This window comes from Saccoglossus kowalevskii, chromosome 21 (assembly GCF_978046115.1).
Source record: "Saccoglossus kowalevskii chromosome 21, keSacKowa6.1, whole genome shotgun sequence".
NCBI lineage: Eukaryota > Metazoa > Hemichordata > Enteropneusta > Harrimaniidae > Saccoglossus > Saccoglossus kowalevskii.
The window spans coordinates 25,417,407-25,480,714 of NC_140661.1; the positions used below are offsets into that span (position 1 = coordinate 25,417,407).

The window sequence follows — 63,308 nt, forward strand, 5'->3', positions numbered from 1 at the left end:
ATGTCATCGTCCAACAATTATTTGCTAAATAAGTTGCCACATATGTTGCAAATTATGAGCAATATGATAGTCGTCATCGCCCCCATTGTTATGAAAACTCACAGGAGAATGGAGTACTTTGCAGCTGTAACTTTCATAACCAACGCTAATCATCTGCCATGACAACGCTTGAAAGATGAAACAAGACATTCTCTTGAAAAAACGCCTTGACTTAGCAGCATAGAAGACAGGCTTGATCTATAACCTTTCTCAAAGTCATTGTACTCTAATGAAGACACCATATGTAGCAGAAAGGCGATACTACTATGCAAATGGGGAATGTGGATGGTATAACAGAGGTCATGTCGTTTGACGCGCAGTCTAGTAGAAAGGTGAAGGTTTCCTTGATTTCAAGTCCAGGATAATTATTGATGAAAACATTGTTGATGGAAAGTACACCGTCAATTTCCCTTAAGGTGAAATTTTATTTTAAGTGTTTAAAAAAACATGTGTGTGAAGAAATAAATTTGCCAGCAAAGGGAGGAACACAAACAATCTCCGTTGGGTTGCTGATACTTTGTTAAAAGAAATGGTCACAAACTCCGCAAATATGTTGTCAATCAACACTGAGCATCATCAACATTAGTCATTACTAACAGCCCAGGGCAGACAGTAAATCGTGATATTGCCCGAATGACCACGTGTTATTCATCTATCACATCGAACAGACATCCACCATGCAAAACTGTACCTAACATACATCTCTCATACCCGCTTTCCCACTAAAAAACAACACTTATATTTTAAATATGTAATATTTTAATTCCTGTATTATAATACACATTACTCAATTTGTGTGCATACATTGTTTTCTGACAATTTCGAAATACACAGTAAATGTTACTTTCAGCAATCAATTTACTGAATACAAAATTGGGAACATCTTGACAGTCATTTCACCACTCACCAGGTAAGAATGTCAGAGTGCCGTTAGAAGTGTTTGAAATGCCTTTCTCATAAACGTATAACATTATATCTCTGCATTCATACGTCACTCAGTTTCGAGTGTTCTCAGTGAAGACTCACAGCGTAGACGGCAGCGATTCCCAATGAGACGTTTCAGTGGCAGTTTTGCCGTACATATTTGCTTCATATAAAGAAAATCCTAAACATCAAAAACGGCGCAAGTTACTCACTATCCATGGCATTACAAAAAGAAACTGGTTACAGCAGCACATAAATATACGTTGCTGACAACGTTCAGCATTCATTCCAATTTATTACTATATCTTATGACCGTAATTAAGCGCACTCCCCTGTATCGCCATGTCATACAGTATATGTTATCTTAAGTTCACCACCGAGGGCGTGGTTTCAGGTTCGAAATCCCGGGACATAGAAGAAAGTATGAACAATTTATTGTTTAAATATAACAACGTAAAGATGTCCTAATCTTACCAAAATATTGTTTCCAAGGAAAGATTGAGTAGTTATTATTTTATTGAAATCGGTCATGCGATGGGAACCATTGAAAATTGCCATGCACGCCGCAAAATTGTGGGAAATGACATATACAATTGTTAGTGAAGGGCCGCCAGAGAGGCTTAGCCCCCGCCTCCCAAGATGGTGACGTATCTGAGATTTTGCTTAGGAACCCGATAAATTTGTCATCTAGTACCGACATTCATGAGATTAACTTGCAAAACTTAATTTCATTCGACGGCCTTTGGAGACGCGGACGAAACCCACAGCCGACTCTTTCAACTTGCAAGTGATTTAATTTACGGTAGTTGGATACCTGCTGAGATTCTGTATTTACCGCTTTGTGAGGGCGAACGGAAACTCGTTCAATTGACAACACGTTTCGTATTAAAAGTTATAGGAGCCAGAACAAGAAATTAGTTGACTAAAGTAGACATGGATTATTTGATACCTGTTGTTGAAATATTGTGCCTTAGTGGCGTGGAAGGAGATAATGTTGTTGTTAGGGAATTTATGAACAAAAATGTTATGTTATCCGTAACTCGAAGTTCGGTTAACTGTTAATTGAACATCGAGTTACAATTGGAAGTAGTTTTGTAAAATTGGGCGAGGTCATTTTTGTAACTCGATGTTCGTAACTAGAAGAGTTCAGCATCTCGTGGTTTACTCGACTTCGTAAGCATACACAATACAATTGTACTTATGCGTCATATTTACAGATTTTCCAGATAGCAGCACAATTTTCAAGTAGCCGACCGATTTTTGTGTGTGTTCAAGTAGCAGGTCAATTTTCATTTCACGCATGTGTTGTGAACCTGAAGCATGCGCACTTCATAAAAAATATGCTAATAACTTATGACGTAGACATATCTCATGAATATTATTTTAAGGTGCAATTATTATTAGAAACCATTTTTTATGAAATGCCGCAAGCACATATTTTCTGCCTTGACCTTCAGCTTTTTGTGGATATTACTATACAAAACTAGTCACAAGATTTAATAAGTGATGTGTTTCTTGTAATATAAATCTAACTTTGCGAGCCATTAAATATTTTTAAAACTATACAGCGCCACCAGTGGCTGTTCCCGGCTCTATGCGTCCGGTCGTGGTATGATCTTGGTCCGCCATCAAAAGTATTAACAAGCGTAAGTGTCTTTAGATGAGTATGAATACCACCTTCAAAGTCACACAGTCAATGTATTCACGTGACGTGATCGCAGTTGCCACATTAACATAATCATAACTGGAATATCTCAATTATAAGTCATGTAGCTTACAATTAACAGTAATAATGTACGTAAGGTCAAGAAAAAATAATGTTTCTACGTGCCTCGCCGAAAAACACCTACCGCAAAAAAAAAAGCAAAATGATTTGACATTTTGAACATAGAGGGCGCTAGTTCATGATATGACGGCTTCCAATATTCTTCAAGCTGGTATCTTTTTTTAGATTTTATTTTTCATTCTTTTTGCTGTTTTTTCGAATTTAAAAAAATGTGAGCTGGCTGGATCCTACATCCCTTGTCTGTTTCTTACAATAGATACCAGCCGGTACTCCCCCCCCCACACACACATAGAGACTGTATACAGTTGATCGTAGTTGCTGGGCTCCCTGTCATCACATCGAGGTGTGAAGTGCAGGGCATTGAAAGGGCTGAAAGCACTAACTTCATTCAGATTTCCAGTGGATGCGTTATTAGTCGTGCTTTTGGAGTAATCGACGTCGCTAATGACGACATTTCAAAGTGGAAACCTTATAAAGAATTGTCAAAAGCCGAATATCTTCAGCTGATTGATTTATATTGATTGAGAAGTGCTCAGACAGTGACGTCACAGCGTTCATATCAACAAGTCAACACACTACTAATTCAAGGACTGTGCCACTAAACTCTAATTTACGAGAGTGTTCAGATAATTTTTTCAAATTCAAATTAGTTGAAACGAAGAGGTATGCTCTAACTAAGAGTGAACAAAACACGGCATTTGATGTTCTGTATATTGGTGCCGATAAAATAAAAACATGGTCAGTATCGTGTTTTATATAAATTAAATATAAGATTTCAACTACATGACGATATTACTGACAATACAATCATGCAAGAGATAGATTTTTTTCTTGGCCTAAGCTTGTGTGTCCGCGAATAACTAGAAGGAAAAAAAGCCAGTATCTTCAAAGTTGGTACACGATCTAACAACAGGTCAATGGTCAAGTTCATAGTACGTGTTTCCTTCTATACATTTTAACTACAAGGGACAAATAGTTCATTTCCATGCATATAATTAAACAAACAGTCGCGCGTTAAATATAATTGGTATATGGTCAACATTTTGTGCTACAGATGTCCTATATAAAGTGCGCTATTATTATATTGAAAACAAAATGTTTTTTTCTGCAAATGTTTTGACTTCGTAGACCAAAACATAAATATGATATATATTTAACAAAGTATCTGTTACACAACATAAAATATATAATTAAATTACAAATGTGCTGAATTCATAAAGAAATCGATGCTCGGAAGATCAGGATTTCAATTACCACGTGCTATTCACTACAGCGTTGATAAAGCCGTCAGAATATCAAACAAGTTTTCAAAGAAATTCAGGCAATGTCTGTCAATACTTGAATTTCAATTAAAGCAATTCTACAATGAGCGGTTTATTTTTTTGTTAATGTGTACAATAACATAAGCTTCGAATAATCTTATCATGGTTGTAAAAGTTATAGTTGGTATTAACATATAACGCACATATAGGTCACGTGACATTTATTTGGCTAATGCATTCGTATAATACAAATACGACTGCGAAGAATTTATCGTTCAAATAAATATTACGCCCAAGAGATTGCAGCCTGATACATTTTCAAGATTCAAGAAATATACAACTATTATAATATCGCAGATATAAATTAACATATGTCACGAAACGTTTAATACATTGCGACGATTACGACATTTATACTACATGTAATATAATTGTATCGACTGTGATGACGATTAACTAAATGACACATCCTGCAGAACAAATTAGAAATTTCGTCAGTAGTCAGTAACTGCTATTGGTTTACAAATTACAGTCTTATAAGACTTTTTTGACATTTCCATATTAATGTTAACACAATGGAGGTTGCGAATAATGCTATAAGTACAACCTAGACGACAAAGAAAAATGTGAACTTTGGACATGCCGTCAAATTAAAATTGTCAAAACAAGTCAATATCTAGCGAACGACTCTTCCATTGCTACATTTGAAACGAACTACTAGTCCTATGTCTGAATGACGCGACGGACACTAGACCAATAAAAGACAATCAGTGCAAACAAAAGATTAACCATCAATCACTGAGTGAAGATACCATACATATAGTATGTAACTATTGCATTGGATTCAGTGTAGTTGCCCAGATCGCCATGTCACGACAGTGTAGTGTTGTTTCGTTTACAGCATTAATATAGATTACGTCATGATGATGTCAATTTATACAGTACCAATAATGTTCAATAAAAAAATATGTATATATAAAATTTACCTTTTTTAACACAGTTTACTCGGTGTTCATCATATTGGTTTTCAACTTTCCATGTTATGCACATGTTAATCCTTAATCGTGAATGAACTAGCAATAAGTGTATTACAAATATGATTTTATTTAAAACTCTAAGTTATTTAAGGTAGCGGGACTATTATTTGCATACTTGTTTTCATCTTCTGATTGTGACTAAATGACTACAAATAGACCCGGGAAAGTATATATTTTTAGAATCGCCAGATTTCAAGCTTTTCACAAGTGTATTTTGCATGCCGGTATCTGCATTCTACGACGCGTTACTCAATCAAAGGTGAAAAAAATACTTTTTCTGTAAAAAAAATAATTACGCATTTATGCTGGTGATAAGAAGTATTTTTTCACTTTTCCTAGTTGTTCAATAGTCTGGTAAATTGAATGTGTCTGGTCAGTTTTATTCAAGCAACGCGTTTTAAAAAATAGTGTGCTGAATTTCAATTACTGTTTTAGTCGCATTGCCCCCAACTCAAACCACAACTCGTTGTTAAATAATCGATGAAATAGTTTGTCTGGACACATTCAAGTTTCTCTCACTGTCACCTTAAAGCTGTGAAAATTTGGTGTTAATCCGACGACAATAAGTATACGTTATTTTTTTTAAAGACCTTGTAGTTTTGAAAAACATAAACTCCTAGAAAACGTCCATGAAGTAACAGCAAAGATTTTCAAACTTGTTTATCGGCACAATCAATTTGTTTTCCCATCAAGGTCTGTTTTAACATGTGTAGGGACATCCAAATGTGTAAGGCTATTGGAAACCAAAAACATAAAGGAATGGGATAGCTATAATTGGATAAATTCGTCATATGAAAACACCAAAATCAATGATTTTTTTTCAGTGACTGTATGACCTTGTGTCTGACACATTCATATGCAAATGACTAATCTGTGAAACAAACAGGGGCGGAGACAAACCACTCAAATGTTTGGAAACAATCATTGTGTGTCAGATTGCTACTGATAACACATCCTAACATTGCTTTGTCTTGAGTTTATCTTTGAAACTTATAGGCACACAGATTAAACCTGTGTTGTTGATTTTGGAAAACACTACTGAGGCTGCCTTGCTTCCCTTCAGAAAATCTACATTTTAACCAACTTACATGACATTCTATGTTTCGTTGACTTTATCACATGAAAGTTTATAGTGCATTTCATCAATTAATAAATAAATGTAAAAATCGTAATTTTCAACACAAATAATAGTCTCGCTACCTTAAGTTATTACAGATTCCTGTATCATCTATTACTAGCAAGCGATGTGTGGCTATGTCTTGTGCTTGCTTTCCGATCTCAACAAAAATTAATTACAAGCTTCGCTGATTGAATTGTCAGTTGACCTTTCTTAAAAGCTACGTAACATACATTCTAGAAATTCTTAATCGTTCCGAAGTAATTCACGAATTTCATGACATATTTCATGGCAGGGAAATTGCTTTTCACTCCAATTACCGTATTTACCTGCCGGATTAATCAATAGTTTAGTCTTTGGGAGTTTGACAGCAAATTTGAGCAATGCGATCATCGTGCAATTATTTGAATGGCGTACGGATGTGTGATCAGTTCAGCTAAACGGGGGCAATCATTGACTTATAATCAGCGGAGAGCAACATCCCTGTAAACAGTGGAGAGACCTAGTGAGGTAACATATATGGAAACGTAGATCAACCATCTCGCACCCATACAATTTATGCCGACACTGAATGAGAAACCAATTAACTTCACACGTGTGACACAATCATTATAGCGGAATTCAGAACCATCTTTTTGTCACCGTGATCGTTGTAGGCACTCTCTACTATGCATCACATATTGCAATTGTTTATAACGTTCGTTCAGTCGAATCCCTCAAACAGGTTAAGCATAGAACAGATTGATACTTGGGTACTAGATATATTATCAGATTATATGGTATAGTATAGTATAAACAACCCAGAAGGGTACAGGGTTCTAGGTTCTAGGAACATGACCTATTAACATGATCAGGTTCATGAACAAATGTGAGTGCTAAACCACACCTTCTACCCTAATGCCAACTGAGTGCAGATCTCGTGTCTAGTCAGATGGGATGTGTCCGGACGTTCAGAGTTGAGCAGTATGCGGCGGGATTTATCCATAAACCACGAGGATAAAATGAATTACAAACCCTAGTCAAATAATCAAATACGTTCGTAAAGTTGAGGACTTCAAATAAGACATCAAAAAAGTAATCAAATCTTGTTGGCACCAAAATTGATTAAATTGCAATTGTATCAAACAAAATAACATTGGTTTTGACACCTCTTTGCTGAAATACAGTCGCATTACATTATAACTAGGTCACCTTAGGTGCTACGAAATTTTTTCACTATTAACGAAGAGAGAGAGAAATAACAGTGGTGTTTGGTGTGGTGTTATGCACATGTTGTTTATAATCTCTTATAAAGTTTGTGATATTCAGTACTATATTGGGGGGGGGGATAGCAACCAATGATTTTTTTGTAGCCCTTTTTGTTAAGCAAGCTCAATATGCTTTTCATGGGTTTAATAATTAAGCAGATCAACTGAAAGGTGGTGTTTATATAATATGCGGGTGCTGAGCATTTTACAATGATGTTGCAGAAATAAAAAAAAAGGCCGTTACCGTGCTACTTTCTTCAAATCTTGCTAGTATATGTAATAATGACATGGCTAAAAATATTAGTATGGTGACTATTTACAAATTTCAATATGGCCACGAAATTTCACAACATTATTAGAATATCATATTCGATTACCGACAAACCCATGCACACATATGCACACGTTCAGTTAAATTCAGTTCAGTCCAAAGATCTGTTACAGGGGTTTACCTGTAAATACACACGACTATATACACAATAGGTACATATATCTAGTATAATTGGAATACACATGGTAATAACAGCCATTAAAAAATCTGCATCAGCTGATGATGTTTTTGCTCGCTAATTCTACATTGATCGTTTTACTGTCATGACAGAGAGGACATACTACCTCATAAAACTGATCACTGCTGTGAATACAATTATCCACTAATTACAACCATACATCACATATGTATATAAATGAAATATAGCATTTATATGATTATGTAAATGAGGTAATAATTCAATGATAATATAATATAATATAATATAATATAATATAATATAATATAATATAATATAATATAATATAATATAATATAATATAATATAATATAATATAATATAATATAATATAATATAATATAATATAATATAATATAAACCACTGTGAAAGTAGTAGTTTGTTAACCATGTTATCGTTCAATATTTAATAGCTTTAATAGCGTGTCATTTAGCGCATTGGCGGCCATCTTGGATTAATTAATCTCCCCACATTTTTTCTTAAATGTACCCTGACGTATTTTGCTTATCACACACACATATATTTAAAACAATTTAGATTCAATGAATTATGATCGAATAATACGTACCCCAATCATCACTATGGTAGATGATAGATGTCTATAAATAAAATATAACTGGGTGGCTTTGTTGAAATTCAAATTATCTAAGCAGAAGCTGTATACAAATATCTAGTGTCCCGAAATACTATAGTAGTAATTTAGAGCATGCTAGTAATAACTCATTTATTGGGAATTGACCAGTAGCGCATTTGTGGGCTTCTAGGATTCACCAATTTCCCCCCATGTTGTGAAATGCATCTCGAAATGCATCTATGTTGAGCGCATATAAACTAAAAACAACCTTCAAACCTGTGGTCGAAAAGATTCGATGAATTATTCTACAAATTAGAATACATTATTTCCTAAAATAGCAAATTTGAAATTTGCCATACATAGACTTTGAGGGTATAATCTACACAAAAAAGCTTCAAGTAAATCATCGGTAACATTTTCTCCAGAGATTTACCATTTTTTGAGCCCTGGCTTATGGACTAATATATATTCATATATACATGTACCAAAGTATACCCCCAGGAATTACCTTATCCAAAGGCGTCAACTCCAGTCTTGATCTGTTAGCGACCTCACACGAATGGATATAGTTGTATTGCATCAAGTTCTATGCAGGGGAATAGAGACAAAAATAACATCTTTCTTACATTATGAATAGAGTTGTAAACGTAATCTCAATCATATATCATGTTACACTCTCATATTCTAAATTCCTGAAAACAAACCAAAAACAAAACATAACTGTCTTTAAAGCACCATATTAAAAAAAATATCATCACCATCAGCACGAAACTCATCACTCTTCTGCTTGTAATTGTCCTGCCTGGGAATGTCAGTCATTTGATGTAATCGTCAGATTTAACTATGACATCACATATACATGATATACATGACATCATATTACATCCCGCGATTATCATGTATCATTATACTGACACGCAGCATTTGTTATTTACAAACCGGATGTGATAATATGTGATACTATATTTAATGACTTTTTTTAAATCTTCGTAATGCGAACATTAGGCAACATTTATGTGCTACTTAAAACCATTAATGCTTCGTTTCAATACAAGCACTCAAAATAACATCTCCAGGATAAAGAAAATATTCAAGAAGATTGCTCGATTGAGATCTCCAGATCCTAACACAAAATTTCCAAATATCGAAAAACAAACAAACATGATATCTATGAAAAACTATTAAGACGTCTGACTTAACCATCATACAAATGATAAATTGAATGTCTCCGATGGCGATACACATAAACAAAGTGAAAAGTAAAGGTCTTTGGAAGTCTTACTTGGTAAAAGAATTTTATGACAAGACCACACACATTCACACGTTTGGTTCAAAGCAAGCATAATATTCCTGAGACTGCACCAGTTTGTCGATTACAGTGGTTGATTGCGATGCGTCTTGCGTACACTCTGGTTGTATGTTCTAATACAAAATGCCGACGACAGTTAGAGTACCCTCAAAATCGAAAGTCAAGTTGGTGATACAGTTGCCACGCAAATGAGGGTTATAAAACACGTTCAATGGGATTAAATTCTGATTAATAAAGTTGATGTGAATATGTACTCAAGTCTAATATTCAAATCAAAGTTGAAAAATATGCAAAACGTGGCTACACTTGTAATGAGTTGAATAATTACCAGCAGCCACGGCACTACATAGCCTGCTATATGATCTAATTTGAAAACAAACATCAAAATATGTAAATTACAATAGAATGAAGTCTGTATCTACTTATATACTTTTCGTTGTGAATTTTATTCGTATTTAAATTTTCACACGTCGTCCTTCAATAGAAAACTATATTACGTGTGAAATTTAATATAAAACGCGTAAATGAATTACAAATTTTGCAGGTTTCTTCAGTCTCGACACCGATTGAACACATTATGTTCAACCACGCAATAAAAACACGGCGAGTGTCGGCTATTTTGTGTCCACTTCATTTCCAATTTTGCCCTCTTATGTAACCGCATTAATTAAGTTTGATAGCGTTCACGCATTTGAGTTGTGACCGTATTTATCCCGGCCCCTGTATACTGTACAGTGACAGTAGTTTTTATTCATTAAGGTGGGTTTTTAGGCATGTGGGCGTATTATTAACCCCTATTCACTTTCTAATCGTCATCCCTTAAGGAACATTAATTCAGTTGTGACTGGTAGATTCCCCCTTTAATATAATATATTATTATGCGCCATTTGTGTCAATCACCAGTTAAACGATTATGTAATAGTGTTCAGTACTCTTTGTCTCGTCTTAGTTTGTTTTATTGCTCTCAATGCTACGCCCGTTTATTGATATAATTTTTCCATAAAGAATCACTGTCCTCCGGGACACCTGTTGTTTAGCCTGGCGTAACTGTAAGTGCATCTTGGAGGCGTCCAGTAATCACAGTATACTGGGCTGTGGATTCCACACAATCTTCAATCATTTGACGCTTTTGATATGACGTTAACATACATACTGCATCGATTAAGCAGGTTCATATTTTCAGTGTTTGAGGCTTACACAGTGGATGTATGCACAGCACTGTTTTAAATTGCTTTCTATCAAGATTAGCTTTATTCTTTATATTAGTTCAGCTTGCTATAGTATTTGCATACCATTGTAGCCGCTACGCCATTTAAATAAAAAGCCCCCACGCAACAAATCATGTGACATACTAATTACTGATTGGTATTTTTTTTTTCATTTTATTTTGTTATTCAAATATTGGTTATTACAAATAACTACTACTGGTACTCAAGACCTGACAACATAATTAAGGATCGTATAACAAACCTGCAAATTCAGAAACAAGATACATTATTTGAATAAATACCATGTAGCATACGAATAAATCTGCTCAAATAAACATCATTACTTGTAAAGTATGTGACGAGTTGGTGAGTGACAATTCTACACTACCCCCCCAAATATATGTCCTTAATTTTATTGTCCGTATATTTTATCCAACAACGAATTACCAATGTATTACAATTTATTGTTATGAACAATGATATGATATTTAGATTAATTCTTTTATTTCACCATTACATATTGCCAATAAATTTAATGACATTTTCAATCAATGGACAGGTCTTAAAATATATTTTTTTTACAAGTATCAATATAAAGGATTGCAATGGTGTTCCTAATATGATTCAAATAAATAATTATGTATTATCAAACTTTACAATACATTTTGACCGTAAGATAAGATACTTCAAAGTGACGTCAAAATACCGTTTTCCGTTTACTGCGAGAACTCAAAAAAATCAAACGTGGATCATGGGGATTCGACAAAGATTATTTTGGTATTTTCACGAACAATAATGTATTATACATATTAAATGATTGCTAATGTTGATGAAGTTAAAGCATGTCAACGCAATACCCCCTTCAATGATCGGCATTTCAACATTGAACTATAAAAAAATAAAAATTCAAAATCAAATCGTTCGATTTTTTTTGCGGCAAACGTTCGTTTCGTGCCTTTCACACAATACGCGAGATCTCGCAGTAAACGGAAAATCATCTATTACATGATAGCTATTAATTTTCGTTCTAAATGTTCTACATGTTATACAAGTCACTGTGATAGTTAGTCAATGAATGAAACATGTCTCACAATAGAATATTTACACGACTCACGCATCTTGCTAAAATTATCACCAAAACAAAGCAGCATATAATCCAATTATATATGTAACTGACGGAAGTTACTAAAATGATGCAGTCTAACATCAGTTTTGAAAATATCATGAATGTAATAAACGAAATTAACTATGTCATACGTAAAAAACATTGTAATTGTACTCTATAAATAGCTAATATCCTCAACAACTTTCGTGAATAAATATTTTTTATACAAAAAATATGGCATATGATCATGATTTTCAATGTGATTGGTTTATGCAAATCACGTGTTGATTCACGTCTTTTATGCTTTTTACATAAAGATATTTAAATATTTAAATTGTGAATATATTACATAGGAGATTACAAATAGTCATACATGAAATTTTAGAAAACTAATTTCAATGGCTGAATCTACTTTCGTCGTATTTGATTTCTGGTTACACGAATAGCACAAAAATATTATGTTAACACGTCACTTCATATTCATTTCATTAGATGTCTGTGCTACAGTCCTTGTCTGCACGGTAGTCGGCCCATTGGAGGTCTTGTACGCGCTCGGTGTTACTTTGTTACCCCGGCAGCCATTTTGCAGACACGGGAACATCCTGTAGAATTCCTTGCGAAAGCTCTCATTGAAATATGCATATAGACACGGATTTGTCCAGCTGTTGCTGAGGTAGGAGAACGTTGCAATGTGCACTTGTACTTCCAGACCCTTCATAAGCGAAACTGGGACATCGTCTGTGAAGTTGTAATATAGGATATACATGTAGTAAGGTAACCACGTGAGTGCGAACGCGATAACAACAAGAATTAACATTTTAATTGCCTTTCGTTTGTTCCGATTGGATATATTAGTCGGTCCCTTCTTTTTTAAGGCCACCACCATCAACACATAAAGTGGAATGATGATGATCAAAGGTACGAGGTACATGACTAGGAAATCTACAATATGCAATAACCGAGTAATATGGTGAAATTGCAAAGGTACCATGCAGTGCTTTTCTGTTACATTATTTATAGTGAAATAGCTCATATCCAGTAGTATCGGTTTTCGGAGCGAATACCCCAACGATGCTAACCATATTATAGATATGATGGCTCCAGCGTGCGATCTTGTCAGCTTTGGTTGTACAGGTGTCACAATAGCCCTGTACCTGTCAATCGCAATACCGATAAGTGAAAACACTGTCGCACAACGCGATGTCCATTGAAACCAAGCAAATGTCCGACAGACGAAGATATTATTATTTAATGAGGCGAAGAATCCGGGTATTAAATGATAAAACAGATTGTATGGAATCTGAAACATGGCCACGAGGAGATCAGCAACCGATAGTGAAATTATAAACATATTTGTGGATGAGTGGCGTAACTTGGGTTGTCTGATAACAGCAATTATAACCCAGATATTTCCAGAAACTATCATTACAAAGAAGGCGCAGTACGCAAATATCTCGTAGTTGTCGGGAACTTCGATAAGCCGTGGGTAATACATTTCTGTCCAAAATTGATGACTAAAATTACTGTTGTAATCCATGACGTGTTCTAGAATATAAAGGAAAATTGCTAGTTATGTAAAAAAAAGCATTACATCAAGCAGCATGAGAACCTTTAAATTATTTTTGCTTGTATAATGTCAGCACTCTATATACTTGCTTTCTACAGTATTATATCATTTTAAAATAATTATTTGAAAATACAATAGACACTCACCGTTTGACAGAGTCAATGGCTCAGTGCACCACGGTAGGAATTCTATAAAATTGAACACAATTAAGAACATGATTGTTGAGAATAATAATATGTAATGCGGCGTGGGTTATTCTTTGTATAAAGAGAACAGATTTCATTTGGACCCATGCGAATATATAAATGTCAGTTTCGTGCTTGTCAAACAGCTGTGTAATTATTGTGGTTAGCCAATAATCCCCAAATATGTCACTGACGTCCCCCTTAACGACCTATGTTATTAGTTATAAAGACGTCCTGATTTCAGCTTGATATACGTTTTAGAAATCTACGTTACTAGACAATTTACATGGTAATAATGTACGTGATATGACGTGACGTAATGGTTAGACGTATACAAGTCTACTTCACGAGTCGGCAGGGATTGCCTTTTAATACTATGTGTCACATTTGGTTTACCTATCTCGTTGGGAGGTAAGTGCGGGTAATGTACACTGAATGCGGATTACGGGTTAGATGCCTTTGTGCATATAATAGAATACCTGGGTATTAAAATTACGTTCCACGATTTGATGAGGCAAATTGCACTGTACAAATTCCTACTTTCGCAAACTGCCACGGTTATCTTTTGGATTACTATAGTTATAAAGATCGATACACAACGGGTGGAATACGCATAACATATATTATGTAGCGTAGTGTGTGTTCACTAGCCTTAAATCGATAACTGTAATTGCATGTTGTGTTTCTCGGTCGTTAAATTAAAATAACAATGCGCGCCGATTGATGTGTTTGGTGTTATTTTACATCTTCGATATTGTTGCTAACTCCGCAAAGAAATAAAAAACATTTTCATTTAAAACATGATTACGTCTTTTATACAACATATTGTAATTTGCGCTGCTAGAGGGCGTCACAATTTGCAAAATGCTAGTTTCAATCATGTTACAATACACGAGCGTTAAATTGTGTTTCCCTTATTGATGCGAGTCTGTTATACTTTAATTTATAAAAGTTGCATGCAACTATAACAGAAACAAACCATCACGTAATGGATTAATTTATTCGACGATGACCGATGAACAAACACTAACCAACTTCCCGTGGACACTGAACTAAAATTATATCGCAACATACAAGTTAGTTAATTGCAGATAAATGTTCACGGGGTCAACTGTGACGATTCCTTCATGCAAACAAATATGATACTATAAATACATTCACATTAAGCACGACTCTAGAGAGTAGAGCAGAAAAGATGCAGTTCCAAACATTTCATATATTTCCATGAAGTGCGTATCCCTTTATTGTTGTTATCATGAAGCGCAACGCTGGGTATCGTAATATAATTGGAGCATACCAATCAAATGTAAATTGCATTCAGACGTCAACTATGAAGAAGTTTGGGGGTCACTGCATGTCGTTTACAAGGTAACCAGGAACATGTACGTTTCAATCTCGCATTTCATATTATCGTAAGTATTTTGTAATAAATAAACTGCTTCTGATCTAGCCAAGGAATGGTAACAAGAGGATTCATTATTGCCTGAAATACAATTTTTTTTTCAGAATTTTTGCCACAAAGACCAGAAAAGGAAATGCTTCTTCGACTCGCAGCGTCACAAATAACTGAACAACCCAAGAAGAAACGCACAGAAACATAGAAACACGACATAAACACAGCTGTTTTGTGTGGTTTATTTAACATACGGGGTTTTATAGCGTGATTAAATACGGCACACCCGTGTATTTGGTATTGGTCATCAATATCGGTTCACATAATCCAATTTATCTTAACAGATTTACTTACAAAATAGATTTATCTGATGTTGATGAACATTTTCTGTGTTCATGCTATCATACAAATGAAACATTTTTCTAAGATTTACACGATCATAATGCATCTTATGTAATTAATCTAATGTAAGAAAGTTTATGTACTTCCATTATGTATGTCGCGCGGAGATCGAAAATTCCCATTTATTGTGCAATTATTGATCGATGTTTATACAAATGTTTTTATGTTCTAGTTCGTGTTTATAGTTACTTATACATGTTTCTCTGATTACGATCCGGCCTTTAGTCGCTGAGTTATAAGCATTAGAAACAAACACAATCTTACCAGATTGACCATTTTAAAAGTCGGACCCATTGCGAACGTAGGAGAAGTAATCTCAACGATCACGCGCTATACACGCAAAAACACGCATCCGACCGAAAGCACGTTTCACCTGTTAGTCTTGTTAGTTTTGTCTTGTACACAACGTTCATCCAGTTTCTCAATAAACGGAGTAGTCCTTCATTTTGACTGACTTCGCATACTCAGATTGTCTTGCTGTGTGTTAATAAGGGAAAGGACCTGTGCTGGACTTTATCCGTCCACAACAATGTACATCCGATTAAAAAAAAATATGTTTACGCGACTATATTAGTCTGATCAGATTTGGCATTTATACCACTCTCGAGAAGGCGGTGTCGTGTACTTCAACTCACAACACAACACAACATATATTTATTTATGCTAAAATGATGAAGTTTAATCGTAATAATCTAAAATTAGACTAATTTGTTTAGATGAAAAGAAGTTTCGATCGTTTTTTTATAATCTTAATGAGTACATACATGTTTTTGATATGTATTCGCCTATAAATATTAGTCAGTCGGTTAGCCAACTGATTCGAAATCTGAAATGCCTGAACTATTAAAGTAGATAGTAAGCTATTCATAGACGTCCCTGAGGGACGCCGCCTTTGGCAGGGTAGAAGGCCATCCGATGCATAGCGGCCATGAGAGAAACTAGTACACTGAGGAAATGTCTACTCAGTGCTCTGATACCAGTTCACTAACACCTTGGGGATTGACTAATGTGTGGTGGCTGAGCCTAGCCGACATTCTGGAACGACTTGGAGACTGGACTGATGTTTGTGTATTGGAGCCTGTAGCTACATACAAAACCAAGGAAAAGAGCGTATATCAGTTGAAACACAAGGCAACAAGACAACCCTATCTGATTGAATAAATCTGTTGAAATCTATACAATGGTGTGATGGGGAGTCATTTCACCTCCCGTGCCTAATGTGACTATATTTTTTGTTTCAGTCATTCGAATATACTGTTTCTAAACTTATACCTTGACAAGTAATTAGGAATGTTTATCGCAATTAGGAAGGGGGAGGGGCAATCGTGGTTTAGCGAGTCGTAAATAATAGAGAATAATTACACATGAGATAGCGTGGTGTATTGCGAAACACAGTATTCATATTTTATTTAAGCGCGTACCAAGACAAATATTGACTAAAATATTTCTAAAAGTAAAAAATATTAAATAAAAAATATTGCGAAAATTTGAAATTGTAATGTTAACATTTCAGAACAATTTTGAATGTGATTTAAAATCAATTAACATGTTTGTATAATTTTCTATCCTCCTTTCTCATCCTATTATAACTTCGTCACACTTATTTACAACTGACGTACTATTTTTTGTAGAAATTGACTACTGGAATCTCTTATTTGATGTTTTTCACTTAAATACAAAGACGCCCCTTAATAACCTAATTGTATTTTCTGTTTACACCGTCTTGCTATGATTGTGAGATGTAAGTAAATCTTGCTGCTCCACGTAATATCAAAGACGTACTTATATATCTCTGGGTAATGCTAAAGAAACTTGTGCATACTATGAATCAGTTTAATCTGTTAAATCAGGATGACTCTAATTTTCTAAAGAAATGTCACAAACGTCTTATATATGCACAACGTGATTTAATAAAATAGGAAAACATGTTCATTTCTTTGATATTCAGTACATTGGCAGTATGTAATTAACTGTTGAGTTTAGTTTTGATAAGTCATTCATCACAGGGATATTGCTATGACAATGCTACTGAATACATATGTCGATCAGAAAATAAACAGACTGAATTGACATTTAATAGATGCAATAATAGAATAGCTCCTAACGAAATTTCAAGGGATCTGTATGCATTGGCTTACACGATTTTGAAAATAGAGATCAATTTATTTATTCCTTAATTAAGTTGACACAGAAACACTCATGATTTACAATTCGAAAGTATTGTGTCAGCACAAGCAATGCATGGTGATTTAATCAATGGAATACTATAAATGAGAACATGAGCATATATGCACAACACACGAACCCCGGCATGCCCAATAGTTTGCACTTCAAAATAGTTATTAATATCTTCTTGTTTTTGCCGGTGACACATAACTAGGATATTAGTTTTAATTAATACAAATACTGATATCCATAACTAATCACGCGGTTGCGCAAGGAGAATATAAAATCGATACAGATTATTACTATTACATTGATTACATTTCCTTTGAACTGATTAAGTACTTGATTGTTGGTTGTTATTTTATTATCACGTTAATATATATATATATATATATATATATATATATACTGATACAAATATATCCGTCCAAAGTTTTTTTTTATTTGCTGAATATTTTGTTTGAAGCTATATTACACCCATCAACATCATAGATGCGTGGATCGGATTTACTACCAGTCAGTATTCAATATGTTATACGTGGATATGACATCAACTACGAAACAAGCGGCATGCACATATACTTCCATAAATACAATAAAAACGTCCAGTGCATATTTTTGAAATCAATCACTTTGTAATTAGCATGTTCCCCGTGATGTAATAGTGTTACGATAACCATATGTCACTTTGTATAGCCGTCTTAATATTAAATTATTTTATTTATAAACCAAACGCCATTTTATTCAAACGGGACTATATAATGATAAATGTGAGCATGTTGATAACGTGGTTTGACGTTATAGATAGAAAATGTTAGTAAAATCCTGATAAAATACTGATATGTGTTCACGAAGGACATTGGTTTGTTTTTGCAATTACCGATGTCGTAAATCTATGTCTAAGTAGAACACTTATTCGTAATATTCCGTGTGCGTGTCGATACATTACATAATTTATATGAAAAACGTCAACACAGATCAAAACATCACATAAAAACATAAATGACAACATCATGCGTGACTGAATTTCTAGATTGGTCTGCACGCAATTCGCAAAAGCAACGCATGTTTACCTCGTTATTAAATAAAAACATATTTAAAATTGTACATTTAAATCAACGTCAAAATTTACCTAAAACATAAAATAAGAAAATTTCAACAATCAATTTTCATTTAGGTGATAAATTGGTACCAATCAAACATAACTAGCGTTTTTCGATATAAAGTGGTCACTACAGTGCTTACCGATTGCCTTGGGTATTACCACACTCGACGCTCAGCACACTGTGGCACGTTTTTGAGCGCAGTTTTTTTCGAGCAACCTCAGTACAGCTTGCTTCCGTCTAAACGATTGCCTCAATTGCAATTGTACATATACCCAGGTAGTTTGAACGCATGCGCAGTATCAACGTGAAATCAACATCTGACGTTGTGATTCTTCTGGCAATTAATTAAGATATTGTACCCAACGCTACGTGACATGATCGCATATAATCAAACTGGATATAAATATTTTGGTAATTGCACTCACATTCCTGATTTGTATATTCTTACGCAATCATATATTCACAATACCCAAATTCAACGATCTCTTCAAATATATTGAAGTAATCTTTGTTGACATTTTATATTTGCGTGTGGTTTGCATAATCAATTAGGAAGACGAGACCTGTCTATGTTGGATTTATATTCACGAATTTCAAGATACCAATTCATTTTTATGATACAGAAGATTAAATATCGCATGTTAAGAAGTTCATAAATGTAGGATATCTTTAATGTCCCTCGTCCAAGTCGTTTTCACTTGGTGTCCACTGACTTGATATATTAGAATAGCAAATCAGATATTTCCACTTGTAATACGTAATTTTAGCTTTGTAAAGCAATATAAACTATTTCCAGAAGTTCAATTCAAGTAGATCTAAGAACCACTCAAGTGACGAGAAAAACGCATTACATTCATTTCATGATTTTATTTGCACAGCGTTTAGCGTGGCCTTGAGGATTTGCAATATTCTGTCAGAAACTGGAAAGTCTTCAACCAGACAATGCTTCATGTCGCCACCAGATCTTATACAACACCCACTCCATTGAGGCATTTTTCAGTCAGTCAGTCAGTGAAGAATATTAACATGCCGAGTTTACCTTATAATAGAAAGCCTCATTACAACATTGAAAATTAACTAGAATTTGAAATCTTTGAGTTTAAACAATTATGATTCTGATCACGTATATAGATGCATGTTGATTTTGTCTGTCCGTATTGGTAATAATACGTTATATAACAAGCTGCTCAAAGCGAAACATTATGTAACATATGCTCCCGGTTAATTTGCAAGAGGAGCACTTGTCTGTGTGTCATTATAGTGACTATTCTAAGACAGGTCCTTATTCCACTAATTACCTAGTGGTCACATGTTATAAAACTAAACACATTATGAGCTATTCCCAAAATGATGTCACAATAGTGTTCGTCCTATGGAAAACGATCATAAGACAATGACATTTATTCAGCTTTGACAAGAAAAGAATTTTCAGTATCCGAAAGGTGTTCACACCAGATTAAGAGCACTATAAAGTCTTATAAATACTTGACATTAACTGCATTGCGAAAATAATCCATCGAAGATACAAATCTCGTAACTCGAGGCATCGAGCGTGAGTCGAACCAAAGTGTTGTTGGTTTATACGCAGCTTCTACGCTGGAATACGTATCTAGGGACACCTGATATTATTGTTATCACGAATTCGCTGTCAAGGTGAACGTTCACTGTTCACAAAGAAATGTCGAAATTACATGAATGTAATTTAAATTACGTCCAATAATTGTGTTCATGTCGAGTTATCAGAATGTGAACTTGAATGTGACTTGTTGATAAGAACTAATATTGACGGATCTCAATAGTTAAGCGGAATTCTATATAACCCTATGTGACAACGTATTGACCAATTATGACAGAGAACACAAACATGATGACTTCAATAAAACTATTGATCAGTGATACTGCGCATAATAAGTTTTCGCTCACTTTTTAGTTGCTTTAAATAAGTGTAGAATTTTTACCGAGCACATTAAGAAATCATCTAGACTAATCTGACTGTTACATAAAATATGTAATTTTTCTGATTTTCTAAATATAAAGCAAGTTTATGTGCGACAAAGATGCAAACTTTGTATCGGAGATTGCATCACAGTGTGACAGCATGTTCTACATTGTTCCACTCGAACTCACTGAGAAACGCTCTATTAAAGCTGGTCGATGTACGAATGCTCAATCATGGAGTACGTTCATAGAATGAGATCTTTAGAAAATCGATACATTCACTTTACTACATGAACAACAGCGTATTGAGTGTTGTCCCATTTGATTGGTAAAGTAAATTACATTTTAAGCGTACTCAATTTATTCCAATGCGTTTGTCATTTTATATTTTACATTTCTGGAAATCAAATTGTAAGTGTTTATTTCCCATATTTATTCCAGCAACAATGCACGTACACAAACAGATCTTTTATTATTCATGAAATAAAACATACACAATTCACGTAATCACGTATGGTTGTTGATGTGCATGATAATTCCGTTATGTAGGGCTTTGGGTTATCTATTCGATATGATAAAATAAATAACACTTGGTCGTTAGTTAAATAAACATTGCTGGTGAACATGAGCATAATATTGATGGTGCTCTGGCATGATTTGGACAGGTTCTGACATCCTTTGGACAGGCAACGAATCTTGAAAATATCCACGAAAACATGTGCTATCATTTAAATTATATATTTGCTAGGCCATACTCCCCGCGCGGGTTAAAATCTCGTGTTGTACGTTAATATGTAATTAATTGTTTTTCGGTAATTATTAACATCTCATCGACTGAGTGGTTCGTATTGAATCATATAATATTATACGTTGTTTGTGCTGTCTGAGATTCGGTTAGGGTATTTCCATCTATTCGCTGCTTGGGGCGTGTTCACTACAAGCTTTTCGGGTCAGTTAATATGGTTGGGTGGTTAGCGCGTCTGCATGCAGTGGCGAGATACTTTAGTAACAATGAGAACCTTATTATTGCTTACTATAGTATTAATACGACTCAAATAAGTTTACCGTGTATTGTTGGCGGTCACATCAATATGTGCAATACATGTATATGTAATCTATGTGTGTGTATGGGTTAACCACACGCTGAGTATGCATATTATTCGCAGTCGTGACGTTTAACGTGGAAAATCACGGCCGATATGGTACGATAAACTTGACGCCACGGCAGTCACTTTGGGACATCATCATGTTAGCTGTTCGAACTGTACGCGGAGACCAAAATAGCTTACAACGGTACCGTATATATCACAGCTTTTATGGTTTGAGCGATTGAATCTATCTACCTACATCACAACAGCGTCCTGGATGTTGTTCATGGCCAACCCTTAGTCAATTTTAAAATGTTGTGAAATGTCACAATTACACCAACGATCAAGATTACATGAGACCAGAAGTAAATTGTGTGCTAAACGTTTTGAAAATCATTGCAAATCGTTTCGGAATGACAGTAAAATGTCTTTACTGACATATGAATTGCCGTAAAAACAACCTGTACGGACAGAACACCCGAACATTTCTTTATATAACGCCTTCATACAGTAAATATATTGTTCCTGATACAGTTCATATTTGTGTTTGCTCACTGACATGCTGAGTGAGTCTAAGATAAACTGAACATTTTCTATAAATGTGGCTGGAAAAAGATTGTGTACACTTCGATATTCTTACAATACAGGTGATATTTCGCACAGATGTTCAAGGGCATTTGCTAATCAAGCCTTAATGTATTTGGCGGCTTTGACAATAACTAGCTTCGACAGGTGGTCGTGCCTTCCAGCGCAAAGAAGGCAATATAGCGTAATTATATATAAAGATACCGTTATGGTTTGGCCCATTGGCTGTATCGCAAATCGACGTTCCCGAATAAATAAATTACGTCTGAGAGTGATAGAATAAAGCTTCTCAGTTCATGGAAACCCAACACAAAGGTATTTTTTATCTAGTCTGAAATTTGCATATCGCTTATAAACATATACACCGTTTCATCGCATGACATGTTTGTCTCTGTTTGTTTGAATACACATACCACGATGTTGTTCAGCATTACTGACGTGTCGGTGACGTTTATCGTGCCATAACGGCGGTAGTATTTCGCTAAACGTCGAGATTACAAACGCTACTCCATCATAGTCAACTGATAAACTACTATACACAGACCGACCACACAGGTATTGACATATCGACCGCCAGAAATATGGAGTAAGCGTATTCGTAACAGCTGATACTAAGCAATAACGAAGGTGTACAGTGCCAGTAAAGCCAATGATGTTTCAGCAACCACAATCTGAATTATGTGTAGAACGAAAATAATAATCCCAACCGTATATCTTTAGACAAAAGTCACGTAGGGAAATTTACAATATAAGAGGCACAAAACAAATTGCTGACAACAATTGACATAACAATACACAAGGACATTACACTACATAGTCAAATTGGTGAAGAAATATATTTGGACATGTGATATCCGTCATGTATGTTTGTCGTAGCAAATAGAACATAGCATCACGAATTCTAGCAGTCCAAAGATGGAGCTTGACCATAATATCGATGATGCCAGAGTTATTTAACCAACGACCACGTGTTATTTGCATAAAACTTACATCTTTCATGCACACTAACAAACATATTGATTATGTGAATTATGTATGTTTTATTTCATGAATAATAAAAGAACTGTTAATCATGTGCGTTTGTGTGCGTGAATTGTTGCTGAAATAATTGTGGGAAATAAACACTTACAATATAATTTCCTGAAATGTAAAATATAAAACGACAAATGCATTGGAATAAATTGAGTACGCTTAAAATGTAATTTATTTGACCACTCACAAAATATAACACGCAACACGCTGTATATTCCGTAAATAGAATGTAATAATCACGAACATTTATAACGTACTTTCAAGTTTCGCATTCGTACATCAATCAACTTTAAAGAGCATTGTTCAGTGAACTTCGGAACAGAAAGCAATCACGTCTATTTCATCTTTAAGACGACAAGGTTTATAACTCAATATGCAAATTGAGTATGGTTATGGTCCCATATTTGTTGCATACACCAAAAATAATGAACACTTGCATTTAACTTACCGTAACACATACTTGAGGTTTGCATGCATCATACACAGTCTCATAGTATAATGTCAAAAATATAGTTTGAAACTATGAATTTGTGCCGGGAAAAAAGCATTGCGCTACGAATGGGTCTTATCTTTTAAATTGCAAGTGAACCAGGTTGGATGGAAACTCGCTAAGTGTAGACTTTTGATTCACTGAAAAGTGAGAAGGTGGTCTTCATTGGTATTTCTCAATGGCTAGGATCATTGTAGTGGACGAACTAGGGTTAGATAAGCTAGCAGATGGTAGTGGTAAAAGGTTAACTGAAGGTGAGGTGCTTATCGTCACTACATCGCAGTATCTAGCACTAAAACATACAAAGGATTTTAATCTGTATGTGGCAATTCTCAGAAGTTAGGCCTTACTGACTTTAGCGTGTTTGATTGACTACATGAGACACTTTGCAAGTGAGTCAACGATGTATTAGCAGTGGACACTAATGACAACCCGGGAAAATATAAATTATTGCACTTCCGAAAGGACCGCTGGCTCTATCGAACACATGTAACTTTTCCGACTGTCGCTAGTATATGGTATAATCGAGATGCAGTAACTTTACATGTATATCAAATCACCATCATGTTTAGGCGCTATATACAAGCCAAGATATGCTACTAATATTGGAATTCTGTTATGACAATTATATCTTGTTGAATAACTGTAGAACAATTTTTTTACAATAGTTATCACAGGCAGGTGACCGTAGCTTAGACTGATATAACTCGAAAATATGTTTTTCATTCTCAATATTCACTTCCACTTTACATTTTAAAATGTATTCATTATTGAAGGTACATTTGCTCTCCAGATTTGTAATTGCAGTTTGCCCTACAAAACGAGTTTGCATTTCCAATTTGCTTTTTCATTTGCAATTCCAGTTTACAATTGCGTTTCCACTTTATTGTTTGATTTGCAATTCCTGTTTACAATTGCGTTTTTACTTCACTTGACCTATATTCGGCAACATTTGATGTGGAATCGGAAACATTCATGATTGGCCTCATTTAATCTAGCATTTGTATTTTTATGTATTGGTCAGATATCAAAGGTATTATTTTGTCTAGAATTAAAACATTAAATATTACTTCCACATTAATATTACTTCTATTTGATGCATCATTTGTTATTTTGTGAGTATATTAAATATATATATATATATATATATAGCTGTATTGTGTTATTCTGTTACGTGATTATACAAATTAGGATTGTGAAAACATAATGACATTATCATATTTTTTTAATTCAAAATGTATTTCAGACGTAAAAATACCGGAGTAATGAGCAATTCAATTTCTTGACCCTCATGTAACGTATATGTTTAACTTTAGTGTAATTTCTCTTTTTGAGTATTTCAATTACAAATATGTTATAGAATTCTGCATTGTAATACCGTTCGTTTGATATACCACTTGTATTTTGTATAGGTTGTAATTTGCTTGTTCACATATCAAGCGATTAGGAAGATTATTGGTACGTAATGTTTAAAATATGCAAATCAGGTATGGCTACCACACTCTTTCCTGGAATCCACCAAAATAGTCGATAAGTTGCTAGAATTAGATAAAGAACTCAAATACTAAAATTTACCGACTGGCTCTTGACCATGTGCCAAAATAATTATATATATATATCAAGACATGGAATAAGAATACAATTACGATTCTATAAAATAAATCGTTAGGTAACTAGGACGAAACGCAAAAACATATAACTATTTGCAATAATAACGTAAAAAATATACAGTTATTTACACTTGTTCTAAAACAATTTTCGCACATTATTTGTGTCGGTACATATATTGTAAACAAGTGTCGAACAGGCAGAAATAGACTATAGGAACAAGTATGATATTTAGTGTGAGTAACAATAATTACAAAAACAAATTTAGTGATACTACAAACCTTATTTAGCTAATGTTACATCTGTGCGATATATACTGTACGTCGTGAGGAAAACAACCATCAAGAACTTGCTTTTTGTCAGTGAATTTGACCCATGCAAACGAAGAGAGAATTACTTCTGCTGGTTCGATCTAACCAAACCAACACGTCAACGCAACGCGTTATAGGAATAAATATTAGTCGATGGAAAGCCGACCTGATCTTAATTTTGTTAATAGCAGTTTTCCTAACGGTTTCGATATAGAAACCCGAATAAAAATATGTTTAAATATTATATGGTATAAAATAATGAATTAAATACAAACATGCATGAGCGTAACATGTGATTGGAAATAGACTTATGTCCAGCAACCAATATATTTAATGGATCTGCTCTTATACATGCCAGTGGCTATTTGCCTGGCAATGACGTGTTAAGTGTAGTCGACATTTATGAATAAAATACAATGAATATATGTAAAATGTTAGAAGTGGCCAAGACTCTGTATAATGTGCATTTTTGTTATGTCTTTCAAAATATATCTGGCGGATTTTGTTATTTTGTGTGTCCTTAAAACGTGGTTACACAAACATAACCTTCAACTATTAAATTACCAGGATGTAAAACCTATATTCCGTCTGATAAAAAGTGAAAAGATTCAATGGGTCAATAGATTGACTGCTGACTTTCGCATGATAGACTATCCATTTTTTATTCCATGCTGTTTGAGGGCCGTTATTAAAGTATATGATTTATTGGACTGTGTGGCTGACGAATATAAAAAGAGCGTTAAGAAAAAGTGCAGACGCATAACTTGACACACACACGCGAAATAATAGTCCCAATATACAAAGATGTAGCTTAGTGCTTTAGTCTTTTGATTCTTGGAAATTGTCAGGTAAAATAAGTCAATCAGAAATCATTCAGGCAAGGTGGATATTGAAAATTATTTTTTAAAGGAATGCAAATTAATAACAGTCAGTTATTACATATATATATCGGTCTTATCATATGAAGTAGAAACATGCGAGGCAATGCTATTAGCACACACGCAGATCACGCTAGTACAATATAACACGATGTCGGTCAATTCACGCATTTAATAAAAAGGTTGTTGGTTTTTATAGCCTACGTCATTTGAAATTAGAAAGATAATTTCCCTTTCCCATTACGAATTTCTTGCATAATTGTTGTTAAGACTCTCGAAATTTACCAAAATTATGTATCTATAAATGGTTTTGGAAGGCAGGGTTTATGTTAGATGGAGCCCTTGTACTCTCACTCTTTTTGATAAGAAGCCCCCCCCCCTCCACCAGGATATATATATGACCAGAAATGTTATGACCTGTAGCGTCGACTTTTAATTTCGGATCGGAATTTATATTTTAGTAGGAGTGCAGTCTAAAATATTTTTTATGATTGGCTGGTGAAATCGGGAGAACAGGTTACTTCTATTTTACCAATTTTCAAAAAGATCCTCAAAGTAAGGTTTACAACTATGAAAAATCTCAAAATGGCACGGGTTTTTCAATTGTTTTGATGGAAATTTTCACTCAGAAAAATTGCGTAATTTCAAGGTTTTATAAATTGTTCAGATATAACTACAGAGGCGTAAATTTTTGATTAAAAGACGAAATACTTCAAGCAGCAATGTCGTAAGAACAAAGTGCATATGGGTTTTAAGTGATGAGTTTTTCTGTTCAATTAATGAAGACTTCAAAAATCGGCATTGACTTACCCTTTATTGTGAGTTATTATTTATTACTTCCTCTGGTATCTTCTGGAATATTCTAATTATCTGGGATATAGCAATTTACTATGTATGTACATTGAACTGTCACATATCGAGATATTGACTTATTTACTTTATGTACACTGCGTTTTGAGCACCGTAAGATATGTGTGACAGTTTAATATCACGAGTATATTCATCGCCGTGAAGTTGTTCAGGCGAGACGAATGGAAACCATATGACAGAATTCATGGATAGTGACTGCTCATGTACTCACATATAATAAATAATACATAGTGAAAGTAATTAAATGAAGCCTGTTTATTAAAAATCGTAGATTAGTATGGGTGTGTAATAGTAAGCCTTCTGCGTTTAGTTTTTTCTTGAATAAAAGCTAAACAACTGTAAACAGATGCTATTTGCATGCTATTACGTATGTACCTCTTACGACCAAGTTGTGCGACATACAATCAATTATGTATTTAATGTTCTCATGTGATGCCACACATATTATATTAAACATTTGTTCAAAGACCAAACACTGTAAAATAAGTGATTAGATAGAAAACATAAGTTGTTCAGATTGAACACTGTGATACTCGTGGTGATATTCTGCGAATCAGTAAAGTCATATACGATGGACAATTAGACATATACTCAGGTACCCTTCATTCATATAACATAAGCAACATCATATCATTTTTCAAAAAAAATTCCAAAGTGGTAATTACTCGGTATATTGAGGACTAACATTTATAACATAACTAATCCATGAATAACTTTATAAATCTCTTGTTATAAAAAAACAAAAATGTATGTGAACAATGTGGACTTGTCTGAACGGATTGGTACATCAATCTATTAATTAATATAAACGGGGATACAGCCCTCATATCTTGTCTCTTTTTTACTAAATGTATACATGTTATATGAGATTTCATCCGTTGCCACTGCATCCAAGCAAACATGGAATATTTCATACTCCCTAGCCTAGTTGTGTTAAACGTGTTCTGAAGTAGGATTCGAGACAGTATTGCATGTCAGGATTTTAAGTATTCCAGATAAAATTGGATCAGATTTTAACACGCATAGCTCGCAAACGCCGTAACTGTTGATTCCAACTCAAGGCTAATGTTACTACATAACTTCATGACATCAAATTTAACAGATAATACAAACTTGTTAGCAATGTCTTTTATGAGTATATTTGTAATGGTATTGTACCTTAATTCCTTGCCAAAATGTGAAGATTTGTTTGTCGGAATTATATACTTATAGATTACAAATAACTTGTATATTTGGTCGAAAGATTATATAATTGTTCTGTGAATTAGCGGTTTTCAATCTAAAATCATTCAAACATATGCTGTGCTAAAGTGTTCTCTTAATTTACATTAGTGTAAACAGCTCGTCGACCAAATGACCCAGTTACATAATTTAATTTGCCATAACAGAAATAATGCTTTTGATCCCTCCGCCATCAATGCTTTCAACAACACATTCAATGCCCGCATATTCCAGCGAAGAATAGTTATCCTAAATATGTATCACACATCATTATTCATTCATATTAAACCATGACTTAGATAAATGTCTCTATGTTAGTCTCGTAGTTATGTCATTCACGACAACTTTTCAGACGTTACTTGGTTTGTATATAATACAAAATTACACACTGATTAACTGCAACATACAAAATAATTTACACAATGACGGTAGATGGCGCTCTATTCAAGTGTTCTAAACATAAGCATGTCTGTTATGATAAGATATTAATAAATAGTTAAAAATAAAATATATTTTGGTGGAAAGTTGGTCAAATTCTGTGTATGAAAACAAGTCCGATTCTGTTTCAATATTCAATAAAATAATATTTCATATTAATAATTCCATTTTTAGTGTAGAAACGTTTTTATATTCCTAGCCATAATTTAGCATCGGTTTTTAGGTTGGTTATTAAAGTAACAATGAAAAGTGGTCTTTATTCCAATTTTATAAAAGCTTTTAACATTTTTCAATATTCATATTGAATGTATTAGTTGTTTATTTAGTTGAACATTTATATATCTCAACGATAAACCTGATTGTATTTGAAATTATAAACACGTAACATTATTAGAACTCTGAATTTGGCAAATGTGTCTCACCACAAGCAGGCATGCCTCCCATTACGTCCTATCTCAGTGACCCAAAATAAAGTAGTTGAAATTTCATTTCATATCATAATGGTTCTTGAATATATGGATAACTACGTGACAAAATTGTATATGAAGATAACAAACAATAATGTACATGTTCTTGTGTAGTTATGTCAACGAGGTCGTAAATACACACAACTGATTATGACACACCCGCGATATTTCACTAACAATGAGATTTGAATAGACATACTTAGTGAGTCTCAGTATCGTATTTTTGCAATTAGCTATACATCAAACATTCTTATGACACCTAATCACCGGTAAATATAATTATAGCACATTTCAGTTATTCCGATGCGCCGTCTAGCAGAGACTAAGTCCGTTGGATTGAGACTCTGCTATTGTAGGTTTAAAATAGCCGAGACGGAGTAAAATGAAACCATGATGGGAAATTACATTGCTTTCTCGAAACGTACGTAAAGAAATAATGCATTACACAAATTACTCTAAGCATCTATTTCCGCGTCGAGTGCATGTTGTTTCAGGATGTTCAGAAAGGGTCTTCTAGTGGTACTTGATTAGATAGATAGCTGATACTTTCCGTGTCTGGAATTAAAAAGTTGCACTTTCTCATAAACACTCAATACATAGCAAGTATATGGTTTACGTACTTGGTCACAGCGCATAGGTGTGCTATTCGAAAAAAATAGAAGTGTTGATTGTGGGAGTTTGTCATTATAGCATCCACAATACTCACATATAAATTTATACAGCGAAAGAGAATATTGAAGACTTTCTCCCCATATCGCTTGCGTTACATGTCCGCGTTTGAGTTGTTTTCAAGTGGAGTGCTGTAAGTTACCATGGTTTTCTCTGTTTAACCATTTTATATACGCTATCGCAAAGAACTGATCAAAACTCTCAGCAATAATGCGAATGTGAGAGAATAGTAAAACAGTACATATACATACCATCTTATGATATATGTTTTCGATTTACGGAATTGTGTAATCTTATACACCTGTAACGCACTTTATGAAACATGTAATGTGAATTTCGTTGCACTTCGCGTACACCCCCTACACTGCTACAAGGTCGAAGTACTGATTGTATTTACAAATATTGTGTAAAGCATATTAAATTTTTTTGTTGGGTGTGGCTTATCAAGTAATCATCTGCGTTATTTCATGTATTAATCATATTTAATTATCCATTCGAATATCATATCAGATAAACGAGACTCAGATGTGAATAAAAAAGTACGATCCAATCGAGGTCACAACGCCCACATGCTCGCAACGCATGCGTTTTCACTCAAGGTCTAAGTGTACTCAAAATAATATTATCCTGAAATTTGTATTACCGTTTCCTGGCAATAAAGAATTATTTGGCGGCACCGTTCTTAATCACATCAAGTTGTCGCAAAAGTCAATCTTATTTTTTAATAAAGCAATGATATAATGAGAGATTCATCTAAAATGTGTTATTGTAAGGTTTGTAGATTTCAAATTTTAAAGTGTTTCTGTAGTTATTACAATTTGGAATAGTAAGCTTGTATTGTGACTTTGGAAGTTTATATTTTGTTTTAATTTAATTTAAACAAAAATGTGACCTCATAAATGTTCATAAATTGAACTTTCCGATCTTACCCTTCAACCAATTCGTAATATATATGTTAGAATTCATCAGTAAAAATTGTATCACATGTAAGAATCAAATTATTTAGTGAGTGGCGTATTTTATTACATGGCACTATGTCGTCATCAGGTTACTGAATTTTCTTTTGAATAATTATATGATTGTAAGTTGAATTAATTTAAGATGAATATAGGAATACTAATGCATTAATATATAATATGTCAATAAACACATACATAAGTAAAACTATATGTATCAAGCACAATAATATACTTGTTTACAATATACAAGCCATTGCAACATTTTAGCAAATGTATTCAGCAACACATTCATACTGCCACTGGGAACTGGAAATTTGTTAAGGTCCAAATATAATAGGCAAAACGATATGACAAGTGTGTCTAAAGTGCAATTGTGTATGGATTGTTGTTATATAATGAAGCATACCAACTGGCATAAATGCAAGTAAAATGTTCAGATAATTTGTGATTTACATTGATCAAGAGCGGAAAAAATAAATAATTGAAGTCACGGGTCACTCGGGAATGTGGCCTCCGGTGGCGGTTTTCTGGAAGTTTCGCTAATAGCCTCTCATTACCTTATGCATCAGTGCATTGTAGAAATATTATCATTGATTATCTTCGACGTCCTTCATTTTATTCGTCTGATTGGAGTTTCCCATTGTTGGTATTTGAAAATACGTTTTATATGGAAGCAATTTCACATGGCACACAATCCAGCGAATTGAAAATACTATACAGAAAAGTCATTAGACTGTGACAACAACCCCGGGCAATGTATCAATACCGAATTCAAAACGTTCCTTAAAACTTTTTAAAACAGTGTTTATTTACACATGTTAATAAACCTGGAAGTGATAGAACACACATATCATATAATTGTAGTTTTTGTAAGATGAACAATCATCAGCCAGGTGTACGTATATATATGTTACGTTCTACCTGACAAACGCGTTTATTTAATTATCTAATTTTAATATATATTCCAACCCTTAAGTACATTTAAATTTGCCATGTTTTTTTAAAGCTAATAAACACTTTTACAACTGTATTTGTGCTTGCAAAGCGCAAACTATCTCTGTTTTAAAAAAAAGTCCTCGCTACACCGAACGTTTTAAAAAGGAATTTCGTTGACATTGGGATAACTAAATAAACAATTATTTCATTGCTTCCACTGCTTATATTTTTCATATTAATGATTCAGTCAATGATCAATGGAGGTTTTTGAGTGGGGCATTTCAAATTTTCAACCAGATTATTTGTTTCAGCTAGGTATTTTAACGTAGGCGATAATAAAACAAAGAAATGACAGTTTCTGACAACTGTTACGTATCTTGAATTGTAAAATGTATCAATACAGATTTCTGAACTTGAGGCGGGAGGGTCGCCACCTGCGCACGCGCGGGAATTGAGTCCCAAGCGACGATAACAACACGCGCTAACAGCTCATGAGTAGACGCTTGTTCGTAAACAAATGGCTATGGCCTTCTGACGCATGCGCAGGTGACGACTCCCCCGCTCTGCATACATACGTGATGACATTGTATCACATTAACGTACACATTCCCACATACCATATATGTTCATGAAATAAGTACTAAATAACAGTATCTTCACTCGCAAACCCATACATGTAACAGTAAAGTACACAGTGGTGCCGTGATGCGAATAATCGATAAGGAGTGAATTTTTAATTTCCGTAATGTATTACTCAACAATTATATGAACCCAATCATGTAACGTATTATGTCAATACTCAGAAATTTATGACAGAGTAAATTGAATAAATAGTTCAGTACGCAATAGATCGTGCCAAGTTTTACTACCAATGACAATCAGCAAGCCAATGTCTAAATCTTTATAATTACATGTTCGAATTATGTTATTATTTTAGCATTTACATAACAGTCAAGGATTATATTATATATTCGACTGGTTAGTGTAGGCGTATTCATATTTCAATTTATTATATATCTTTAAGTTGCAATTTTCAAAAAATGTGTTTTGCTCTTGTATTACATTACATCACATAATATGAATGTAGTGAAATTAAGTTATTAGGTGCAATAGACGTTAATTTGGTGTTGATAAGAAAGATGAGAAAGATATAACGAAACTCAACAAGAATAACATGCATTACATACATTCAATTTCAATGCATAGTGGTAAATGCAAACAAATGCGTATTAATATAATTAATTAATATTGTTACTGACGAATGGCAAGGGAAACATTTTCGCGGTGGAAAATTTTGTACAAAGCAGGGCGCGAATAATTTCAAACCACAAATACGTATCGTGTTAAATTCCAGCTGTTATATGCATAAATTATGAGTACAGTTATATTTGTTCGTTGCTTACCATTATAATTTTTTTTCAAATTTTATTATGCTCTTGGCTGTACTAAAAAAATCTCTGTACAAAAAAGTACAAACAAGTAAGCGTAGTTTGACGTGTGCTATTTCAATATGTCACTTTTCAATAACAACACGTCCTAGATGAATTACATGTTAGTCGTAATCTTTCCGATGTAAAGAACGATAAATGCTTAGAAAACCTTTTGAAAACATCCTTTAGCACTTGTAAATGTCACACTGGATTCATCCAACATTTCATTTCCAGCTATACATGTATATCCATATTACATGGGCTAATCTATGTGCCTGGATCCAGCAAATAATCCTTGTACATTACATCATATGCATTATTCAATACAGCATACGTGTGTGGACTATCATTATTACATGTAAATACACATTGTAATTGGAAAACTGCACGGATCAATAAACCCAAAAAAATATAAACATTGACGTATGGAATTATTATCTGAAAAGGGGGAAATTGTGACATCTTTTATGTGCATGGTCTTTTAACAGTACTGAAATAAAAAAAAATTGCCAAGTATAAATTAAAAATTAGAGTGAATGGTGTAATAGCAAAGTGAAGTCGCCGCCCTCTTGCGACGAAGCTAGTGACGCAAATGTTGGAAGGAACATTACGCTCAGTTGGTCAATTTGTGGTTTTGCGATTAAAGGTCTTCCCTCTAAAATAACAAAAAAATTATTTGCTATATTCTAAATAACGAAAAGCAACCAAACAGTGTTGACATCTATAAGTTAAGGTCCCATGACCGTGTTGTTATCTGAGAAATATCACGAACACAACTAATAAAAAGTTTTTATTTGCAGCATCGCCGAACAATTTATAACTCGATCAATCGTTTACTTGAATGCAGAAACCGCTGAAAAACAGTTCGATGTACTTCTCATGTCTAATAATAGTATTCGTTGAATCTCCGCTGATCGAGACAACTTTGCCGTAATTGTACTCGACTATATAGTGTCATACAGTCAGTAGTTCACAGGAAATGAATCGTTTTGCTTAAATTATTATTTACATAATGATTTCAAAGTAGGTTTCGTAAGTACATTCATTTCACGCGATGCAGCAATGAATCGCTTTCTTTGCTTGATTAAGTGCATTTTTTGTCGGATATAATTCCTTTAACCGTCTCAATACTAGAACGGAAATTCAGAATAAACGATCTATCCGTGTAGTAATTGAGTAAGGTAAGGAGGATTTTACACATGCACTGATAACATTATATCTCATGTATATGATAAAGTTGATAATATTCATAATTACATGTGCAGGTACGGTGACACAGTAAGAATATGAATACAATTCATTGCCTGGATAATTCTATGTACATTCAGCCTAGACAGAGGTGGCAAGGATAGCTGCAATGTAAAAATGCTGATATAATAATGTCATAACAAAGTTGAAAAAACGAGGGAGGCTGAGCAGAGGCACTCACTGAATTTGAGAACCTTCCATTACAAATACAGTCCATGGTCGGTTTAACATACATAGGTCATTATATACATCTATGAAGTTAATAAATCAGCCATTTGATGTTGAGAAATATTATTTCCGAGAAGAGGAAGTCATTACCACTTATAGTGTCATTCAAGCCATTGCGGTATCAATACAAAACGTAATGACATTCTATTTCATAATATGTCAAAATCACGAATTTAAGGAGTGATCAGTAGAAACCAAACTACGTTGCTTAGATACACTATCGATGTTGTGATAATTAGTGAAAACTAGAAAAGTGCAACGCTACTTTTATAAGTGCAATGTGATCTGACTGCTTGAAACGCATATCGGGTTTAAATAAACGATAACCCATACAAGTGGCATATTAGAGAACAAAATATATCGATATATGCAGGGAAAACCATTAGTTACTATTGTGATCGCAAACAAATACGTTCAAAGTAGTCTTCAAGGACACGTAGTCCATTTAGGCCTGTGACCAATTCAAGATTAAAAAGTCTTATTCAAGGAATTACCATACTCTTTTTTTCGTAATATTATCGTATACGAATATATAAAAATGATGATTGACAAAAATGGTTGTAGGAGTCATTTCTATGCGTTTCCATGACAACTGCTGACAAATTATGTAAACCGGGTAAAATTTTAAAGCTGGAGATTTTTTTTTAAGTTATCATGTATATGTTTTTCATTATGATATGCTAATTACCAATTTGCATATTCAGTATTCATTTCCCTTGTGTAAAAAAGTATAGTTTTATAATTAAAAATTACTAACACTGCATTAATCTATATATGTTATATAGAATTATGTTAAGTGCGATGAGGACATGAGCTACGCATACATGTGTACACTGTACAATATCTAGCAAAATAATGTATGGGAAAAGTTGTGTGGCACGCAGTGTTTTACTTACGATACGATACTCACCGTGCATGGTGTAACATATTTGTACGCAGTGAACATGCAAAAGTAGAGTATGTTAGATTCGTTAGATTGAAATGTATACAGCAAATATGTGACATCGGTCTTACTAGTATACGAAAGCTTATGTTACCCATTCACCCATGATTAACCAACTCATAAAATTGTGGGAACAAAGCAAAGCAGATTCTGTAGTTTCCTAAATATGCAGTTCATTTTGGATATATGATTGAACTAGAAATTAATGCGAGTGCGCAAATATACATTCACTCAAGGATTAAGAGGATGGTTCTATTTGGCAATGTTGCAAACAACTATTTCCATTGCAGCAAGATCCGAATCTTAACCTACCTCTTATATTTGGTTCCCTGTCATGAGAAGCTATAAAATTTTGAGTAGTAAACGACATAGTGATGAACCGGGTACAATGATATTCACAAATCAACAAAGATTGTATATAAATGATGACTAATTAAGTAATTTAAAATAGGTCTTGAAATTTCATTTGCAAAAATGTTGAAATCAAATGTGACAATTGTAGTGTAGTATAACGATAAATTACCGTATAAATAAACTTAGGTTGTTTGAATATTACCCATAATATGATATTGAGCACTTGAACTTGAATCTTTTGAATCAGATGATAAATGCACTGTGCATGTTTTATTATTTGGGATTGCCCCTCAAAACGCAATTTGGTCTTCCATCATCAGAATTCATTACCTGATGATTACCTCGTCAGGTTTTCCCTGCTATTCTGTATATGATATTGATATTAGTGCAGATTGCTGCTAAGATAAGCCAACGATTGTTTTGATACTCATACTGATATGAAGATCAATAGTAATACATACTACCAGGTCAAAATGAAGCATTAATATGGGAAAACACTTTTCTCTGTACTACATGAATTTGCGTATGATTGTGTATATGAAGGGTGACATTTTTTACAATGGAAATTAGTTAATTACCACAAATTATAATAAGCATTATCAAACTCACTAATTCTGAATTCAATGCTTACATACTGTAATTGAAATACGAATATTATTGTAATTGTGATGTTTATATTGTGAATTAGCCATTTCACACACTATTTGCAATGGTTGTCATGGATACACAGCTTAAAAAGTCTTTCACCACTATTTTTGAAAACCACAATTTCAATTTTATATTTTAAATGCATGTTAGCGTTAGATAATACGGATTCGTTTTGTTCTAGAAAAGAGATAGGTATCCATTCTTGGTCATGATAGTATGTCACTGACAAGGTACACTGCTTTGAGTGAAAGTATATTTCAACATTGTTGTATATTACCTATATTATGCGTGGTGTTACTATGAGATCCACGTAGTAACTGATAAGCAACCTTTCTAACCAAGTGATCAAATGAGCAATATGGTGAATCACATAGCTTTTATGTTTATTTAAACACACTAAATTGGCTGGGTGAGCATTATCATTTATTAAAAGTAAGAAATGAGTTATGTGTTTGAGAATGTGAAATGAATATTTAGTACACACAATACACGTTTTTTTTTATTAAAAATAACTATTAGATCCCAATATTGGTTTACACATGTGCGTCAATACACGTCGATTATATTTATTCATTCTTGGTAGTGTTAATCAGAAGATTTTGACAAAATTATTTAAGTTGATAATACATTGCTGTTTTTGTGAGTAACGATTTATTTTTTGCATAACGTTCCAAATAACAGTCGCATTCCAACCGGAGTTATTTTTCAGAAATGTATCTGCAAACACATTCATGCGGAACAGCCATGGAGCAAATCAGTCGCACCATCATGTGTATTGTTACATAAACGAAATGCGACACTGAAACCTCGTAGATCAATGAACACTTTCCGACACTAGAACTGTCTTTTGATGTTATACCGCATCTTGTTTGACTCACTCGCTATCATTAAGTGTACTTGTAAAAGTTACTCAGACTATCATGTTTCCGTTGCTCGCTAAATCTGTAAAATATTGGCTGAACGATGTAGCGGCAATATGCAAAGATGTAAAGCAACCAACTAAATTGGATAATGGAACTTTCCGTCCGATTCCCATTAAATGCCCCAGGAAATATGCATTCAAGTGATGGTTTCTAATTGGCAATGATCCACGAAAGCCCTTATAAGACCGCCATAAATGTTGCATAACTAATCAACGTCAACAATTGACATTTCCAATCTAACACTCGTACCAAGGTACCCGAAAATTGTGACTGAAAAAGCCCCCCAAAAAAGCACGACACAACGAACTTTTAAATGTCACTTTAGTATTAAAATCTCAGCGTGACATTCACCTGCTACCCCGGATAAGCCGCACCAATATTATAATAACGATATGATCGCAGCATACCATGTCCGTAATTAAATTTAATCTCATTCAAGCTCGTAGTCACCTATACATACATAGCATGTAATATAATAAATACTATAGCTATAGCTAATTCGTGTTCTTATAGTTTTTATGTGGAATTGTGTCAATTTTAATAATGAGTCTGTATGTTTCGACCACATATCTAATATTTCAGATCTTGCACCAACTTATTGTAACACGATTGGGTTAAACGGACCAGTCAATTACTGCATATCATATCACCAATGTAGCCCACTCCAGGAATGTTCAACCCATCTTCCGTAATAACCGTCATGTTCAGTTATTCAAATATCGAATAAATGTGTTCGTGCTTCGAATCAATTTCGATTTACTTTGCAGTAAGCATGATTGTGAAAGCAGTTCAGTATGTAGACATATGCTATTTGTAACACTTGTGCGTCTGTTCATTGTCTAGATTTCACTTAGTCTTTCAGTGGCTGGAAAATGTTATTGATGGAAAAAAATATTTACCCATTTATTTTGAATATTCAACAACATTAAGAATGCATAAAGCTCAAATACATGTGTTCCATATGTTAAATTCAAAACGTGATGTGAGATTCAGACAATAATACACAAATATTGATAGTGGTCGATATACAGATTTGTCGATCTAGAGATCGGACTGTTGAACAAGAAGGCCAACAATACTATTTGAGAGTCAAGGGATATGTATATCCACCACAGATAAGGTCGATATTTGTATTATTAAAGCGAATAAAACGGAACATTTTGTAAAAGCTGCACTTCAAAAAGACAACGACTAGAATGTTCTTCATTTAAAACGACTGACACATGACGGGCACGCACGCACACACACACAATGAAGCAGAACATTGCAATAAAAAAAGCATTTCAACTGAGCAATGGAATCTAACTCATATGAATGTGAAATACACAAGGTGTCATGACATGATCTTGATTAAATGCATAGATGCACTAAACGTCGATACATGAGCACTGCGATAAAGACAATGTGAACCAAGTAAAATCATATTTATTAAAGTTATAGTTCATACATTAGTTTGTAATTTCATTCAGCTCCTTTCAGTCATAATTCAATACAAATAATAGACTAACTTTTTTTTGTAATATTCTTGCGTAATCGTTAATCATGAATTTTATGTATGGAATACATTTCGTTGTGAATTATCCTTAATATAATATTTTCAAATATCTTGTTAAAGTAAGTTTTTCAGTTTTTTTCTCCCAAAAAACTAAGGGACAACATCAAAAATTCAATGTAGGATAAAAAACTTAAATCCTTTAGTTTTTTACAACACCCCACCCCCACTGAAACATAATTGATAAATATTGATCACGGCGTCAGACTACATTTACCATTAAATACAAATTGATAATCGGACAGTAGTATGGCATTGCAGTTGGGTCTATGTCCATGCCCTGAAAGTGACCTAATTTAACGTACATATTTACACTCGGACCAAACCATTTTCTCGTCTTGAATATTCTGTTATATTTGTCCATGATTGGATAAAAAAAAACTACAAATACTCCAAGATTTTGTTTACTTCATTAAAAAATAAAATCGTTTTTGTAGGATAGAAACATTTTGAGGTCACCCCACCCCCAAACTAAAGCAAATCAGTTTTTTTTATCCGACATCGATCTTTTGACTTCGTCCTTAAATAATTTCACAATGTCGAAAATGGAAAGTCTTAATCGCAGTGTTATGAAGTCAACACATCCTAAAATACCATGCCAAATTAAGTTTCCGTGACATTTATCCAATTGACGACTACAAGCAAGCGCAATAATGTTGTCATATCAGGTTCCAAAATAAATCATGGGAAATATTGATCGCCACATGCGTGGAATACAGTGAATTCAAAAATCAGTTGTATACACTAGCTACATGTATATTATCCGTTCACGAATAAGATACTATGTTTATCTCAGGTATACCTTTCACAGCTCGTTAAGCACAAAAACTAACGTTAACATGCACTTGACTCGTCGTTTATGAACGTGTTTTCGGGTGATGTAATTGACAGTTATATAGTAAATTCAATTACACGCAAGACGTTTGAAATGACTCCTGGTTTTAGGTGAAAGAGTGCGGTCAAGTTGAGCTTGGAATAATTAGTAATAGTGTCTCGAGTATAAACAGTATAAGGCTTTATAACACAAACATATTTGTACTCGATATCTGCTGCTTCTTTCCCATTATTACACGCACATACCCATCCGTCCCATGTATTCACTTAAACCCGGGCAATGCACTGTTCTTTAAGTATGGGAATATTGAGTTTTTTTATTCTGCGTTATTACCATGTATATCATCTTGATACAGTGATACAGTGATTAGGGTGTTCCCCTAGCTCCATCTGTTTCTGTCTTCAGTACACACAAATAATTACAGTATTCTTGTCATATTAATAACAATAAGTTCATTCGTCTTCTAAATAAATAAATAAATAAATAAATAAATAAATACCTGGACTGCAATGGTATATGGTATAAAGACTAGAGTCAGTCAATCAAGGGACGTTTATGTAAACTCATGGGTGGACAAAGTCGGCTTCCAGTGAAGCTCAAACTGTATCACGGCACTCTATTGTTGAATACATAGTACGAGAATATAAAGCAACATGAAGATAGGTGTGTTCCACAAGCTGTTTATTATTTTATCTTTGTCGGCGTTCTGTGACTGTACGTTCTATTGTGACTGATACGATAGCTAGCATACTGTGCTTGAATTGCCGGAAGCACTGCTATCGAAGAAATACTCCTCCGTATGTTACACAGTGTAATGAAAAATCGTTCTACTTTTAAGGGCATATATGTGAGAGAGGAATTTAAAATAATTGTCTTTTCTAGTATAAACCGAAATGAATTTAAATAAGCAGTTATCAAAATGGTTCGGTTTGATTCTGATTAGGGTTAAATACCAGGCGATTGCACCACTGTGCATGGTGGCTTGTAATTAATACAATAAATGTTAACTCATAGTAGCTGCTGACATTTACATGCATGTATGTTGCCCGTGTTGTGTTTTTGCACGAATTCAGAGTTTATATACATAGCTTATATTATTTTGATTGAAAAAAATGGTATTGTGACTTGTGTCTACTGTTATTGTTATTTTTTTTAAAAAGTATCGCGATTTTTTCTAGTTTATATTATTTAAGACGGAGAATGTACTATATTATAATATATATATATATCTCAGTCAGTCACAATCGAGAAATCAGCGGGAATTTTCACTCCTGGTATGTTGCAATAAACGATGCATGTTCTGACAATTCGCGAAAACAAATCGTTCGACGGTGCCGTTTTTATCACAGTTATATGGACATTTTTGCGACCGAAAGTATAATAACTGTAATGAAACTGAATGATAATTAGTAGTTTCCATGCCAATATTCTTAACTACAATTGCGCGTTTGAAACATTACACGGTATACATGTCGCATTTTATAAATTCTTCATAATAATCACGTTTGATAAGACAATATATGTGCTTAATATACAAACTATGCACCGACATTGAATTAGTATTCTTCATAATTTGAGATTTATATGAAAATTATGTATTTTCGTACTAATAATCTTAGTTATACCACACCCATCTGCAAAGAACATTCTAGGACATAATTATTATTAAGAGTGTCTTTCTCGCATTTATAAATCACTGTTTCTACTCGACTTTGTGATGGTAAGATGCATCAACACATCTCAAAGTCTGAAAACAACCACTGGCAGGTACAAGATGATGACTAATGTAACATGGATGAATCCTAAATTGGTTGCATGTGTATCATTATTTACCACCTACATGTCAAGCTCTGTCACACACGCCCTATTGACATTTTACTTTACTTTAGTTGACGGTGCATGTTTTGCATGAGTGTGATAAGCCACCATCATGTTTTTAAGATAAAAATCTGAACCGTAAGATGTCAGCTTGCCAATCATTACATCGATAAATCTAAATGCATCATACGCATGGATCATCCTATAGTTATGTTCTATGTGACTAAATTCACAGCTCCCTATAGTCTATATTTTTGTCTATTTGACGCAATGCGGGGAATGAATTGTGTACACACACAGAACACACGTTGTCGATCTTAACTTAAATAATGGCGTAACATTTGTACAGATCTGTATCTGTGTCGGCATGCTACATTACCTATTACGTGCGAAACTATTATATCAACTGCACTGGCGGTAACTAGCACCGCCTTGGATTTTATCTTCACTAAGCCGATGTAGTCCTCTAATACCGGATGATTGGCTAGAGGCGTCAGGTAGTCTTAGGGCTGAACCAGCGACGTATTTTGTATGTACCTACCATAATGAAAGCAGGTGTTATAAGGTTCGTAGTCTCCTATGCTTGAGTGAGCACAATTCATGCCTGAATAAGTTAGCGATGATGAAAATTACTACATTGCCTTGGACATACTACAACTCATCGCAGCATTCGTGTTATAGAATGCGTTTAAACGATCTATCAATACAATTTCTATTTACGAATTCGTTTATTGGACGTTCACACTAGTGAGCTTAGACCTATTTTAACTGACCAGATAGTAGTGTGACATTGTGAAAAATGTTTCCATTAAGACTGCGGTGTATCAGATAAGGTCCTTTTTAGTAATAATCAATGAACTACACATAGTCATATACAAGACAAACGACTTGCCCATTTTTTTCTTTGAATAACGCCAATTATATTACATTGAAATCAACAGCATTACCTAAAGTAAACACTTCTACATCGCGTTCACATTATAATTTGATTGAAAGACAACACAAGATGTCTTGACAGCGGCATGTTGTTCAGTTAACCTTGAATCGGTGAGTGTGTGTGTGTGTTTACGTAACATGTGACTTTCTTAGTTCATTGAATGTGCATGATCATAGGCGCCGACTCTTTCATTTTACAAACAAAAAAAACTGATGAACGTCGCTTTCGGATTTTGACAAAACAACATGTTTACGCTACATTTAAAATACAAATCAGAAACGTTTATAAAAAATGTGCGCGAGGGGGAGATATTTCGAACCAACATCAACATGGAATTGGTGAATTATAATTTCTCGATTTCGACATAACGGTATGTTAATCGTAACAATTCCATGCAACGCATACTTACGTTTGTATCGTATCTTTTGTAAGTGGGAATCCACAAAATAAAATGCTATTTATATTTTAGAATGTGTACTATACCAACATTTTTGTTATTTGTGGATATACCATCACACAAGTACACAAGAGACATGAGTAGTACGTCATGTTAGAACACATTGCTCCTTAATGAATATTTTGAACCAAAGACAATGCATAACATATAGTAATACTAAATAAGGTTTTACATCAGACAAATCAACTTGGTATACATGAAATCAAGTACACATACCGTAACTAAGTAAGTGCGACAACATAATTCGCCTCGTTTATATATATACGCATTAATGCTTTTAATTATTTCATTTAATAGTATTTATGTATATGTCTAATTGCATTTCATTTCAACTTAATTTGGTATTTGGTAACTTATTTTTAGAAAAGTTCGTCTTTCTTTCGATAAGTAAAGCGTCATAAACGCTTTTGCGCATAGTTATTAGAGTAGTCAGTGAGAGTTTTCAATATTTTGCAATGCCGTTTGTTTGTGACAAATGAGATTCAAAAAATTGACATGCGAATATATGCGACAGTCAATTATCTAATTATCCAATTAATATCTCCCAATACATTGAATTTGAGCCAATAGTCTTGTATCAGACACATTAAGCTTCGTGATAAACCAAATTCAAACTGACACAACATTCGGTAACTCGTATGAGTGTGTGTGTGTGTTGCATTCGACATTCTTCTTAGCGTTGACGTCAGCGCTGTCTACTTGAATAGTTCACAATCTCCGGGCACACATTTCTCATATCAATGCTTTTACTGTCACCCAGTCAGATGGTGTAATTTGTGTTTGTGAATTCAGAAAGAGCAGGAAGGAACGTAGACACGTGTATATACAGATTAGATTAACCAGACAGTTTTTACTTAGGATTGTGGAGTCAACTAAATTGTGGGTTAATACACTCAAAGGCTATAACTACATTTCTAAAAACGTGATTATTTCAAATCACATATAGAGTTATTGAACGATATACCCGTCTAATCACTGTTATTATAGTATCACTTTTCCCTAATTTGATTCTATATTTTGTCAAGTGTCAACAGTTGGGTTCATCAGTCAATTTATATCAATCGACGTGTGTATCGTTCTTATCTGATGTTAGTGACGAAGCGAACATTTACGTTAGGTGTACCGTTCTAAATTAAAGTTGTTGCATATTTTAATTTCAAAGTTCTTGTTGCATATTGTAGTTAGCTTATGTCACGTTTCAATGGAATCTAATTATAAATTGCATTAGCAGGATCGTGCAGGCAACCCAATTTGATAATTCATAAAACCAGCGGGATATTATACAAATAGAATGAAAAATACATGAAATGAATTTCGCCGTGATCATATAAAGCTAACTAGTTAATTGCTGTTTGTGCGTTCGTGCTCTGCGGTACATTAGTACTTTAACTAATTTTAAAAATCATGTTACCGTGGCTAACGTAATCTTACAAAACAACTGTTGAATCATTAGATAATTTGAAAACAAGCTAAAAACATCAAGTACTGTTACATATGCCCAGAGAAATAAACAAAAAAGGTCGGGATTTGCTGAATTTAACGTCCTTTTAACATAACCGACTGAGGTGAAATTCAGATTCAGCTTATAAAACATCACTATTCTTAACACACAGTACTCGATAACACCCATGGCGCCGATTAGATGGTGATATACTAGTATACTCGTAAACACGTGTTATCAAAGTGACCATCCACCTCAAACAACAATAAATTGCTTATATGACATGTGATATTGGACATATATTGACTGACCATGAACGCAATAGTGTATGTCTAATTCTTCGGGGTACTTTGAGTCGCCCACACATTCAGTAAATTCCCGTGGCCGAGGGAAATGCACAGATTCAACAGATCCGACAGAGAGATGGACGTATGTTAATGCCCTAATACCCAGTCAGTAGGTAACACATCACAGCGTAGTGAGTATTTATGTTGACCAAAATTCTATTTTTTTTGCTGGTTGCACAGTTTTGTGTTAATACCTATAACTGAACAGTTTTGCTTGTAATAACGTGTATGCATCTTAATAAGGTTATCTGACCACTTTATCATTCTTACATACGTATAAGCTCTTGCTCACATATCCTAAATATGTTGTAGTATTTGTAGCAGTCAAACGTGAGAGGCGCATGGTTATCATAAAGGTAGCCATGGCTGGTTCACAAAGATTGCTTGTTTGAAATTACAACACTACTAAAATTTAAACTGCATATTATTATGCATCACAATTCGTAAAAGAAGGGAATGTATGGGAAATTCAAACATTCTTTACATACATTTAGATAGAAATTTCCTTGAATAAAATTACCAATTTGCATATTTAGTGAAGAATACGATCAACAAAAATTACACCCTGTTTTACAGATAAGGAGTTCCAAGTACTTATTTATAATGTCAAACAACTCAAAACTACTAAAGTTCTATCAGTAGGTCAAACAAAACCGGAACCAATTTATAGGTGAAATAATAACGCTTTCTGCATCACTTTTAAATCTAATTCTCAATAACTTTTTAAATATTAGAAACATTCTAGACAATTAAATATTGAAAAGACACGTAAACGATTAAAAAATTAGTTTTGTGAAATGTGACTATTTCATTCAACGTTCGTATTTTTTTAAAGTATATGGATGCAAACAAATGTTGACAGTCTGTTTAGGGCCTCGAACGTTTACTAGACAATTTTTGCCATACTTTAACAAAGAAAATATTGTGGATTTAGCGAGTTTTCGGTGGTTTTTGCAGTCCCATCGCGAATTGTGTGTTGTCACATTGTACGTATGTTACGTAACCTGATTTGTATAGAAGAACATTAAATTAGGTAAATGATATGTAGAAAGTACATTTCATGCAAATAGTATAGTGAAGTACGCGTTGCTTTCACCCACCCACAAACCAATCAATAGTATTTTTTCTCGATTATTAAATAGCGAAGGGACGTTGTGCACTTTACTTGAGTCATGTGCAAACATGTTGAAAACAAAGAAGCTAGTAAACGGGTACTGTTTGGAACTCAAAAAGAGTAGTTTCCTAGTAAATGCTCAAAAACCGGTCGCTAGCAAAGGTTAGCGTCTGTTAAAATAATCGCAACGAGCCAAAACTGAGTATTATAGATTAAAAAAATAGAATGTAGCATAAATGTATCGCATACATCGACATAAAATTAAAATTACTTAGGTATTTAAAAAAACAATAACAGATTTTAGATTTTTATCTGATTTCATATACTATTCCATATGACATAGTGTATTCCAGCTTTGTTCTTACAAATGATAAATGCTTAATTTGTAAAATACAACATCGTACCAAGTACAAAACACAAGTCACTAAAAATGCTAATTGTTTCCAATATATGTTAATTTTGTTATAAACAAATCGTACAAAACAATTCGCATAGTTGATATTTCCTGTTTTTTTGGATCAAGTAGCTAAGGCGTCAATGTATTTTTGTACAATAAACAATAAACTATATTATCATATAATGTGACCCCATATGTTATTATGAATGCGACTAGGGAGGTTTATGATACATGTGACGTCATCGGTCGAACATATGATCGGCGGTGCCGCGAGTAAATTGGATATGAATATTTCTTTCATCATAACGTAAATCTCACTTTTGTTTACATGTTTCATTCATCATGGACGGAACATTTTTGAAAAACTTTTGTGACGCCAAACACATTTACTAACGAGCGTTCAAATTAATCATATACAACTCTGCACCATCAATAATATCACTAGCGTATCTATGCAATCTACTTAAGCATTTGAAAATTGAATAAATCATATTGTGTTTTTCCACAATACTGTGTCCATCCGCGATTCATACAGTATATTTCTCTATTATTTAAAATGTGAGAATATATACACACACAAAAACGTAATTGTGTGTTCTACATCAAATATTGCTTCTTGTGCTGAAAACATTAAGGGGGGTACGTGCTGCAATTATTGTAAATGTGGAAAACGAAATATCCCCGACAGCATATTTGCTTTAACAAACCTTCAATCTAGTATAATATCAGTAAAGAACAGTTTCGACTTATGCATTGTGTAAGTCTAAAGAAAACTAAGTTGCATGGTAAGCAACGTAAACGACAATGACATTTCAATACATTAGGTTAACTGTACGTGTATTGACTGATTACCCGAACGTCTATTGTTGATGGTATAATGCACTGGCTCACTGGTAATTGATGACAAATTAATGAAACTTTCGGTAACGTTAATATGTGCCTGGTTTTTTTGAAATATCCCTCTAACACCGTGGCAACAAATTGGTATAATGCAGTGTAAACGATTACAGTTATAAATAATTAAACGTATATTACAGCACACACTATTGTGATGACGTGCGAAGTGTAATAAGCACATCGCTCGCAATTAAACGGCAGGGGGATGTATTACGCTCATATTGAGTCACTCTAATTCAAAGCAGTTTGTTTCGTATCCCCAGTATTCATTTCACATCGTTCTGTTCATGCAACGTTTACTCACTAATATGTTACAATTTATTTTCAGTATAGATAAAATAAAGACCCTGCGATGCCCCTCTTTGTTTTGCGACTCGTTGGGTCATTCTATATCAAAGACAATTCTATAAATGAATCGTTTCATAAATGGGTTCAATAAAATCTAGTGTCTCAATTCAAATGCAACTGACATGGAAGTAATATGGCATATGTTAGCTGTACATCATCAGACAATATTGAGAATAGACACGCATGCGCAATTACAGAACATATGGGGAAATGTAACATTGTGGAGACTACTATTACGTGAAATTTGCGCATGCGTTGATTGGATCGTGCTATAAGTAGTTGCACAAGTGGAAAAAAGCTCAGACGAAAATAGGCTGCGCTGATGGAAGGACTGCTCTAGCATTTGTTATATCAAGTGATATCTACACCGTAGACGTAAACGTAAGTAAGCATTCTACGATTTTGACTGAAAAAAAACTATCAATCTTAAACACGATCCCGTTTTTTGGCAATGTAAAACTTCAATATTTTCTCCACATCTCTATTAAATATCGACTGTATCATCCTTTTTCAAAAGAAAAAAAAAGATTTTTTTTTCAGCATATGCTGACAATGACGCAGTTATTAGAGTGGTCGCTATTTCGAAATGCCCAATATCTTGAAGAATTTAAAATACCTTGAACACAGGTATCTCATTGAATTTGCAAAATTAAGCTCGCCTTCTTCGTATGATCCGTATGGTAGTCCCTTAAACGTCGTTTATTATTTATCTAATAACCTCATTAAAGTCTTATGCTTGAAAAACAATTCGTCAGTTTTCTGCTAGGTATATGGTATGGTGATGCCTGAAAGGTTGCAGGCAATTATTGCAACAATATACGAACCGCGATAAACATCAGCAGCTTGTTTCCAGTCCAGCATAGTGGAATATTTATTACAAAAATATTGCTTAAGGGCATTTTTAAAATTATTCTATCACATGCATATTGACGTGGGTTATGTAGTCTACATCAATTGATGAAATCATGCATGATCGTCGTTAATCATAATCCTAAAAGATTATATGTGTATGATTATGATATTCATAAACACTGTGAATAACCTTGACAGACCTTTTAAACTAACCTGCTACAATATCGCCAGTAGGTTATGTTTTATTGTAATATAAAAATGACCACATTTGGACATTATTCACATTTCTGGTCAAGCTCTTTAACTTTAAATTCGGTAATGCAAATCATGCAGAATATCAGTCGTTGAAGAGATTGTGGAGGGAAAATAAAACAATGCAATAATAAAAAAACTAAAATAGAATTCTACTAACTAAAAGTAATTTCTACTATGTTTGAGGATAGACTCGATGTGCCCATCTGCTTGTCTCGTTTACGACAATAACATTTTCGCATACATGTCGCATATGGTCGACTCAATTTAGAACGTTCAGAACTTGACATGTGTAGCACCGAAATCCAATTGGTGTGGTGAGAAAGACGCAAGGCAATGCTGAAACATGTACGCACGTGTCATTCTACGCTGACAATCCCAGAAAATACCAATTTATCTTCAATTAAAATTACATCGTAATCACGTAAATTGTTTGAAACTTAACGCAAGAAAAATGTGAGAATCGTTGCAGTCGAAAAGCGCATTCGAATTTTGCGTTGTGTTTTTGAACCCTTGTCGAACACGGCTGTGGTACTTTGATTATTGTTTGATTTTGAATCATTGGATGCTGAAAATGTCATCCTCGTTTACGATAATAAACTTAGTGTTGGTGTTCTCGCCGTAGCTGCCGTAATTTTAATTTAGGATCGCTTACGGATCCTTTGCGACAATCACGATTTTTGTATTCCTGTTATCAATTTGATTCAGCATGTATATTTAGGCCTTGGTGCTCAATACATTGCTATGGTACGGTAGGTATTGTGAGCGACTCTAGTTGCATATTTTCCCGGAATGAAGATGCATCGAATGTATTACTAGTATTGTAATTACCAACACAACAGTCAACGCATCTCAGTAAATCGAATACCGTCCGTGCTTTATGTATCCTACCATACGTTATTCTATACGCAATATGAATGGTTTGAAAAGAAAACAATAAAATATCGATATATGTATATATGTTGGCTAGAAATTTGCCACAGTTGTTGAATGTAAATGAAGATGCATTTCATTATGGAACTGGTATTCAATTCACAGTAAACCATTATATATTAAAGCATGCGTATGAGAAGACGATCGAATTTCTTCAGAGGATGTGATCGAATGAATATATGTGATTGCAATGAATACGCTTATGACAGATACAATGAGCTTTATTTGTTTGTGTTGGTTTAATCACGATAGACGAAACATTAAAAAGAAAGCTTTCTACAATGTCAGCTGTATTTACGTTTTTGATAATATTTGTACGGGTATATTGTTTCAAGAGTGCAGAAACTACTGTCTGTAATGTGATTTTTATGTTTAAAATGTCAGTTTTAACAGGTATTGAATACTCGCAGTTAAATAGTTTTAGGTATAAAATTCACGAATACATTTGTTGAATCTTATTAATACGTATAACTGAATGTGTTCTAGAAAATGAAATACTAAATTATATAGGGGAGATGTGGAAGTTTTTGTTGTCGAGACACCGCATACGCACTCTGAATAACGCTTAGTTTATCGAGTCAAGTACTGAACAACCGTTGCGGTGGAAACCTAAATGTTCCATTGTCGAAGAATTAACACCGAGACAGATTAGTCTTGGTCACAGCATGCAATTCATAACTGTCGAGTTAGCTCACTGCAAAGTGATATCAGCGTGATTGATAGAAAACCGTCGATCCTGAATTGTACAATTCTGGTCAAGGCTACACATTTAAAGATAAATCTACAGACAGACAGACAGACAGACTGAACGTATTTATAACTGCGGAAATAGTGGCAACGCACAAGTACTCTTCCTTAATGACCAGGCCGTTGTTATTGACAACCCTGTGACAGTTCTAGCTACCTGTGCTGCAGTATATAAACACTGCGGATACACTTTTAATGTAACCCAAAAGTCACCAAAAATTCTGTTGCTAGGGTTATCAAAAAACAAAACAAATAATAGTCGACGACTGGCTATTCCTTATTAGATATAATAGAACAGAACATGGCGCCAATCAGACTATGTTAGAACAGACAAATGTCATTCCGCGTATCCCATTATTTGGTAGAATGCCTGTTCCAGGGAAATTTACCAGGGACGTGTTCCGGACGTTTCTTTGCACTGGACTCGTTATTTTACTAAATGAGGTTTAAGAACGAAGCTAATTAAGCAATGCCACAATGCGTTTCGAGGGTCCTTAACATGATTCGTTGTTATTATATCTAGGCCTGAAGAGATGAGTGTTACTGGTGAAATGTATATGACAGTCTATCAAAAAACAAATACTTTTTTAATTTCGACTGTTCTTCATTTTTATTGCATTTACATAATTGAGAATAATTGGTATCAAAATATTGTATTGAACTATACTTATCGAAACCGGCTGCCCGGCGATTACCCACCCCGAAATAATACTTTTTTTATTCCCTGTTTAATATCTTCTACTACTGCCATAGATGGCCGATGTACGATTGTACAGCCTCCATGTAAATGTCAAGCGAAAATCTGATTAGGATATGACATATGCTGCTGTTAGATTTAAATGTTTGATACTCCCTAAAGTTCAATATTTTGACCGCGTAACACGTAACAATTATCAATGTCGCTCATATTAGGGATAATATGTTATCTCATCTCCGAGTGTTTTAACCTTAAACCAAAAAAACGAAAACTAATATTTGTAATGTATTAAAAAGATTGCAGTCTCACATAATACAATACTATAATACTTAATACAATAAGTCTGATAGATATATACGTCACCAGATTGTGAATCTGGTTTGAATAATTGAAATGCATAAAGAGAAAGATAACGGATAATGAATAAATAATGGTCTCGGCCATAGTGCATACACGCTAATGAAAATTATCCAAATTGAAACGACTCTGTGTCTCAACGATCAGTGATTTGTAATATACTACAATTATAAAAATGGGCAAAACATTATTATATCATGGATGTACGAAGCACAATCTAAATTCGTTCGTAAGGTTCCTAAAGATATACTTGTTGAAATTTGAGTAATTCTGAATCCCTGAATGTTGTATGAATATCGTGAATTATATAGTTTCAACAAGAATTAACGTTGTTTTCGTCCGATTCAATAAAATAAACCAAGAGTCATCGGAAAATAACGGGTATAAAGGATTATATCCACTTTTGGAAAAAAATATAACTGTAAATAAATATCCCACGGGAATAGTTAAAAACGGAGGGGTTGTCACCTGCGCATGCACGGGAATTGAGTCCCAAACAACAATAACAACGCACGCTTAAAACGCAAAGACAAAGGGGTATACGCTTGTTTGTAAACGATGACACGCTATGGCCGTTTGTCTCATGCGCAGGCGACGACTCCCCCGCTTTAAATAATAATAGAAAGTCTACCCAATTTACCATACAAGGTTTGTCATATTGATGAATAAATTCAGAACAAATGTAAAAAATAAGATACGTTCGTTCGAAATTTCCTCTTTTATCAATCAATTCCTTTACTCTTCACTCCCGTACATTCATATTAGTGAAATTTGCAATCGAAAGTTAGCATAAACAGGTATGTTTTTTGAATGTAATTTAGAGAAGACATTTCTACTCACAACTCTTTTTTGCTATTCTGTGCACGTTTTGACCATCTGTTATCATTTAGCCCAAGAGCTAAATCAAAAATAAACAACCAATGTAAATATAATTACCAAGGTGTTAACAATGGATTAAGTACTGGCAAATCAAATTCTGTAAGGTATGTCTCTAACGCATGATTTTGTATTTATTTAGTTTTTCTTTTATGAACTCGGCAGCCCTCAAAACCTAATAATATGCATGTAATAACGTGAATAATACATCGGATGTTCACGTTTTTTTTCTTAAAGGCGTGTTGCCTTTCCTTATCTCGACACCACTGCTGTACAATAAAACACAGTTTATTGGCTTAACGTAAGATTTATAGTGCGTTATAATCGAAATCTCGTTTGGAAAAGTTGTAAGCCAAATTTTTCATGTGATGTTTGTTGTATTTGTGATCACTTTAGCTTGGTATTCATGCCAGCCTATTACTCATCTTTGTAATTCAATAAAGGTAAATCAATTCATTTGTAAACTGAAATATACACGCGAAAATGTATCCTGCGCATGTCCGCCTCAGTATACTGATACTGATGGAGAGCGCTTCGTCCAGAAATAGCTTCTAACGTCGGTGGGGTAAAAGGTCCTAAAATAATACCTATATTTTGCGTCTTATCTCGGTTATAGTTACCGAGTACATTTTCAACATATCTGTATTATACTGGCCATGAGTGTATTATGAAAAACAACATTTCGCACGAATTTAAACCAATATAAGTTATCGTCTAATATCAAGTCATAGTTTAACTGACAAAAACCATCATCCGAATGCACGGTTCCGTGTCTTCGACCTATATGCCTCTACACGATAACGTACAGGATCGCATTGGCTAATTGCGTATCTTAAGCAGTGAGATCTGATTAGGCGCGCCTCGAAGACATCCTCCCATACAAAACTGCGTCGATTGCCTGTAACTGATGAGGCTTGATGGCACCAACACCGAAAACTTTTGCAATGTTATCATCACAAATATCACGATTCATGGGCGCCGCCATTTTGTTTAAAATGAAACGCCAAAGAGGGATTTGTAACACGCAAACTGATTGGACAATGATTAGCCGAAACTGACTACTGGGGAAGCTGTTGAATACGCATGTTTGATGGTCGTTCTGCCAAGGTATGTTTAGAGGCTTGGCCGAATAAACTTAGACAAAAACGAGCGACTTCGCATTCAAGTACCCATGGAAACGCGCTACATCACGTGACTTTGTTTTCCCATTTACCGTTGAAACGTACCAGAACATATGTCCTTATATTTTACTTTGATGTGTTTCTAAATGAAAAAAAGTATAAGCCTTTATTATTTATGATACAATTAAGGTTTAGTGGCTTGTGTAATATTTACAGTATAAATTATTCAGATCATGGCAGAAATGAAAAAAAACATACGAAAACCCCCAAAAATGTCAAAATCCGACCAATATTGAACAATACGTTTAATCGAAACAGCTGTGGCAGCCATCTTGGATTTATGTAAATTAACACTATTCGGCTAATTTGATTTTGTAAGATTTTTAATATGGTTTTCTATGAGATATTCTGAGAAGAATAGTGTAAAAATAAATTTAGCTGCAATTTATGGTGGGTTGCCCACTTTTGTTTGCATAAAATGACTGGACTAATTACCGAATAAATGAGGACTTTGGCTGGCGAAGGAGGTCGTCCATACGTTGCTACTATTCTTTAAAACCGCGTCCTTGAGAAAAAGATTAAAAAGCACCGATGACAGCACTATCGTCGAATAACTGAAAAATATCATGTGATAAACACAACTGATCTGCAAAAATTGTTGGAAAACATGTTTACCATGAAGATTACAAGAATCTAGTTCACATATTTCGTACCTAGATTCTGAAAATAAAAAAAATAAATACACGGCAACGGAAACATGAAGTAGACCAAGGCCACAATAAAGCTTCGTTAAAAAGAAAACAATCTTCTATTCCGTGGGCAAAAGGATAATAATGGCAGTTCGGAAGAACCGAAATTCAAAATTCGGTCAATTATTTAAAAAAAAATAATCTACCAACAATAAATATTGAGAATTGGGAGAATGACGAATCCGATCGCTTTTAAGCTTACAAATATTTGTGTTTTCGTCAATTCCGGTATCATTTCAGTCTTTTATGCAAATGATATTGCCCGCAAATATTTTATTCAATTCGTCCGTACTTTGCAATGTTTATTAATTTATTTTAGTATATTCATTATATCAATTTAACGGTGAACTTTTTGAAACGTGTACCAAGATCACCTGAGTCAATGGTAAGCTACCTACAAGACTGTACGTGATTGGATACTCAAACGAGACAGCTGACAGTCTGACCAATAAGAGAGCAGCGTGTTTGTTGACATGTTTTGACATATATAATTTTGCATCGTACAGAAGCTTCGACGGATGCTCGTATGTCATCTTTTGCGTACATGAGGGATTGCCCATCAACTCTCACATAAATTCTGCAACAAAATAAACGACTGTGCGCTAAAAAAACAGAAAAGGTTAAATATGATATAGACAATTATCGTATAGTTCCCACACCCAGTTTCTCATCGAGCAACATCACAGGACAATAATAATTTGTATTGAAAGATGACTTATGAAATGATTAACATCCGCGGAATTTGAAAAAAAAAATGTATAACATGTTAACCATACCTGAGACAAACATTGTGACAAATGATTGTTTTTCACCCCTGCCGCTTCAAATATTAATATTATTAAATTATTATTCTCATTCCGTTTCCAGACCATTTACAAATATGTAAATTTTTTACAGATCGCAATTTATGGGACTAAAAGTAAAACACGCGAATTTCAATTGACTGCTGTGCAAAGTAAAATATTTATATTTTCATCACACATCTGAAGCTAATGTAATTACAATTTTAATAGGGTCACGCCGAATGCTATGTGATTTTGTAATACATTTAAAGAGTAATATTAATAGAAAAATAATTAGGTGTGTCATTTACAAAGGAATGTAAAGCAGCTGACAGTCATTGATATGACAACCTATTACGCGCCATTGGTTCGCATTGTTTTGTATTCGTAACGCAAATGTAGATGTTGCATATGACATTTTTGTGAGGTCGATTGAGCTGAATAATTACTTGTCTCTTTTGGGAAACCTTTTAATTTATATCATTACACTAACATGCTATATGAATATGTGCCCAGCTGTTTCCTCACAAATCGTGTCAATGGTTAATGGAACTACCGCTGCCGTACAATGTTTAAAAACAATATATCCGATCGAAAATTCACATTTGATGCTTAAGTAACTGTCATTAATGCAAACAAGGTGATGACACAATTATAAATATTGTACTATAGTAGACATGATTTGCAAAAAAGGCACAAGTTTGCAGTTCGCATCTTCGTAAAGCATGCACAGTGAATAAGTTAAATATTATTTAGGTTAAACGATTTATTGCTACACTTGAAGATTTTAATTACGTGTATTCCACTAATTAGTGATGGTATCATGGTTTGACTGAATATGCTTTCCCTGAAAGCGTGTAGACACCAGCATTTGCATGTTTTCATGCGTCACGGGAATACAGGGAGCTGCTCCTTATTATAATATAATGTACACAATCCTGACAGCCGTGCTACTAAATAGCGTAGTAACTGCGTAGTAATTTCATACATTTACACTTTTGAGGTATCTTCATTATAATACCTCCTTAAATTTGCATTTGCTTAACTATTGGCTTTACACTTTAACAGGATAAATCTTTGAAGCGGAGAGTAGGTGAACGGTGAGCAAAAATTCTGCAAAAATCGCAAACGGTGGAACAAATTCCCCCTGAGGCAGTTAAGGGCCCACACTTTGAACTCAATGGGAGAGGGCAGAAGATTACAGCTAGTATTTATTATTGATAGTCAACGAGTCCTTTAAAACATAGTATTGAAATACATATAACAAAACATGTCGGGCACAAGTGGAATGACACCCTCGATTTCAAATGGTTAACCCTCAATCTTTTTCGAGAAAAAAATGCTCACCGCTTAGGATTTCTTGTCTGATTTTTGCTCACTATGTATCCATCCTTGTTGAAGCCTTGATTTGTGTGACAGAAAAAAAAATGTCCAGCTTGTGAAAAAAATGAAATAAATACATGTTTAAACTGGAAATGACGCTGCAGGTCCATTGCATATTCATTGCATACGCTAAACCGGCATCACAGTTTTTTACCGGATTTATGCGGCATATAAGGCATCGTAATATACATTTTGTCCTTAAAAAAACTATAACACACATCCATAGACAAAGAGCGAATTTATAAAACAAACTCTATTTGATTATTTTGTTTAGATTGATTCCTTATTGAATCCGATCTACCATTCTAGCCTTGTATTGTGTATGTAAAATAATGTAATGGGAGTAAGTTTAGTTTATGACTAACATATGAGGTAACCAAGCTAAGCATTGAATTATTTGTAGATTGCATGACTATTTAAATGTTTGCTACTTCCAAGTATTACCAATTTTATTACAGCATAGCTAATACGTAAATAGTAATATAATGTTTGCAATATTTATTGCATAGTTAATTATCACAGCTTGTGCCTGATTTGGTAATCATCAACGACGTATCGAAGTGAAAGCTACACATATGCACAGTGCCTGGATTCGTTTTGTCAACAACTTAATTCTGCCCATACACATACGTAATAAAATTACGCCTACGTAACAACGTTGTCAATTGCATGCTGACTACATTGTATCCAGCAAGGACAGTGTGTTTCCCTATAGATGCAATGCTGGAATTCCGTGCACAGCGACGAAACTACCGAAAATTAAAATCATTCGTCCCTGTAGCATGTTTAATGCAATCATATCCTAGCAAAATTTATTGAATTCGGTCTTGCTGCATCAGAGGACAATATGTTCATAGAATCAACTAAGAACAATTTTAGTTGCAGAAACACCGTTACCGAAAAACTATATATCACTCACTACTACTTCGTTATGTTAATTATCCATATCCAAATTTGTATTAGTTTTTTTCTAATACTTGTTTTCATAATGAAATAAAACAATAATATTTTCTTTTGACATGTATTTATTGATCGTACTATATGCCACTAACCACGTGTTCATATGATTATTGTTATAGGACCACCGCTAAGTATGGAGAATATGAATAATACATTCAATTGGCAAGATATGTATTATCCACGGAGGATCATCGATGTACCCAATAGTTATGAAATATTCGTATACTGTCTGTTTTTTGTTATGATCGTTTTTGGAAACATTTGGGTCATCATTGCTGTCCTTAGACAACCCAAACTGCGACAGTCGTCGACCAACATGTTTATACTGTCATTATCAGTCGCTGATATTTTGGTCGCGATGTTCCAAATTCCATACAACCTATTTTATTACCTAATACCTGGTGTATTTGCTTCTCTGACCAACAATATATTTGTATGCCGAACATTTGCTTGGTTCCAGTGGACATCGCGCTGTGCCACCGTATTCTCTCTCATCGGCATCGCTATTGATCGCTACAGAGCCATCGTGACACCTTTACAACCGCGACTGACGCGTTCTCACGCTGGGGGCATCGTAGCGATGATCTGGACGGCATCGCTGGCGTATTCTCTGAGAAAACCTATACTACTTGACATGTACTTATTCACCTGGTACAACGTGACGGAAAAGTACTGCATGGTTCCATTTGAGTACCACAGCATCACTCATCTGTTGCATATTGCAGATTTCCTCGTCATGTACCTCGTCCCATTGGTCATCATGGTGGTACTTTATTGTATAATGGTTGTGTCTTTGAGAAAGAAAGGGCCAACGAACACTTCTAACCGAAACAAACGAAAGGCAATTAAAATGCTGATGCTCGTTGTTTTAGCATTTGCGCTGACGTGGTTGCCCTACTACGTGTATATCCTATATTACAATTTTACAGACAAAATCCCAGTATCTCTACTGGAGAGTGTAGAAGTCCAACTACATATAGCAACATTCACTTACATTAGCAACAGCTGGACCAATCCCTGCCTGTATGCGTATTTTAACGAGAACTTTCGCAAAGAGTTTTACCGCATGCTCCCCTGTCTTGAAAACTGCTGCAGCAAGAGCAACAAAATTGTTCCAGCAACGTCCACCAAAGATTCTAACGCTTCAAGTATGTTGCAGACAAGGTCTACAACACAGGCTGCTAATTCAAATGTGAAATGAAGGAAACACAGTATGAAACATAGTAACTGAAAAGAACAGGCGTGCCTAATTCAATGAGTACGGCGCAAACGCTATTCCATGTATCGAACAGAATAGAATAGACAGTTACTGTACATATCTTACCCGAGTCGTTCTCAGAATGACAAACAAACCTTTCCCAACGCATATGAGAACTACATGAAATGGTTTCATACCGTCCCAATTACTGAAACACCCCCGTGTACATACCCTGTCGAACCGTTTCCCCGTGGTAAATGTGATAACTCATAAAATGTTATGCTTGCTTTTATTATCACAAGAACCATGGGACGGTATTGTATGTAGCTAACATTTCTTTCTATTATTGTACTATATGTATATGATATATTATTCGCTGTATTTTCAAATATTACAGTGTTGTTTATATTAACATTAACATAACACTTACAGTGTGAAAAATGTTGTACAATTTCGGAAGATTCTTACATTACTATAATACTTTGAAGAATATTATATTATAGAGATTTGTTTTATCAATCGATGAATGTATTCGCTTTTCTGTGAAATGAATATTTAATACTTAAAAAATGAATTCTGAATACAACTCATCACAACACTGTGTAAACGCAAAACAAAACAAACAACACAACGCACAGCCCAACATTACGCAATATTAAACAACCCATCAGATAATAAAAACATGACCTCCGAGTCACATACCTTGATGAGTGTGAACTGCAGCTTTACCTATTTTCGGTGAACGATTACAAAACCCCCCGCATTTGATTACTACTCAATTGTGTTCTCAGAAAAGTTCCATTTGTTAATTTACGACGTCGTGTTTAATAATAGTAGTTTTACATATATCCAAAGTGATCTTTATCTTTCAAATTTTATATATAATACACTGTGACCACACATTGTGCACCTTGTCATGAATGACTTGTATATAATACAAATAACTGTTGAGGCACATTGTTGAATTAATCTCACTATATACCTATCCTGGACTTCAAGAGCACATGTGAATAACAATCTTTGGAATCACTAATATTTGTTTAACAGTATTACATACTGTTGTTAGAAATTAGTTTCGTATTTCTGGTCATGTGCAAGAATCAAGGTTTGCGTAAATTGGCGAAGTTGTATTTTTGTATTGTATATTTACATGGTATAAATAATTAAATAAACAAACAAACATATACAAATAAATATTCTTTACGTGTTTTGTGCGTTTAAACTGTGAATATTTTTATGTCGTAGCACAGCATTTCAACTTTTTATGACGATGAAAGAGCGTTACTTGTAAGTAGTGCAATGATACATTTTTGTCTTCATTCATTTGACATCCTATAGTTTTAGAGATATGATCAAAATAAAAGACAATACAACAGAAGCACACACACACACATACACACATGACATGGTTCAAATAATAGGACGATGTGTTATGTATGTGACAATTGACTATATGAGTCTGACATTACACTATTAATATAACAATTACACCGCAAACCTTTATTTTTTACTACAGATCTAAAATTTCATTATTTTCAATGTATTTTAATTTTAAATGCGTAATTATTGTAGCTCACATTCTATAGCACAATCAGCGCTTTGAACCAGTGTCTATTTGCTTTGATACACCTCATTGCTGAAAATATGTAACGCGCTGATTGCGGACACGTCAAGCTAAATCACGAAGAACAAGGTAATCTTTCTTGTTATAAAATTAGTTGTAAACTAGCAAAAATAGAAGCACACCACAATTGTGCAATGATACACGAATGATCATTGAATGTCGTTATGCGATAATATATGCAGTATATAGCAACTACGTGATACCTAACATATGTACACGATTTAGTGTAACGCTTACCCGTATAAGTATGTTGAGTCTGTCAGAGCAATATAAAAGCCACAATTAATTACGAATCCACTTCATTACAAGAAAAATACCGGAAGACAGGAGATGGCAAACCAGCTGATACAAAATCACAGGAGAGTACGCCATTGTGCCTAAGGAAAGCTGTGATGCATGACATATAGTTAAATTGCATGGGAAATTGCGAGTGATCACTGTATTAGAATGTAAGATAGTCACTGACAGCCACAAGCGCTATATTTTACTTTTTAATATCATATCATATTATAGCAATTACAGCTGCATCACATTTAGTATATTAGCATCAATCTTGAGAAGCCGTGAGGTAAAGTGGTAGCGTATGTTGATATTTACTAGTTTGATTAATTTGATGATGATGAAGATGATGATGATGATGATGATGATGATGATGATGATGATGATGATGATGATGATGATGATGATGATGATGATGATGATGATGATGATGATGATGATGATCTTGGAGCCTAGTGAACAATAGACATGTTGGAACCTCGATTTTTTGATTAGTTTCTCTTCTACTTAAAATGCAAAACATTTTTTTTCTCGAATTTTGTAAAAGGATGCGTCTCTGTTCAACTGCTCATTGTCAGAAGCAAAAGTTGATTTCTATAATAAACTATTAATAATTTAAATAAAATTCAGTACGTAGTTTTGATCGTATCGAACTAAGGAGAGGATCCACTGGCAGCGCAGAAGGTTTTGGCCAACTCATTTCCCCCAATCCACCTTTTCTTACGCCAAGCAAGTAGATCAACTTCGTTACGCCGGGAATAACAAAGACAATGACCGGCGTATCATGCAAAAGGTTGCCAACATAAATAAATTGACATGAATTTATTATAATAGGGATTGAATGAATAACGTGAAAGTTTGGGTAAACGCATAGTAAATATGTTTTAATAATAGTTTCGGAATATATTTTCGTGAGACAGTAAAGAAAGAAATAAGCGGGATGGTGACTTTTGAATATGTTGCAGAGAGAATGCTTTCATGCACTGAAGCGGATTAATCAGAGCATATCTCCTAGTGACAGGTAAACCATTTCTATGTTGACCCAATGACAAAGCCGAGACAAAGAGAATCAAGAAAAAATCTCTAAATACGTATCAGAACTTCCAGCGATTATTATGCGCATGGATAGTATTGGAAAGATATGTGGAATTATAAAAAGCACCATTCCCTCAATAAAATATAGTTTTTGCAAATGAAGACCAAGTTTCCAGTTTGGCTTGTACTTTTATTATCATTAATTGTCATAATAAACATCATAACAGTGTTATCAAAATCAATCGCCTGGAGAACACTGTATACGTACTCATGACCCTATATAATGTTTTTCATGATCCAGAGAAATAATGCCAAGGGTGGCGCTTTCCTCATCTGCAATGTCTCTGAGCAGGTTAATATTTTTTGAGTTGGGTTGCTGTAACTTTGATCAGAATGTATGATCTCACCTAAAGCAGTTCTTAGTCGTAATGACATGGCCTACAAAACACCCTGGAGAGTCTAATAATTTCGGGACCGAAACGCTTTACAGTAGTTTGTGGTTCGTAAAAATGAAAGGTTCATCACAGTAGTACTTCGACCTATCAAGGGTTGAGGGACTTCGTCTCTATTAATGTGTCCCGGTTCAAAGAAATGTCTAGCTTCGTTGTTTATTTCAGTAATTTTTGACAGCCTGAGTTTAGATATCAGCTTTTTATATTACCGCTCCTATTTTTCGCACAGTTGTACCGGGTACATGCATGGCTTTCATCGATGCAATTACGACAAGCAAGAATGATCATACCGCGCATGCGCTGTACTAGTAAATCATTTAAAGGTTTTGTTTTTTCATCGTTACATGAACCAATATTGTTGGGAAATTGTGCATCGATTTTATTCATGGTTTTTCCCACCAGAGCTGGAGAGAATGAAAAACATGGTTTCAGTCCACTGAAGTTTAGAAATATCTTTCTATATCCAAAGCCAGATAAAATACTAGCGTACATATAACAACTTGGGCTACCATGACGGGTATTATCACCTGATGATTTGACAAAATGATCTGGGAGAGAGTTATTAACAATTGAGATGGGTCGAACTTGTGCAATGGTATTTTTCGAGTTGTTAAATCAAGATGTGCGAGAATATTAAAATTCACTTTTTGCCAAGTAGAATTTGTCC

The 63,308-nt window shown here is 34.2% G+C and overlaps 2 protein-coding genes across 2 annotated transcripts; one reads left to right on the top strand and one right to left on the bottom strand.

The window, feature by feature from the left end:
- Positions 1-12,587: 12,587 nt before the first annotated feature.
- On the bottom strand, positions 12,588-13,613 carry LOC100373047 (QRFP-like peptide receptor). The gene has a single exon (XM_002741958.1). The coding sequence runs from the start codon at positions 13,611-13,613 to the stop codon at positions 12,588-12,590; it is 1,026 nt and encodes a 341-aa protein (XP_002742004.1).
- A 10,635-nt stretch (positions 13,614-24,248) lies between these two features.
- LOC100372899 (neuropeptide FF receptor 2-like) lies at positions 24,249-59,254 on the top strand. The gene is made up of 2 exons (XM_002741957.1): positions 24,249-24,324; positions 58,173-59,254. The coding sequence occupies exons 1-2, from the start codon at positions 24,249-24,251 to the stop codon at positions 59,252-59,254; spliced, it is 1,158 nt and encodes a 385-aa protein (XP_002742003.1).
- The last annotated feature ends 4,054 nt before the right edge of the window (positions 59,255-63,308 follow it).

Excerpts from the sequence above, each read along its gene's own strand:
- LOC100373047 (XM_002741958.1), bottom strand. The coding sequence starts at position 13,613 with ATGTATTACCCACGGCTTATCGAAGTTCCCGACAACTACGAGATATTT.
- LOC100372899 (XM_002741957.1), top strand. The coding sequence starts at position 24,249 with ATGGCTAGGATCATTGTAGTGGACGAACTAGGGTTAGATAAGCTAGCA. Across the intron at positions 24,325-58,172 it reads TGGTAAAAGGTTAACTGAAG|GACCACCGCTAAGTATGGAG; the intron begins GTGAGGTGCTTA and ends TTATTGTTATAG.